The sequence below is a fragment of the Myxocyprinus asiaticus genome, chromosome 11, assembly GCF_019703515.2.
Source record: "Myxocyprinus asiaticus isolate MX2 ecotype Aquarium Trade chromosome 11, UBuf_Myxa_2, whole genome shotgun sequence".
In the NCBI taxonomy this organism is placed as follows: Eukaryota; Metazoa; Chordata; class Actinopteri; order Cypriniformes; family Catostomidae; genus Myxocyprinus; species Myxocyprinus asiaticus.
The window spans coordinates 4,195,703-4,267,791 of NC_059354.1; the positions used below are offsets into that span (position 1 = coordinate 4,195,703).

Below are 72,089 nucleotides of genomic sequence, written 5' to 3' on the forward strand. Positions count from 1 at the left end.
TTAAATTAACAATCTGGAATGATTTCGGCATGACACCATCTGACCAGCTTTCAGGACAAATCGTGTCCCGTATTTATTAGATGCAGGACACATCATTTCATATTTGCACGATCCTGTATTTTACGGGACAGGTGGTAACCCTACTTGGAGGTCTAATACATTCTCGTGAACAAAGTGTGGAAGTAGAAAATTGTGAGTTTATCGGGAGAAATTTTAAATCAGGAGTACAACGGGAGGAGGGGTGGAAAAATGGGAGAAACCTAGTGAAATCGGGAGTGTTAGCAGGTATTTTCTGTTGTTTCTATCGCTGTGGTGGACCTTTTTTTAGATAAAACGTGTTTTCTCTTGAACGGCCCAATCGCGAGGGGGCTGCGTAAATTGTTTCTCTCGTGCAGTCTCATCATGAACGCACAGAGGAGAGCAATGGTCAGTCAACAGTCATTGAGCACAAACTTTTTTCACAATAACAACACAGGGGTGAGCAAACAATGACTGAATTTTCATTTTGGGGTGAAATATCCCTTTAAGTACAAGTTTTGCTCAATCAGCATTTGTGGCATAATTTTGAATACCACAAAAAAGTACTTAGATGCCCCTCCTTTGCGAGGTATTTTTTTGAAGAAAAATTGAGGTTACAGTGGGGTACTTACAATGGAAGTGAATAGGGCCAATTTTTGGAGGGTTTAAAGGCAGAAATGTGAATCTTATCATTTTAAAAAGGCCCTTACATTAATCATTTTATTGAAACTTGTCTATTATTTGAGCTGTAAAGTCGTTTTTGCAGCATTACAAGATTTTAGATAAAGCATACCCTTCCAGTCTGTAGAACACAGTCCTCAACAACCTTTTAATCCCCTTTGTTTGCTCTTGAAAAAAACGGATCAACAAAACTCTAACAAAGGGGAAGTGCAAACAGGAACATTTTCACTTTTGGATCGGTCTCCTTTCAGTGACCACTGAGGTTTCTACCATTAAGAAGTTCACAGGCAGATAAGTAGTGGTTGGCTTTCTCCTTGCACTGCCAGGGCAAAGTTCTGCTTGTGCTAGCCAAAGCTGAAACCTATTATTGAGACTGTTTGTCAGAACTATATGAACTCGGAACGACAAATAGTTTTCTGCGGCTTGGCTACAGTGTTTTGTTTTGCATACAGTGACACTTACATTTCTGGAACAATAATACAGTTATTTTGAACAATGCAGATGTAGTTCATAAGACAAAACATCATAAAACTTCGTTCGCATGTCAACACATCATTGCACAGTGCCTAGAATTTAATAGCAATGAGGAGAACTTGTTTGACTTTGGCGAATAAAATACACATCAGAGAGTCTCCAGTTGTGTTCTTCATTCTAGGCTGCTCTCATTTGATTTAATTGTACAGATTTGGGAACTGAAAAGGGAAGGATTAGGAGATATCAAAGGATGATTAGTGGCTGGTCTTTTTGGTGTCTGTGCTACAAATGTTGTCATAGTCATCCATCAGTTGGTGCCACTCTGCCCAGAGGCATAAACTTCAATGGCACCACACCAAGCAAGACAGCGAGAATAAAGAACTGCACCCACAAAAGGCAAATCCTGCAGTTATAAATCATACCAGCATAGCACTAACCCAAAACACTCACACAAACAATCCCCAACATTAAATGTAATGAGAGAGAGAGAGAAATAAACACATAAATTGTACATGACAGTACTAAGAACAAACAATGCATAAGAACAAAAATAATATAGAAAAGCAATATTTCATTAAAGGGAATTTTGAGAATTTTTATGAAAAAAAACATGATATTCTACAACCCCAAGCTTGTTTCATGATCAAGGTCAAGTGGTTTCATTACTTACTTAGCTACATTTATCATGTCACGTTTTTGTTCATGTTTTGTGTTCATGTCTATTATTTTGAAAGTTTAGTTCCTTGTTCCTGTTTCCTCTTTCTGATCATGTGATATCCTGTTTCCCTCCATGTTCATGTGTCTTGTTCTCATTGGTTTATCTTGTTAACTTGTTATCAGTCTTGTCATGTCATTGGTTCATGTTTTAGTAATCTCGTTATCGTGTTCATTAGTTTAGTCTCGTCATTGGTTGTCTGTCATGTGGTTATCCATGTCCATGTATTTAAGCCCTCATGTTTGCCATTGTCTTGGGTTGAGTGTGTTGGTGTAATGTTGTGCTAGTCTTCATGCTATTAGTCAAGTCCATGTTTATGTTGCTTTGTTTTGATAACTTCACACTGGGATTTCATGTTTGGATTTAACCTTGTAAATAAAACTGCTCTTGGGTTCTCGCATCATCATTGTCCTCGTCCATTCCCGTGTTCAGCCTGTCCTGCCTGCTCTGTAATGTTACACCCCCTTCCAGTTGGTTTGGCAGTTGACCTCAATGTGGGGGTGCTTCATACACAACAACACTGAATATTCACAGTGGACAAGGATATCATTTTAGCAGCGAGTTTCTTTTTAACTTCATTCTCCCAGAGTATAAAGTGCAGCACTGAACAGCTTAGCAATGAGTTGTTGTTTTTGTTTTTTCTGGTTTCACACGCTAAGCATCCGCCCTCACCTCCATATGATGGGGTTGTGTCTAAAACTGCCCGGTTACCTAAAGTCTCGTGAGAGCTGCATGTGACGTTCACACTGTATTTATTTGGAGTCCTACAGAAACCGTACTACTACCCCTAAACCTAACCTTAACCCTACCATGAAGTCTAACCCTAGACCTAAACTTAGTAACAGCGAATGAGATGCGAGGCTTTGGCTGCCAGGGTGTTACCTTCTAGACAGCTGTGTGACCACGCCTTTAAAGGGACTTTTTTTTTAAAATAAATTATTTCATTATTTGCTGCTGGTTTACTGTGCAGAAGTTCAAGCATTATGAATGCAGGGTAATTCAAGTGAATGTTTCCTCAGCATAACTACTGTACATCTGTGGGAGATGTTTTTCCTGCATGGGCAGACGTTTAGCAACATTTTACCCAAATTTCTGTTAATATTTTTCTTTAAACATGAGCCTAAGCTGTTACCACAGTAAAACCTCTCGCCTGGGCCCACTGTCTCTGCCTCAGTAGTGTCCGAATGGAGGTCCCATCTCTTTTGTCATTGAGACACATTTGATATTCTGGCCACTTCTTTCCTGTGGTGCTATTTTGAAGCTTCCCCATCGAGGTTCCATTTACCCAGGCCACCGGGAGCCTCCAACCGGGCAGACACTCTCCACGCAGTCCTTTCCATTGCAGATCGGCCCCAGCAAGTGGCTACGCCAATATGTTAATACAATGCTTTCAGAAACAACTCATATTCACGTGGTAAGCAGGCCCAGCTATTTTCACCCCAGTCGACGGAGAGCATGTCTCACCTCTACGCTTTACAAAATACCGGAAAATGACAGATTTTTCCTCTCCAAAACTAAACATGCAGATTTCTGAAAGGTCATAAATAACGGGATTGATATGCTCTTTTGAAATGCATTTGTCGCCTTAGATTTGAAATGCATTAATGCATTTACAAAAGAAACATTCAATGCATGTTTTTTTTTTTTCTTTTTTTTTACTTCTCCAATTATGAGTAAAAAAATCTTAACAATATTCTTTACAAAAAAGTATATTTCTTTGGTGAAAAGGCACATTTTTTTGATATCTTGAATTTCTGTTTTTATAACTGTGGTACTCAACTGGTGGGTTGCGACCCAAAATGGGTCATGGGTCTAGATCTATAGGTCTAAATATAAATAATATAATGCAACTAACCATACTGTATAATCATGCCTAGTTAGGAAAGCAAAATAAATGCCTTCCTATATCTTTTGTTGTTGGTATCCATGTTTCAAAATTACAGCATTTGTTGATGAATTTTGTTGCAAATTCATCTGTCACTCGATACAAGCAGACACCTACTACTGCGCCACAATGTTAGAAGCTTGACAGGTGCTAAAGCGACATACCAAGCTAAGAGTTAGCACACAAAATATTTGCTGAGATACTAATGTTGTTCATGCAGGTTTTCAATAAAAAAAAAAAACATTTCGAAATGTCTCTCCTCCTTTACCTAAAGACTTATGATAAGGAAGCAATGACATAAAAAGTTTTGTTTTAATTGACCACTATGTGGAGCTGACTTCAAACTGTTCAAGTACACTCAGGACATGATGTGGAAGATGCATATCAATTTCCTTTTAAATTCGACAAAACATTCACCACTTTATACATTAAAATTCAAAATGGCAGAGACAATATGACCTATGTCAGAATAATTGGTATTGTCAAAAATATTATGACCCAAGAAATCCATAGACACCAACCTCATGATTAGGCAAAACTGTTCAAAAGTTACAGGAAAAATAGGCATTTTCGAGATTTCTTAACCCATACGTGGCGCTGTCACTATACTTGGCATGTCCCCTCAGATCATGGTGCTTATAAGTTTCTTGTCAACAGGACAAAGCATTGCCAAGATACAGCCTCACTTCTTGTTTGGCATCCTCTCCGCTGAATTCGTTGATGCATTATCAGGAAATGGTCTATCAAAAAGCTTTTAAAAAATATTTGGCTGACAGTATCTCAAGATTATCTGACACAAATTTGGGTAACATCCATTGAAGGCTGTGGGACAAGTTCACAAAAGTTCACTTTTTCTGCAAATTTCAAAATGGCTGCTAAAGTTGTGGGCGGAGATTGGAGTCGTTGGATCCGTTGAAAAAGTCACTAGAAGATGAATCAGAGGAGGCCATACCATTCAAAAGTTATCAGATGTTAAAAAGCAAAACTTTGAACTGATGGTGGTGCTAGGGTTTGAGATGGAGACCCCAAAGTTGGAAAGATTGATGATCAGACCTTAAGCAATAAGTGTGCCAAATTTCACAACTTTACTATGTACGGTTCTATAGGCTGCCATAGTCTCCCAGCTAGAATAATAATAATAAGAAAACTAACAAAAAACAATAGGGGATCCACCCCTTCTGTGTTTGGCCATTAAATACGGCCCAGACTACATTCCATACGGGTTACAGTTTGGTACTGTGTTGGGTCACCACTTGATGTCCAGTGTAAAATCTGTGTTTTGAAGCGAAAAACAGTTGTGTTATAACTCCGAAATATCTTGTCATTCCCATGTGGCTCATCTGGAGCTAAATCAATCAATAACACCAATACAATTCCATGTTCATGTTTCAGCTTTGCTTGTTCAATGATCACATGAGTCTTCCTTGTTTGCAAGCCAATTTGTCAATGTGCCTGAAAACACATCCACTCACACACCAGACAAAATCTAAAAGCAATTAATGTATTGTGTACTAGTACCTCAATCTAAAGATATGAGATTAGATATGCGTACCATTGTACAACAGCTGCTTTTTTGCCTTTCCATTCGAGTGTGTGTGTCTTTGTGTGTTAGATTGCTGATAAGGCAGCGCATGGCAAGGTAGGAGAGTGCGAGCCACAGATGTGGGACATTCTAAAGGCTCTGACTGCCAGCGTGTGTTTACATGACACTCAGATTGACAGAAGAGTGATTGGAAATATCCCCCACTCATTGGTGCGAGCCCTTGAGTGCAAGAAAAGTGCTTTTGTAGTCTGGCTGTAATGGCCCAAGTTTGAATTGAAGGTTTGAAGGAAAACGCTGCTCTCTGGTCACTCTTGGGAGGATCTGACACAGTGGAAATGATGCAGAGAATAGTCAGAGTCTTAGATCAGAGTGCAAAATATTTCGGGGCTGTTATCTCAATGCAATCGTGCCAATCTTTAAGCGTTTATAAAAGCAACACCACTGTAACTGACAAAGTTCTCAGACTTTAAGTCTTCTTCTACAGTTGCAATCAAAATTATTCAACCCCCCTGACCGGCAATGCATTCTGGTGATGTGAATTAAAACACATGAACTAAAACCTCAGTAAACAGTCCAAGTAAGTTTTTAATACACATTTGAGTGATTTTGAGAACAAAGAGTTTAGTTTACCCAAATTTTAAAATAAAGAATAACTAATTCTCTCCATAAATGTCATGTCAAAAATATTCAACCCCCAGAGTCAAAAATATTCAACCCCCAAAGTTAATCACTTGTGGAGCATCCTTTATCCTTAACCCTTCATCCTTTGGGGGGCAGTGGTGGCTCAGTGGTTAAGGCTCTGGGTTACTAATCAGAAGGTCAGGGGTTCAAGCCCCAGCACTGCCAAGATGCCACTGTTGGGCCCTTGAGCAAGGCCCTTGACCCTATCTGTTCCAGGGGTGCCATATCATGGCTGACCCTGCACTCTGACCCCAGCCTAGCTGGGATATGTGAAAAAGAAGAATTTCACTGTATATGTGCAAATGTGTGATAAATAAAGAAAATTATAATTAATAACAGCAAATCAGACACATCTCTATTAGAATTTTTACACATTTCTCATGAGCAAAAGCTTCCAGCTCATTGACATTCTTTGGTTTCTGTGCTGCCACTGCTTCCTTGAAATCCCAACAAAGGTTTGCAATGGGATTTTAATGATGGACTGAAAGGGCCATTTAAGGACATTCCACGACCTATCCCTGAATCAGATTTTGGACAACTTGGATGTATCATTGATGTTATTGTCTTGCTGGAAAGTCCAGTGATCACCGAGCTTCAATTTACACACTGAAGGCATCACATTTTTCATGCCAAAATGGCCTGATACTTGAAAGAATCCATGGTGTCAGTCACATAGTCAGGATAGCCGTTTCCTGCAGCCACAAAACAGGACTGACCCACCTCCATGCTTGACTGTGGGGATGTTGTCATTCTTGTCATCACCTTGTCATTACCTTGTCATCTTACTCCAGACGTACTGCTGACCCATGGGTCTAAAACTCATTTTCAGTTTAGTGTCATATGTCTATAAAACCTTCTTCCAGGACTCCACAGGTCTTTCCTAATTACTTCTTGAATATTCAAGTCAACATTTATCTTGGTGAAGTTTTGCTTTCTTCCAAACCCCAAGAAGGTTGCTGTTGTACCATATTTAAGAAATGTATGAATGGTGCTGCCAACTTGGTCTATTGGAAATTGAAGTGCCTTAGAAATGTACTTTTAGCCATGACCTTTCCTGTGTAATGAAATAATCTCCTCTATTAGCTTTTGAGACAGCTTATTTTTAATTGCATTTTTTGCATAGAAATAAATTTTTGCTTACAACGCTAAACTTACATTTTAAAACTTAAATAAGTGCCATTGCAGATTGATGACTTTAATTTGTTTTAAAACAATTACTTGTGTAGCCTTACATATTTAAGAAACGGCTACATGCAATAGGGGTTGGATAATTATGACATGGCTGTATTATTAAAAAATCCTGCTATTTAGAAACATTAGGTTATATATTCACACTATGACTTTGAATGTGTCACTCAACTGATATAGATGTAAAATTCTGGGTCATAAGAAAAGCTTACCTTTGTAAATCCTTACTGTCGGGGGGGGGGGGGGGGGTGGCGAATAATTTAGATTGCAACTGTACATAGTTAGGACGATAGAAAGTGAGGTTTTTTTTCCCAATATGATATTGGTTAGCCCGTTTTGTAACAACTTCCACCCATTTTTGCCGTTCATGCTCTCTTGTGAATAACAAAACAATCTGCCAAATTTGCCCCCCAGACAGTCTAATTTCCTAAGTTAATTTCCTCATTCTGTGCAGTTCAACTCCCTTGACACACTACGAATCAGGGAGCCATAGGTACATAAGTTGTCCAAGTTAGTAAAAATTAGTGACAATATTATGCCTTTTCTCTTCTATACGCAAGACAGTGATGCCAACAAGACTAGGAGAGCAAAGCTACATGTTCAGGCTTTTTCCATGTAGCCGTCAATGCAGGACAACAAGCATTCTTGACTATTCCCTCCTGACTAAAGAACGATTGTATTATAGCAACAAGCCTTGAGAGGCCCTGTTTTATAGTGATTTCACCTCAATTGAGGTGTGTTTCCAGCCTAAAACTCCTTTACTGGTTTTAAAATCACTGTAATGCACAGACTCAAGTGGCTTTTCACTTGTATAAAAAGGCAGCAAAAGCCCAATGATTAAAGACACCTGTCATAAGTAAATCATGATAAATCATAAGTCATATGTCCAATAAACAGTTTGATTTATTATAAGTAATTATCAGAATTAACAATTCTTAGGTAATAAGTAATATAGTTCATTACCCTGGTTGCCAAGCAATTTAGCAACATGACGCATTGATACAGAATATGCACTCATATTTAAATGCAGCTTACACTGAAAAACAGCATTTTGTGAAGTAAATATAGCAGAAAATATTAAGTACTTTCTACACTGAATAAATTAGTTTGAGTCAACTTGAAAATATTAAGTAAATTCTATATTTTATCATTGAAACTTAAAAATCTAAGTTTTAGCATACATCTTAAGAAAAAATATTTATAAATATTTTTATTTTTACAATGCGTCATCATTTATCAGTCCTAAAGTAGAAAACCTTGCCATGTTCATTCCCTAATTTGAGTAAATTTCACTGGTAAATAAAATAAGTAAATTTTACTTAACTTTCAAAGCTGGTGTTCCCAGCATGCACCGGGCTTGAATAGTTAATAAGCTTGTATGGTCTCACTGTTTGCAGTTTTATTTACACCATTTTTTGTTGTTGTTGATTTTGTCATTATATTTGGTATCTTGTTTTGTGAAGTCTGAAATTCATTTTCTACTCAAAATAACCCATTCATGATCAAATAAATGATATGTTAATTGTTACCATCATCATGTTTTGTGCAACAAGTGTTAAGGACTGCTTGCACAGAACCATATTGTGATCCCACTGCAGTAATGCAAAATGATGTTGTCTAAGAAACTACATAGCATGCATAATGCTTTTCTTTGTAAATATGTCATGTAGTACACTAATTAACGTTAATAAGGAAAGTTCAAAACGTGGAATGTCCTAGTAAAATGTTCATTTAAATTTTACTAAGCTTGTTTAAATATGATGTACAATATATATATATATATATATATATATATATATATATATATATATATATATATATATATTTGTTTTTGAGATTCTTAAAGGGGTAGTTCACCCAAAAATGACAATTCTCTCATTTACTCACCCTCATGCCATCCCAGATGTGTAATATGTCTTTCTTTTTCTGCTGAACACAAATTAAGATTTTTAGAAGAATATTTCAGCTCTGTAGGTCCAAACGATGCAAGTGAATGGTGACCAGAACTTTGAAGTTCCAAATATCACATAAAGGAAACATAAAAGTAATCCATATGACTCCAGTGGTTTAATCAGTGTCTTCTGAAGTGATCCAGTCAGTTTTGGATGAGAACAGACCAAAATGTAATTCCTTTTTCTTGACAGCAGTCTCCTTGGTGATCATGATTTTAAGCTTGATTACTCTTCCTATAGTGCCACCTAACGCTCTGCAAATGCATCAAGCACTAGGAAGTGATTGAAATCATGACTGAATTGAGCTTGAAATCATGATCAAGCCTAGAGACTGTAATGGCAGATGTACAGTAAAAAAGGAGTCATAAAATTACGTTTGTTTTCACCCAAAACTGATTGGATCACTTCAGAAGATGGATTGAACCACTGGAGTCTTATAGATTACTTTTATGATGCCTTTATGAGATATTTGGACCTTCAGAGTTCTGGTCACCATTCACTTGCATTGTATGGACCAACAGAGCTGATATATTCTTCTAAAAATCTTAATTTTTGTTTGCATGATGAAAAAGTCATACACATCTGGAATGGCATGAGGGTGAGTAAATGATGAGAGAATTTTCATTTTTGGGTGAACTATCCCTTTAAGTTAAATTTATTCTTTCACTTCAATCAACATTATGTCATGAAATTAAGTAGATTGTACTTAATTTGATACCATTAAAATTGACTTAAACTGTGTGCAAAAACTTGTGAAATAAAAATTAATTAAATCCTTCTCATCATTTTTTCAGTGTATCCCATCAGAATTTAGAGTCGAAACTATCTGTATAATTTTCAATGTTTGATTTAAAACTATTGCATTTATAACTGAACTGCATTCTATTATAACAATCTTACAAAACAAGATCATATGTTACAATTGTTGAAACATTTTTAAAGTCAGAAGTTCAGTGTAGATTGTAATAATTAATAATTATCACAGCCTGCATGTATCCAGAGAAATCACAAGTATGACCAGTGACTTTTCTGTTTGGGAGAGTGCATTTCATATGTCTGTAATTTGTTGTCACTCTACGTTTAAAAATGAAATATAATGGTGCCTGTGAAGCTCAGCGAGTATTGACGCTGTCTACCACCCCTGGAGTCGCGAGTTCGTATCCAGGGTGTGCTGAGTGACTCCAGCCAGGTCTTCTAAGCAACCAAATTGGCCCGGTTGCTAGGGAGGGTAGAGTCACATGGGGTAACCTCCTCGTGGTCGCGATTAGTGGTTCTCGCTCTCAATGGGGCACGTGGTAAGTTGTGCTTGGATTGCGGAGAATAGCATGAGCCTCCACATGCTGTGAGTCTCTGCGGTGTCATGCACAACGAGCCACGTGATAAGATGCACAGACTATCTCAGAAGCGAAGGCAACTGAGACTTGTCCTCCGCCACCCGGATTGAGGTGAGTAACCGTGCCACCATGATGACCTAGTAAGTAGTGGGAATTGGGCATTCCAATTTGGGGAGAAAAAGGGAATAAAAAATTAAATATCACATGCATTGTGTAGGTGGCAGTTTGGTAAATTGACATCTTCATTCCTTATAAGCTTTCATCAGCTCCAGTTTAGTTTGTTTTTAAAACATGATCAGTTCAAGGTTTTTCATAGACTTTATGTTACAAAGTCAAAACTAAATGAAGTTTGAAGCTCTTTCCATATACAGAAAATACTTTTCATAGATGCTCTGTCTTCAAATCTGTCTCCAGTGATCTTTTTGACATTTTATCAAATGCTTTATTTCTTTAGAACTTTAATCTGCTGTAATGTTTTATCTGTACAAAAAAAAAAAAAAATGCAGATCATTGTGGCTCATTCCAGTGATATCTCTGGTGCATACTTCCAAAATATGCTGCTGCATTCTGCTTTCATACTGAGCTGGCCAAATTATTGCATATCATTAATCACTCTGGTTACTTGAGAAACACTTGACAGAGCTCAAGTGGGCTCTTCCATTAAACCATAAACCTCTAAATAGCTGATTACAACACTGTAAGATAATGAAAAAATTATGTATCATCAGTTTGCCTGCTTGCCTGAAGTGAAACAAGAAACAGCCAACAATTAAGCATTCTTGCAAAATGTAAAGAAAATAATAAACTTACAAATAAAATCTAATGAACGAAAAGCAAATGATTAACTCAACGCCTCGAAACCAAAACCGCAGCAAACCTCTTACGGGTTTAAAAACGCATTCACAAACTAGCCTTGAGTTACAGGCACGAGACACATAGGAAACAACCCGGTCAAAATGACAAACATCACGTCCATCCAATCAACTGACGAGCTCTCAAATCCAACCTCCAATGAGGGGAGAGACGAAGGGCGGGACTTCCTGTCGGTGACGCAGTCGGCGAAGTGGAAGCCCCGCCGTCAATCAAATTAGGGAAAAAAACAAACTGGACTAGAACGAGCACGGACAGCGATTAAAATGATCATGCTAGGTATTTAATTAGACGTGGATATCAGGCTTATTTTTGAAAGAACTCACGTAATGACCGGTACGTATGAGTTTGAAGAGCGTGGGAACGGTCGCTTTGAATCTTTGTGCAGGCTCTGTTTATGGTAAGCTAGGCTAAGCTAATGCTAGCAGGCGGGTGACAAAAAGAGATTAATATCCGAGGAGGGAATAAAGAAAAGAGTTTAAATTATTCATATAACATTAATGCATTGCTATAATTATTAACAAAAGCGATATACACTGCAAACGTGCGGTATAGATGCTCTCTAATGGCTGTTTTGTGTTGAAGCGCCTGAAGGGCCAGTGAAAGCGGGAGTCATGGCGGACAGCAGCAGCGCTCAGGACGGCGGCGGTGTGGAGCAGGTAAATTCAATCACAATCTCTCCTCTCTTATTGTCTTGTGCGTGTGCTTTAGTGAAGTTTTGAGGTTGTTCTCTTAAAAACACTGGTACTTCCTGTGTGGCCACCCCTTTCATGTCCCGCCCATCGGCAGGACGGCCAGCCCTCGCCACTCGCCCTGCTTGCCGCCACTTGCACCGGCCTCGGTTCACCCGCCCCCGGAGGAGAGAACGGGGCCACCTCTAATAGCTCTTCTGGAGTGGTAAGTTGCATAAATGTATCTCATTATTTCCCAGCCTATTGATATATTAAGAATATTATGCATACATCTTAATATTCATGTATTTGTTAAAGGGATGGTTCACCCAAAAATGAAATTTTTGTCTCAGCATTTACTCACCCTCATGCCATCCCAGATGTGTATGAATTTCTTTCTTCAGCAGAACACAAATGAAGATTTTTTAGAAGAACATTTCAGCTCTGTTGGTCCATACAATGCAAGTGAATGGCGATCAGCCTTTTTAGCTCCTAAAATCACATAAAGGAAACATACAAGTAATCCATAAATAAATCCATCTGTAAATCTCCACTTTCACTTTTACATCTGAAGGTGAAAGTTAAAATGGAGATTTAGAGTAAAGAAAGGACTATTGTTCTGAAATATTGTTCTGTTTCTCACCCAAACCTATTATATTGCTTTTGAAGACATTGATTTAAACACTGGAGTCATATGGATTGCTTTTATGTTTCCTTTATGTGATTTTTGGTGCTACAAAGGTCTGATCACCATTCACCTTTGCATTGTATTTACCTACAGAGATGAAATATTCTTCTAAAAATCTTCATTTGTGTTGTGCTGAAGAAAGAAAGTTATACACATCTGGGATGACATGAGGGTGAGTAAATGATGAGAGAATTTTCATTTTTGGGTGAACTATTCCTTTAAATGCAAATGGATTAAAATACTTGTTTTATTCAGCCAGAGAAACACACAGCCAATTGTTACCAAGTAGGTTCAAAATGTTAAGTAAAAGTAATGTTTTCTACAGTTTTTTACTAAACGAATCCAAGAATGATAGGCTATTTATATGCCCCAATGCATAGTAATAAAATCAAAACTTGTTGAAAGTTGAATGTAATTATGATAAAACTGAATTATCGTTATTATTTTGAGGATTAAAATTGTTAGCCATTCATTCTGAAGCACGCACAAACAGGAAGAATCACGAGATTGGTCTAATGACGCACTCTTTATGAGATTTAATGGCCAAATAATAAGGGCTTTAAAATCATTGCAATATTCAGTATATTGCTTGATTTTATTTCATCAGTAAAATCAAAGTGGTTATTTTGTGTGTATTCGATATATCGCCCAGCCCTAATTTCTATTTCTATTTACTTTGTTGAAAGCTGAAATTGACTTACAGTAGATCCTAACTAAACTATTTTCACTTCTCTGCACTATTCAACTTTTCAAAATTTTTCTCTTGTGAAACTTGTCTGCTTTCCTCCATAGAATGCAGACCTCGCAGTGCAGTTAACAGGGTCCTCGGAAAGGTGGGAGGCGATAAAGGATGATTCGGGAGTCTTACATCTCTCCAGCACGGGTATTGTCACATCCAATGGACAGTATGTTCTTCCTCTCCAGAGCCTCCAGGGTCTCCAGAACCAGCCCATCTTACTAACGTCAGGGACCGATGGGTCCACCGGCGCAGTGCCTAACATCCAGTACCAAGTGATCCCTCAGGTGCAGACGGCCGATGGGCAGCTGGGTTTCTCTGCCTCAGCAGTTGAGGGGGGCTCAATGGTGCAGGATGCCTCAGGGCAGATCCAGATCCTCCCAGACGGCACCCAGACCATCAGCGTCACTGGAACAATGTCAGCCGATGTGCTCAGCAACACTCAGAACCTCATGACCCAGCAGATGTCTCTAGGAAGTTCTACCTTCAGCAGTCAGGGTCAGGTGGTCACTAACGTGCCTCTGGGTTTGCCTGGTAACATTACCTTTGTGCCCATTAACAGTATCGATCTGGACTCTCTAGGCCTCTCGGGGGCCCAGCCAATAGCCACCGGCATCACAGCTGACGGCCAGCTGATCATGACCAATCAGAGCGTGGAGAACTCCGAGGGCTCGGAGAAAGCAGGAGAACATCAACAGACGCTCAACTCTAATGCAACCACAGACATGTTTGTGCCTACCACATCTTCAGCATCCTCCTCATCCTCACAGCAGCAGCAGGCCAGCACGATAGACGGCACGGGCGTGCTCACGCAGCCTTCGGCGGGAGAGCAGGGGGACGGATCGGGCTACCTCAGTCAGGGAGCGGTGCAGGTGTCGGCAGGACAGCAGGTGATCCAGTTACAGCAGTTGCCCTTGCAGAGCAGTGATGGTCAGGTCTCTGCTCTGGGCCAGCCGTCTCTACAAAACGTCCAGCTCATCAACCCAGGAACCTTCCTCATCCAGGCCCAAACGGTCTCACCGTCAGGACAGATACAGTGGCAGACCTTTCAGGTAAGATTTGTGGAGAATCTAAGGGAATCGGTACTGGTTTTAATTCAGACCGGTTTGATTTTCATGAAGCTTGGTTCTGTTAAAGGGATAGTTCACCCAAAAATAAAAATTCTCTCATCATTTGCTCAACCTCATGCTGTGTCAAACTCATATGACTTTCTATTGTCCATACAATGTAAGACAATGGGGTTCTAAACTTCCAAGCTCCAAAAAGGACATAAAGTCAGCATAAAAGTAATCCATACGACTCCAGTGGTTAAATCCATGTCTTCAGAAGCGCTTGACACGTGTGCATGCATGTCCGCGTGACAACTGACATGTGCGGGATACAGCCACAGGTTCTCGTGTGAACATGCAAGGATGCATGAACGAGCTTCTCTCAACCACTGGAGTTGTATGGGTTACTTTTATGTTGCCTTTATGTCCTGAACATTTTGGACCCCATTTACTTGGATTGTTTGGACAAAAACACCTCATACATCCTTCAAAAAATCTTCATTTGTGGTCAGAAGAAGAAAGTCACAAGCTTGAGATTGCCTGAGGGAATGATTAGAGACTACCATTTTGGGTGAACCATTCTTAGTAGATTTGAACAGTTTGAATTGGTCTAAAGAGTCTGTTAGAGCCATTCTCAACTGTAAATGAATGAGAACTGTTATTGTGTCAAGTGTACTTAAGGCTTGTGAGACTTAAATCAGTGTAATTACATGTACGTAATTAAATCAGTAAATACCACGGTGTCTAATTAAAAATACACTGTTTTGTTTTAAAGAAGTAGGACTTGAATAAAAAAGGAACTTAAACCTTTTACAAAGTTTTTGTAACAAAACAAAGCTATATATTTGGGTCCTGTTTGGGGAGGTGCTTACTCTAAAGTTCTAGAAAAATCTTTCAACTTCCACCACTCTGTTTGTCCATCTCATTCTGTTCTTGCAGGTCCAAGGAGTTCAGAACCTCCAGAATCTTCAGCTCCAGACGGCTCCGTCTCAGCAGATCACTCTCGCCCCCATGCAGACACTGTCTCTGGGTCAGGGCAGTACACCGGTCAGCCTGAGCTCAGGACAGATGCCTAACCTGCAGTCAGTGACTGTGAATTCGGTGGGGCAGGCGGGCGTTCAGTTCCAGCAGTCGGAGGACACAGACAGCACTGGAGGTACTGCAGCTGATGCCTGAGGAGGGGTGACGTTATTAAATAATCGTCTGATCGCGGTTATTTGATGTAATCTGATTCAATCTGGTATTGTGCACTTCATCATATTTTACTGTCCAAAGAAGGGAATTTTAAGCGAATATATAAATGCCATGAACTTTGTGTGTCTTTTTTTTTTTTTTGTGTTATTGCATCATGTGTGCACTCAAAATGAATTCCGTATTTGTAAATATTTTGAAATTTAAAATATTATATTTCATGTCATTCATAGGTTTTTATAATCCTTACAGAAAATTATATATCCTTATTTTATTAATTGATTCTAAGTTGAATATGATGCACACATCTGACAATTTGTATGACAAGTAATCGTCATAATTGTGAAAGGCGTAAAACGCACAAATATGAGTCATAATTACAATTATTTGCCAAATTTCATAATCGTGTTCCTGGTCTTTTGCATGATTCGTCAGTGTACATTTTTCTAAAGAAAAGTGTTTGTCTTTGTAATCTTCATCAAAATGTTATAACCATTCGGAAAGGCACGAATAACGGATTCATCCGAATAATCTAAAAAATATTCGTTTGATTGATTATTTAAGAAGCACAAGGATAAAGTAACATTTTAAACAATTTTTACAAATAATTTATGAATCTCTGCAGTAGGGCTGGGTGATATGTAAAAAATATTTAATGGCCTTTAAAAATATTGTGATATCCGATTACATCGTCAACACCCCTGCCAAGGGTCGGTGAATTTTTTTGCTTTATTAATTTTGCTTTAAAAAAATGTATTCATATATTGAAACACAAAAAACATAAAAGACATTTCTAAATTCATATCGCACTTTAAACTAAATGTAAAAAGCATTAAAATAAATAAGTGATTAAGAAATCTTATTTAACCCCCTCCCCAAATCCAAACATGTACCGTCTCCAGTGGCCTCATTTGCCATCACGCAAGCATCCGTCAACGACACCAGATGGAAAATGACTAATAGCCTACAGATTAAGAACTAAAGACAATTATAAATGTAAAGGTAATTATAATAATCATCATAATAAATTACCTTGTGTTCACAAAATAATGCTGCCAAATGTGTGCTCTTATCGAATTTGTGTTTGTATTGTGTTTTGGTAATACAGTTAATGCTGCCAAAAGAAAATAATTTAATACTACATTTTAGGTTAAAAGTGAAAGGGTCTTGTATTTATGATTTATTCACTTTCGTCTTTGTTTCTTTAATACAAAGATATACATTACTGAACCTGCAGAGTTGCGTTCACAATGCATGCTAACCACGTGGAAATAAAGTGAACTAAAATCACAGCACCTCCCGAGATGATCCGAGATAATTTGCAACATTCTCATTGATAACATTATTCTTGCAAACAGTTTTAAGATGAAACAGAGAAAAAAGGAGTGAAAACTCTTTCAATGCGCATGTTCCACAAGATAAGAGACTCGTGCTGCATGCCTCTGAACAAACAGCGAATCAGACACAAGCAGCAGCTATGTTTCCATCCAAGTGGTGAATTTAATGTATTTAATTTAAAAATCTGAATATCGCAAAAACAATGTGCGGATAAAGCCGCGTTTCCATCCCTTGTGTTCAAAAGAACAAAAGTCACTCCTGGGGAAACTGTAGCGACTGTGTGACTCTTTTATATATAAAATACTCATGGTTTAGGACGTGCAGACAAAACACTTTAATAACTCATTTCATGACTGGAAATGACAGCGCGTCACAGTTCTGGGAGCACTGTGTGTGTGTGTTCCTCCATCATGACTTTGCGGTGTGAATCTATAAGATATTCTTTAAAAGTTTCAATAAACCTGCTCTTCGGGAAAAAGTGCAAGTTTGTGTTTTAACTTATTTGCTCTGCAAACTCTATGCAGGCTTTGAGGACACTGGTATTTCGGAATGACCTGGGCAACAATTCAGTTGAGATGATTGGTCCACTGGTTCGTCCAGTTATGAATGAATTATTCAGTCACATGATTTTTTTGATGTGCTGCTTGTGTTCCTGTTAAATTCAATAGGAGTTTATTCTGTAAATGTGTTCCATCATAGTTTATGCGCATTTCTTCTTATCGAATAGAACATTTATCCACCTCAAGGGAGCGTATACGTTTTCCATGTGCATTTTGGAGATTTTATTCGCATCTTGGTGTTTCCATCCAGCATATTTTATGCGATATCCTAAAATGTGCATAAAAAAAGCATTGATGGAAACAGATATCGACGTCTTTTCTTTTGTCTGTTCTTAAAAATATAATAAAGTGTGTCTCTTCAAGCGCATTTCTTTGTGACTAACAGCATTTCTTGTCATGTGTCACTCAGAGACGTCTTGCAGCAGGTCACCCGCCTGTTGCGGGTAGATGAGCAAAATTACCAGTGCATGAAATACATTTGGATGAGGAGCTTGCGAACTGGATTCAGCCTTGTCGGATTTGGTGGGTGGCGGGTGCTAGTTTCACACCCTGGTCACTGTTTAATATATTTGGCGACTTCCCTGATCCAAGGTTATGCCATTTCCCGTTATTGTTGATCATGTCTGTTCAGCTTGGGGTTCTTTGTAAGACATGGTCGATATCCGATTACATCATCCTATCGCCCAGCACTACTCTGCAGCCAATATTTCTAAAGTGTAAACCTTATGAATGGGAATGTACACGGTGTAATTGCAGATCGGATGGCCGCGGTCTCGACTCCGTTTGTGGTCTCTGTAAATTGTGCGCATCTGGAGCTTGTCAAGTGTAACATTAATTAATATACGACAGCATGTACACTTTCCACTTCTTGAAATGTCTGTTAATGTATCACACGTGATTCTCATGTATTTATATGTAGCCTAAACATGAGCGCGATATTAAATTCCTGACCTGAAGTGATGATTTCACGTCAGAGCTCATCTAACTGTCTCTTAAAGTTGACCACATTTATATTCACATCAGTGATTAAGGTTATTATCTGGTTAAGACTTTATTCCAAAAAATGCTCCATAAAGGTTTAAATGCTCTATATAGTATTCATCTATTAGGAATGTTCCTCCTTATGTAAAATGAAGAAACTGAAACATGCTTTTTTTTTCTTCTTTAAACCATGCTAAATGTGAGAACGTTAAATGTTCTTGAACTGGAAAGGCGCTGTATAAACATTATTATTATTATTATTATTATTTAACTAAATAATGGTGTCTTATCATAAAAATTCCTGATAGATTTATGGGACTTTCACCTGTTTGTAGGCTGTATTGATTTTCTTTTGATGTTTGAATTTGTATTTATTATTCACTGCAAAATGTGTCCTTGACATTTCACATTTTGCTTGACAACTCCTGCCTCCTGAATGTTGTTATACGTGCACAGACAAATGAAAATTCTGTTTCATGCAGATATTAATATCAGAAATCACAGTTAACAACATATTCCACAGTTAATGTAGCCTACAAATTCAGCTTCATTTGGTAAGAAATAAAATAATATATAAAAAATAATAATAATTGGGATATTGGGCCAATAATAATAATAATTATTATTATAATTATCACCCATCCATCTTCTATAGCTGCTTGTCCTAGTACTGGAGCCTATCCCAGCTATCTCGGGCCGAAGGCAGGGAAACACCCTGGAAAGTTGGCCAGTCCATCACAAGGCATTATTATTATAATTACTATTAGGCTTTTATTATGAAAATGCATATCTTATTAATAGAAACTATAAATGTAAGAGTAACATTTCAAAATGGCCGTTGCATTTAATTCTGACGCAATTCTGGTTTGAGCCCTGCCCATACCTGGTTCTATCCTGAGACAGATACAGAAAATTTTGTCATATGAACACATACAGATACTAATACAGATAATAGCTTCGCTGCACACCCCTAGTTATAACATTCTCCACCTCTGAAATGACTTTCCTTTTGGGCTGACGTCATCTAGGCAATGTAGGCTGGGAAAATAATGTTAAATGTGCAGTATGTAAGATTCAGAAACCCTAGTTATTAATGACACCTGTGGCTGTTAAGTGAACTGTTGCTCGTGCTCGTGCACACACTCCATAGGGACGCGAGCGAGCATCGGCCAAAACAATGACATAACGTACAAAGAGACTGAATGTGATCCACCGGCATCATGCTGACATGCTACACAGTTATGATTGTTTTACTACAAACTTTGAGACTAAACTAAAACTACTTATCAGCTAACATAGCATACTGATACACACATACAGCTACATACTACCGAACTATACCAGACAGTTTACTGTTCCACTGTTATGTTGCACTATTGTATGTTTTGTATGGCATATGTTGTACTACGATATTTGCTTAAATTTATCCTGTATACCTGACTTCAGTATAAAGAGAAGATCGTTGAAATTATTTGAAAGTTACAAAGCAAGGTAGCTTGCAATTCGTCAGCGTTGAGCAGGCAAAAATTACACAGATCAATTCTTATGGCACTATATTTCACATGCTTTGCAGTTATGTAAGCTTACCTGTCCAAAAAGAAGAACGCCAAGTCAGGGTCAGTTTTGATCCCCAAAACCAAACGAAGATCCCTCCAGGAATCAAATGCCCTGCCGATGTTCACTCTAGTTTTCGCTCAACCATGATCACGTTCCCGCTTAGCCAGACGGGATTCAGTAGATAAATGTTTTGTTTTGTTTTTTTGGTTTCTTTGGCTTACTCTGAGTTTGTGTAGGAGTAAGTGTTGTGCTGGGAGCCGGACCTTTGCTGGATTCCATCTCTAAGATAACGTTACCTAGTGTTGCAATTTGTTGTCAGTGTTGAATAGCGGAAGAGAAGCTCTGAGGCAAGGCCCTCGGGAGCGTGCATAAACGTCACATCCTTTGGATTTTCCCGGCAAAAGCAACCCGCTTTGCATGAAAATCAGTCTACAGGCTTTAATAGGCAACCTAGGAAGTCCAGGAAGGGCTCATTTTTTTTAAGTTGCATTACAAGCCGTTCATACATTGACAAAAAAAGGTGAATATTACATTGTTACATATTGAACATTTAACCAAGTGCCAAGAACCAAAAGCAATTTTAGGTATTGTTTTAGGATACTTTTGTTGGTAATGCCGCCTTTCTAAAATCTTGCCAATAATTAACGCAGTAAGTTGCCAGTTAACGTTAATGTAACATGGGTTATGCCAATAATGATGATTGAAGTTTGGCTGCATTCTGGTATGGAATGCAGACTTTCATGGATTCCTGAAGGATTAAATCAGTCCTGCCCCCCTTATATATACACACACACACACACATACACTGGTGACCGAAAGTCTGGAATAATGTACAGATTTTGCTCTTATGGAAAGAAATTGGTACTTTTATTCACAAAGTGGCATTCAACTGGTCACAATGTATAGTCAAGACATTAATAATGTGAAAAATTACTATTACAATTTGAACTGCAAATTTAAACTACAAAGAGATCTCATCAAAAAATCATCCACGTGCAGCAATGACAGCTTTGCAGATCCTTGGCATTCTAGCTGTCAGTTTGTCCAGATACTCGGGTGACATTTCACCCCACGCTTCCTGTAGCACTTGCCATAGAAGTGCCTTTTTGGGCACTTCTCACGCACCTTACAGTCTAGCTGATCCCACAAAAGCTCAATGGGGTTAAGATCCATAACACTCTTTTCCAATTATCTGTTGTCCAATGTCTGTGTTTTTTTGCCCACTCTAACCTTTTCTTTTTGTTTTTCTGTTTCAAAAATGACTTTTTCTTTGCAATTCTTCCCATAAGGTCTGAACCCCTGAGTCTTCTCTTTACTGTTGTACATGAAACTGGTGTTGAGCGGGTAGAATTCAATGAAGCTGTCAGCTGAGGACATGTGAGACGTCTATTTCTCAAACTAGAGACTCTGATGTACTTATCCTCTTGTTTAGTTGTACATCTGGCCTTCCACATCTCTTTCTGTCCTTGTTAGAGCCAGTTGTTCTTTGTCTTTGAAGACTGTAGTGTACACCTTTGTATGAAATCTTCAACAATTTCAAGCATTATATAGACTTCATTCCTCAAAACAATGATTGACTGATGAGTTTCTAGAGAGAGCTGTTTCTTTTTTGCCATTTTTGATCTAATATTGACCTTAAGACATGCCAGTCTATTGCATACTGTGGCAACTCAAAAACAAACACAAAGACAACGTTAAGCTTCATTTAATGAACCAAATAGCTTTCAGCAGTGTTTGATATAATGGCAAGTGATTTTCTAGTACCAAATGATCAATTTATCATGATTACTCAAGGATAAGGTGTTGGAGTGATGGCTGCTGGAAATGGGGTCTGTCTAGATTTGATCAAAAATGACTTTTTTCAAATAGTGATGGTGCTGTTTTTTACATCAGTAATGTCCTGACTATACTTTGTGATCAGTTGAATGTCACTTTGGTGAATTAAAGTACCAATTTCCTTCCGAAACAGCAAAATCTGTACATTATTCCAAACCTTTGGACGGCAGTGTATATATATATATATATATATATATATATATATATATATATATATATATATATATTAGTGGTTGACCGATATGGTTTTTTTTTTTTTTTTTTTTTTTTTTTTTGTGGCCGATAAATTGCCGATATATAACGCAATTTAATATAGTAAATAACAAACATAAAATTGCTGAAAATAATAATATAAACTCTGGGCTCTTTAAATATTTTAAAATATCTAAAAATCCTTAAAACAAGATACATTTACCTGAGAAGCAACATATAAGATATTTAGACTTGCTTTCAGAGAATGTATCTTGAATATGATTATATTTTGTCTTTACTGCACTGGCAGAAGTATAAACAAGTGAAAAATACACTTATATTCAGAATCAGAATGAGCTTTATTGCCAAGTATGCTTACACATTCAAGGAATTTGTCTTGGTGACAGGAGCTAGCAGTGCACAACAATAAAAAAAACAATACAAAAACAGCAGCAAGATATAGATAATAATAAAAAATAATTCAAAATGTATTTTTAATTAATAATTAAAAATAGATGGCTTGTATTCAAGATACATTCTCTTAAAGCAAGTCTAAATATCTTATATGTTGCTTCTCAAGTAAATGTATCTTGATTTAAGGATTTTTAGATAATTTTAAATGGAAAACAAAGCAAAAACACTTGATATAGGATTTTTATGCAGTGATCTTTTACTGAATTAAACAAAGTATTTTTTTCCTTGTAATTTAGTGAATGCCATTTAGAGGTATTTTTAAAAGATGATTTTGTCCTCTTTATTGTTAGTAAGCACGTTTTATGCAACCTTTTAAGTCGAGGCACAAGCTGAATAGTCAGTTAAGATCTAATGATTAATCGTTGCAACAATCACCTGAATAGTCGAATAATCGGTCTAATAATAGTTAGATTAGTCGATTTATCAAAATAATCGTCAGTTGCAGCCCTAATAGTGATTAAGACATTTACTTATAGCACATGTGAAGTACATTTACCATGGGCTGCATCCGAAAACAAAGGCAGCTGACTTATTACCTTGCTATCTGATCAGTTAATGGTTTGACATCTCTTTTGAATGAATGGAACTCTGGGAAACTGATCTCCAAACAGTTTGAAAAGCACCTTATTTTCATCGTACCCCTGTAAACAGCCTCCGGAGGCATCATTTTCCTGGTTTTGGACGCAGCCTTGAAGTTGCACTCACGCGCTCATGCGGATCCATCCTGACAGTTTAAACGGCCTGGATCGTCTACTTGGATTGTCACAGACGGACTGTCATGATTTGTGAATCAGAGGAACTTTTGATCCTGATACTGAAGTTTTTGATTCTGACTGATGGAATACGCGCTTCAGAGGGAGATATTAGATGAGTGCTCAACGGGACAAACGCTGGATTTTCGTGAGGTTCATGAAAGACATCTTTTAAATGAGATATCTGCAAATTTGCAGACAGTATATGGTATTAGTTTTATTGATATTTGCCTTTTTATCATTAGACAAGACTGACAAGGCTCTGATATGCGGACCATTTAAATGACACTGTTGCGCACCGGTCTATTGTTGTAGTAACACAGTGGCATGTAACAACAAAATAAACCGTGACTGGTCGTTTACATGTCTCTGATGATTCACATGCAAGCAGGCAATTTTCAGCGCCCTCAAGAAATAAATCGGCCAAACGGGAAAAACCATCAGCCGATGCAGATAATTAAAAAAGTCAGAATATTGGCCGATTTATCGGCCTCTGCGATATATCGGTCGAGCACTAATATATATGCTTCACACTGAAATCCGTAACATTACTGAAGTGAAATGGTTTGCGAATGCTGTTTCATGTTGACTTTGATAAAAGCTGATCATAATAGATGTCATATGCTCTCGAGGGTCATAACATGCTCATAAAACCCTCTACTGCTCTGACACTGTTCAGATGGACAGGAATTGTTTTCAGTTGGCTTTTTATTTGGGTTCTTAAATGGGAAATTACATGGATTTTCATTGCTCTTTTGAAATCATGTACTATGGGACATACTCTTAATTTTCACAATGCAACACTCCCTCTCCATTTCACACAGTTTATTGAAACAAAGCTGCAAAACAGCTCATTCAGAAATCAGAGATACATATGTCACAGTATCATAATTGGATTGAGATTTAAACTGATCCAAATGCACGAGAGAGACCCTCAAGTTTTTCTTCTGTTTTTGATGAGGAAAAAATAAAATGATATAAAAGTGTAGGATATGTTCCCTTTAATGTAAGAGGTGAAAGCAGTCTGTTGAAGCCAGGTGTAAAAAGCAAAATAGAAAATATCAGGAGAGGTTGTGTTGCTTTGAAACAAGTCCAGCAGTAATTCTTCAGTTATGTTAGTGTAACACTGATCATACTATACTCTGTAGATATTCAGATTAAGGAGGAGCCTGATTCGGAGGAGTGGCCTCTGGACAGTAGCTCTACGCTGAATGCCAATGACCTCTCTCACCTTCGTGTTCGTTTAGTGGAGGAGGAGATGGAGGGCTTGAGCCAGGAGGGCAAACGACTGCGCAGGGTCGCATGCACCTGCCCCAACTGCAAAGAAGGAGGCGGGAGGTGAGATGAAACTGTAGAGAACACATTTTTGTACTGTAATATGTTTATATGTATCTATTAGGGTTGTCGGTTGATTTAAAAAAAAAAAAATTAACATAAGTAATTACATGATATGCCAGTTAATTAATTAGAGGAATCACGCATCACAATTTGCTGAGAAAAGCCATTCACAGACACTATTGGGGCAGACAAGTAAATCATTGAATAGACAAATCAAAAAACTATTTGTATTTATTTCCATATCATTGAACTTCAACATATCACTGGCTACAGTCCACAGAAATCCATTTTATAATCAAGTCCGAGGTAGACTTAAGGTTGTATTCTTGAATTCCGTCTATGCTATTTTTTAATTGTTGGTCTAGGCATGCATTTTTAAGACACTCTGTCAGGTTTAACATTTTAAAACATGATTAATGCATGTTTTTTTTGTCTTTTTTCTGGTGATGCTAAATTAACACATTAAATTGACAGCCCTAGTATCTATATGTAATACAGATATCCTGTGGCGTGTGTCTGGCTACATGTCTTTGTTACTGGATGTGTGTAATGTATTTGCATTCTAATAGTAGATTGTGTGTTGTAGGGGATCAAACATGGGCAAGAAGAAGCAGCACATATGTCATATACCTGGCTGCGGTAAGGTGTATGGAAAGACGTCTCACTTGCGAGCTCACCTGCGCTGGCACTCAGGGGAGAGACCCTTTGTCTGCACCTGGATGTTTTGTGGAAAGAGATTCACACGCAGTGACGAATTACAGCGGCACAGGAGAACACACACCGGTAGACCCTATTACACTCTCTCACACACACACACACACACACACAAAAACAGTGTGTTTCTCACTAACTTTACTGTCTTTAGCTCTGTTCCAAAATGTAGCCTCATAAACATAGGCAGCTACCCTCTAAGGCACCATCCCAAATCAAACGGAACCTCGTAAGTGACCAACATGATAGACTCAGTTTTAATTCCTATGGAGTTTGACAAACCATGAGAAAATCACTTACAAATTATGTAAAATAATTTATTTAAATTAGATTGAACTTCTTCATTCATGCTTTTCAGTAATGAATGGAATAAGAACATTAATAATCCAAATATCTCTGGACAATTCTGTCCATCATCTTGGAAGGATTTGTTTTCTCTGTTTGTTGCAGTGCATTCTGGGATTGTATCCTTTAAAAAGGATACATGCAATACTGCCTTAGAATTTGGGCAAAAGAGGCATCTTTAAATCACAAGACTGATCTTTCAATCTTTGCGGCAACCCTCTACAATGCGAGTAAATAACTTGCACAAAATTTTGTGCTATGCGACAATATGATATGATTCACTACTGGCTGGTAAATGTTCAGATTTCACTCAGCAGTGATTGAGTAGTATAGCAGGGCTCGACATTAATGCTTGTCCAGGACAAGTGGAAATTTTGAACGGGCAAGTTAAAGAGAATTTTACTTGCCTGACCGGACAAGTAGCCTGATTAAAATCTCAATAAAATAGCGCAGGATTGCGGGGATTGAGCACAATTTTAATCATTCCTACGTTTCACTTTCAAAATGCGGGGAATTCCCTCTAACGCTTCACCCTCTCGCCTTCACTCGTGCAGTGTTCAGCAGCTTGTGAGTGCGCGCAGTGGGAAAGTGCACTGAACTGAACTTACTGAACTTTAGATTTTACATATATAAATGGGTAAAAACCTGTTAATTGGACATGCGAATGGTGTTGTACCACGTCTCTATAAGTGAGTGATGCGCTTAAACTATTGCTCCTGTTTATAATCAACAAAGCTGTCTTCATCGCAAGCATACAACGATGGAGAGATCTAATTTTGACTCGTCACATTGTGGTGCTCCCTCATAATATAGCAAGAAAGGGAGATATTGCAAAAGCGCTTTTGTGTAATAAAAACATCTGTAGAGTGAAGAGAAACGCTTAAAACAGACTTATGCACCCGTTACATCTCTCATCTTTCTAGAGCTCCATCTAATGTATATATCCGAGGTATTTTCTCTGTCATGTGAATCAGTCAATTTTAATAAGTATACAACAATATACATTATAATAATAGTAATACTATAACATTAATAAATTACACACAATGAAAACATATTATCTATCTTTAATATGCATATCTGTTTTGAATATACAACATAACTGATTTAGCAGCAAGGTTCCCTCAGGATTTTATCTGTTAAAATTTTCAATGCATTTTGTCAATATTAAACAGCTGTTTTTAATTCAGCTGGTGAGAATTGACTTGTACACTCAGAGAGGTGATTTACCCAAAAATGAAAATTTGGTAGCACTTTACAAAAAGGTTTCATATGTTAACATAAGTTAACTACAACAGTTAGCATGAATTAACAATAAACACCACTTTTCTATAATTTATGCATCTTGGTTCATGTTAATTCCAACATACAGTATATTAATACATTTTCACACATTCAAATAAAAAGTTTTGACTTTGTTGTCCTTAAGCCATTTTGCCACAAATTTGGAGGTATGCTTGAGGTCATTGTCCATTTGGAAGACCCATTTGCGACCAAGCTTTAACTTCCTGGCTGATGTATTGATGTTGCTTCAATATATCCACACAATTTTCCTTCCTCATGATGCCATCTATTTTGTGAAGTGCACTCTCCTGCAGCAAAGCACCCCCACAACATGATGCTGCCACCCCCATGCTTCACGTTTGGGATGGTGTTCTTCGGCTTGCAAGCCTCACCCTTTTTCCTTCAAACATAATGATGGTCATTATGGCCAAAAAGTTCAATTCACCTTCTGATAGGCGGTGTACTGAACTGGAGGTGTACCTGTGGACCTTCAAACTCAGTGCCTCTTTGCTTGATATCATGGGAAACTCAAAAGAAATCAGCCAAGACCAAAGAAAAAAAATTGTGGACATCCATTTGGAGCAATTTCCAAATGCCTGAAGGTACCACGTTCATCTGTACAAACAGGAAGGAGACGCATTCTGTCTCCTAGAGATGAACGTAGTTTGGTGCAAAAAGTGCAAATCAATCCCAGAACAACAGCAAAGGACCTTGTGTAGATGCTGGAGGAAACAGGTAGACAAGTATATATATCCACTATAAAACGAGTCCAATATCGACATAACTTGAAAGGCTGCTCAGCATAAAAAAGCCAGAATACAGTTTGCAAGTGCACATGGGGACAAAGATTTTACTTATTGGAGATATGTCCTCTAGCCTAATGAAACTAAAATTGAACTGTTTGGCCATAATGACTATCGATATGTTTGGAGGAAAAAGGGTGAGGCTTGCAAGCCGAAGAACACCATCCCAACCATGAAGCATGAGGGTGGCAGTATCATGTTGTGGGGGCGATTTGCTGCAGGAGGAACTGGTGCACTTCACAAAGTGCATGGCATTATGAGGAAGGAAAATTATTTGGATGTATTGAAGCAACATCAAGACATCAGCCAGGAAGTTAAAGCTTGGTCGCAAATAGTTCTTCCAAATGGACAATGACCCCAAACATACCTCCAAAGTTGTGGCAAAATGGCTTAAGAACAACAAAGTCAAGGTATTGGAATGGGCATCACAAAGCCCTGACCTCAATCTGATAGAAAATTTGTGGGCAGAACTGAAAAAGTGTGTGTGAGCAAGGAGGCCTACAAACCTGACTCAGTTACACCAGTTCTGTCTGGAGGAATGGGCCAAAATTCCAGCAGCTTATTGTGAGAAGCTTGTGAAAGACTACCCAAAACATTTGACCCAAGTTAAACAATTTGAAGGCAATGCTACCAAATACTAACAAAGTGTATGTAAACTTCTGACCCACTGGGAATATGATGAAAGAAATAAAGGCTGAAATAAATAATTCTCTCTACTATTATTCTGACATTTCACATTCTTAAAATAAAGTAGTGATCCAAACTGATCTAAGACCGAGAATATTTTCTACTATTAAATGTCAGGAATTCTGAAAAACTGAGTTTAAATGTATTTGGATAAGGTGTATGTAAGCTTCTGACTTCAAATGTGTGTATATATATATATATATATATATATATATATATATATATATATATATATATATATATATATATATATATACACACTATATTGCCAAAAGTATTCGCTCATATGCCTTTAGATGCATATGAACTGAAGTGACATCCCATTCTTAATTCATAGGGTTTAATATGACGTCGGCCCACCCTTTGCAGCTATAACAGCTTCAAATCTTCTGGGAAGGCTTTCCACAAGGTTTAGGAGTGTGTTTATGGGAATTTTTGACCATTCTTCCAGAAGTGCATTTGTGAGGTCAGACACTGATGTTGGACGAGAAGGCCTGGCTAGCAGTCTTCGCTCTAATTCATCCCAAAGGTGCTCTATCGGGTTGAGGTCAGGACTCTGTGCAGGCCAGTCAAGTTCTTCCACACCAAACTCGCTCATCCATGTCTTTATGGACCTTGCTTGGTGCACTGGTGCGCAGTCATGTTGGAACAGGAAGGGGCCATCCCCAAACTGTTCCCACAATGTTGGGAGCATGGAATTGTCCAAAATCTCTTGGTATGCTGAAGCATTCAGAGTTCCTTTCACTGGAACTAAGGGGCCATGCCCAGCTCCTGAAAAACCACCCCACACCATAATCCCCCCTCCACCAAACTTCACAGTTGGCACAATGCAGTCAGACAAGTACCGTTCTCCTGGCAACCGCCAAACCCAGACTCGTCCATCAGATTGCCAGATGGAGAAGCGTGATTCGTCACTCCAGAGAACGCGTCTCCACTGCTCTAGAGTCCAGTGGCGGCGTGCTTTACACCACTGCATCTGACGCTTTGCATTGCACTTGGTGATGTATGGCTTGGATGCAGCTGCTCGGCCATGGAAACCCATTCCATGAAGCTCTCTACGCACTGTTCTTGAGCTAATCTGAAGGCCACATGAACTTTGGAGGTCTGTAGCGATTGACTCTGCAGAAAGTTGGCGACCTCTGCGCACTATGCGCCTCAGCATCCGCTGACCCCGCTCTGTCATTTTACGTGGCCTACCACATCGTGGCTGAGTTGCTGTCATTCCCAATCGCTTCCACTTTGTTATAATACCACTGACAGTTGACTGTGGAATATTTAGTAGCGAGGAAATTTCACGACTGGACTTGTTGCACAGGTGGCATCCTATCACAGTACCACGCTGGAATTCACTGAGCTCCTGAGAGTGGCCCATTCTTTCACAAATGTTTGTAGAAGCAGTCTGCATGCCTAGGTGCTTCATTTTATACACCTGTGGCCATGGAAGTGATTGGAACACCTGAATTCAATTATTTGGATGGGTGAGCGAATACTTTTGGCAATATAGTGTGTGTGTGTATATATATATATATATATATATATATATATATATATATATATATATATATATATATATATATATATATATATATATGTGTGTGTGTGTGTGTGTATTTATATAGGTTTTTTGTTGTTGTTTACCAAAATCATGAAAAACTGATAAGATAAAATATGAAAAAAATAATATTTTCATAATGTACCTAGTAGGGATGTGCGCTACGACTAATTTGACTGTCGTTTAAACGGAAGTTTTGTAACCGACTAGTCGACTAGTCTAAAGAGAAACCAATCTTCAGAAAACAGTAAAAAAAAAATGTGTTTATGCGACGCTTCTAAAATACTTAATCTATTCCAAATCCGAAGCTAAATTCCACTGAAAAGGGGCATATATCTGCGACGTGCTCGCCTTGAAATATGATCATTGTACATTAAATATAGAACATGACACGCATTCACTGAATCAAAGTTAGCGAGTATTTAATTTACATATTTATTAAAAACAACTGAATAAATAGTGCAGGATTAATGGAACAACCATTATCACCAAGTAAAAGTTACTTAACATATTAAAACAGTCAGGACATTGTTGAAAATAATTAATAGGTAGACTAAGCCAAATCTATGAGAGAGAAAAATGCGCTGAAAAGTCACGCGTATTTCACGACGTACAGTCGTGTATTAGCCATTGATCTAATATGACAGCTGTTTGCTAAAGAACGTTAACCAATAACAGTTACGATGTAAAAAATAAAAATAGTAGCTATAGGATAGAAAAAATATGCCTGTGATGTAGCCTACAATAAACCTAATGTATTCTAAACATGAGGTGCACACAGAATCAAAGATAGTTTAACCCGTTAAGCAGTTGGCACCTCGTTGAAAATAGCCTTCTTAATCAGCAGATTAAAAATTGCATACCTAGTCTAAAACAGTTATTTTCTAGGCTACTTACTCAAAAGCATAAATATTTTGATGATTTTCACACGTCGACATGGTCCGGTGAAAGACGGGACTTGACTCACCTGAGGCGTCTATCCTGCACTTGAAAAAGCCTGCTCAGCGGGAAAATAACATCCAAGCATGCACAGATGTAAATTAGACTCAAATGTGAAAACATCCTTAGGGACTTTCAAACGTTTGGAAAGCTGATTCCCGCACCACCGAAGTGTTTTCATAACTACTTTGCTGAGTTTGCTTGTCGAGTGAGAGGACATTTTCCTGTGCGCGCGCGAGTGAGAGAGGGAAGAAGCTCGCGCGGCCTGAGGTGAAATTAAACTCTGTATCTGCTCCAGAAATCCTCTTTTTTTTAAAAAAAAAAAAAATATTTGTATTATTAATTCTATTTAAAATATGTAACATTAATATGACAGTAATTTAAGCGTAGCCTCTGTAAAAATATAAAGCCAAATGTAAATGTGTAAAAATTATTATCGGTTTAATGGGGGAAATATTAACTGACTAGTAATTCCAGTGTCGACTAGCAGCATCAGAACCATTTAGTCGACTAGTCTCGCACATCCCTAGTTAGAAGGTCCCCCGTATAATTAAAAGCACTGAAGAGAATTTCTTTCATATTTGAGCAAAATTATGACTGAAATACACCCAAATGAATCAGAATCAACAAGAGAGCGTGTGAATTTGAATCGTGTAAAATTGGGAAATCTGTATCAATACCCAGCACTAGAAATGATCAAAATCCCCCCAAATCATGGAAATTTATTTAGGGAATGGGTGATTCTTACGAAACCTGTCAAGGAAATGTCCTGGTCATATTTGCCCCCAAATCAATAAAAATACAATTATATTTTTCATAAAGAAAATGAAGCCCACATATAGGACACCTTAAGCACATTTTATCCCACAGTTCTCATTGTCGTAATGAGTCTAAACGTTGTACTTTCACTATTCCCATTGTTTTGAATTGTTTAGCATTTTTTAAATTACATTACTGTATGTTACAGTTATAAAAGATGCTGTTGTTTTTGTTTTGTTTTTAAACCAGCGAAAATGAATGGCAATACCAAGAGAGTGCTACTGTGATATCTAAATAGTTGACCATTTAAATTTTTTTTTTTTTTTTTTTTTTTCACATTACGGTAATGAGAATATAATGTGTTTTTTTTTCATGCTGCGCTAATGAGAATTGGGGGGGAAATGTGTGTGAACTGAAATGTGCATGTCATAAAAATTATTTCACAATGTAAAAAAAAACAAAAAATGTATGGTCCTAAAAAATGGGCTTCATTTTCTGTGTGCAAAGCATAATTTCTTATTTGTTTGTTTCTTGTTTCTTGGACACTTTCATGACTGGTTTCGTGAGAATCACCTGAATGTAGATTGTGCTTGTTCTGCTCAGTTCTCAGATTCCATCAGATAGTAATTGCGCTTAGTGCAATCTGTATTAAGTGATTTTTCTAAATGCTTATCCGGTGATCAGAAATGACTGGAAAAGTCATGGCAATTCATTGGTCAGAAGGTTTGGAAACCCTTTTGACAGCTCAGATTAGACTTCGGAACAAAGCTTTTATCTGTTCTTTTTTTCATTTCTATCTCGTTTGTTTTTTCAAATGTCTCCACTGTAACAGGAGAGAAGAAGTTCGTGTGCTCGGAGTGTTCGAAGAGATTCATGCGCAGCGATCACTTGGCCAAACACATAAAGACCCACCAGAATAAGAAGGGAGGGGGCGGAGCCGTGGTGGCCAGTGTGGGTGGGGCCATGTCCTCCGACAGCATCATCACAGCAGGGGGTACCACCCTCATCCTCACCAACATCCAGCCAGGTGCAGTGCAGGGTCTGGCCACGGTGAACGCCACCGTCAACACCTCCAGCTCACAGGACCAGCTCACCACAGCTGAGATTCCTCTGCAGTTAGTCTCCGTGTCCACCAGGGATGCCACAGAGTGACCACGTGAAAGCTGCAGTGAGAGAGAGCACTTGTGGCTAGTCTTACGGGGAGAACCACCGCTTTGGAACACGACCGAACATTCAATTGGACTGCCAAGGCTCTGCCTCTTCCTGTATGACATATCCTTTTCTCCAGCAACCTCAGACTTTAGTTCGACTACATCAGTTCCACGCTCACGCATATACCTTGCTTTTATACCTTTACGTATTTACCCTCCTTTACGTAAATATGTACATTTATGTGAATGCATATATACATAAACACACACACACACACATACATACATACATACATACATACATATTATATATATATATATGTGTGTGTGTGTGTATATATATTTTACAAATATAGAATTATGGGGGTTTTTGTTAATCTTTTTATGGGGGAAGCATTATTTCTTGTTTTCACATACAACACTGAAATGCCTTATTGTATTATAAGCTGTTGTGTAAAAAGCTATAGTTCTTTGTGGGTGTTTAAGCAGCTGTGTCAGTGTGTACTTCTTGAAAATGGGTTTAATCGTGTTGTATAAAGGATGCAGCAGTGGTGGGAAATGGGTGGCTAATGTTAGAATGGTTCAACCAAAAATGAAACTGCTGTGATTATTCACACTCATGTTGTTCTAAACCCATTTGCTGTTATTTTTTATTTTTTTTATTTCTTGGCAACATAAAAGTAGAAAGGTAGACAAGCTCCAAAAGGCACAAAAAAACAACAACATAAAAGTTCATTTTTAAAAAGGATAAATTAGGCCATATTAATCATGGATTATATTCCATGTCATCTGAAGGCATACAATAGTTTATGAAGGTGTCCAATTGTGTCTTTAAATGTCTCTGATTTCTTTGGCTCGTTTTGAAAATGAATTTCTGATTTTATTTTCATGTAGTTTTATTTTGTGTAGGTACACCCAGGCCTGACAAATGGGGAAGATAAAAAAAACAATCATGTAATTAAAAACATTTTATGTATTGTAATTTCAAACCTCTTGCGGTCGATCGGATCTTTCAAGATGCATTTGGTGCAAAATAAGTCTTTTTGAGAAATATGATATTTATATACATTGTTATCTGGATTGGTGGGGTCTACAGCTGCTTTTCTATGAAAAACAAATATCCTTTCAGCTACACTATTTTTTAAAGAACTGGACTATAATCAGTATCAAGAATCATTTGTATGAAATGAACTGGTTTGTAGTTTGCCAAAGCAAACTTGATTCACACTCTTTGATTAAGTAGAGAGAGAAATGTTCTTTATGTCTGTTTGTTTGGGGCAATAATGTGTACACCAGTATCACATGTTTCTGGACCAAAAGAGTCTCAGTTGTGTCAAATTACTGGGGCCAGAATCAGTAAAATCCCATGTTACCTACAAGGACCTGTTATCCAATATACCATTGTAAAAACAACCAAATCTTTGTGGGACAATAGCTGAGCCATTTATTGTTGTGTTCAAGGTGTTTTAGTTCAGACAAGTCACATTACTGCGTAAATGTGTGATGATGTGAAGGTATTAATTCACACTGGTCATAACATGGGTTTTATGTCAAGGTTTGTGAGTTCCCTCTCCCCCATCTGCTTACCAGCCATGTAGAGGCTCTGATGCCTTTAATCAGAGATCTCGAAGAGAGAGATTGTCCTTCTCATAGGAGAAATATTCCCTGTCACACATTGTTATACTCTTGAGTTTGATAATACACATTGTGTAAAGCCAATGCATTTTTTTTTAAATGTATATATATACACTGCAAGTTGTTGTTGCACTCATTTGCTGTCAGTCCGTGTACAAGTATGGCTTGGTTTCCATGTGGTACTGTACAATTATTCCCTTTATTTTTGCTTTTATTCCTAAAAATAATTATAATGGTTTCTTTATCCACCTGTTTTGAGTACCATTGCCAATTTTATACTTTGCTTAGCCAAGAGGTTCATACACTATCCAGATTTCACGAGTTTGAAAAAGACCAGTAGGTAAATGACATGAACACTATTTTGATTCGATAAGGGTTGTTGTTCTCTACTGTTTCCTGGTTTGTGATGTGTAATTTGATTTTGTTCATTAACGTCACTTTTATATTTTTATTTTGGTCTTTTTTTTGTTTTTTAAGAAATCTTCAGACTATTGTACAATGCCCACTTTTGAGGGCAGCTGTTTATTTCACACTAAAAGGACTAAACTGAATCTTCAGAGTGTCCGTTGTCTTCTTCTCAGAGTGCCGTTTACTGTGTAGGGTACAACGGGGCTAAAGGCTCCATTGATTTTATTTTCTCCCAAAACACTAAATAGCAACAAATACTACCACAGCACTTTCATAAACACCTGTTTGTCACATACACTGAACAATTTCCTGATCCATGAGATCTTTGCGTGTGATCTCTAAAGTTTGATTTTGAGGCAATTTGATCTAGTATTTAATTTTATGCAGCTAATGAATATCCTGGAAATTCTAACATTTATTTTGAAACAAAATACTTACTTATAATTTTCACTTTTGTTTAAGGTGATTAAATCACACATTTTCGATAACTGTCCAGTAAGTGAAAGGATAGTATTTGGGTTAAAATGCCCCCCTGTTGCAGGGGCTAAAGGTCCCTATTAAACATTGTTTTTCTTAAGTGAGGCGAATAGATTTGTTATGAAAAATGTTCAAAGTGGGCTCACATTGACTCATTCAATCATAATAGAGATTAGTTTGTTTATAGAATACTTGAGATGTAATAAAATGCCAAATGTGTTTGAAATTAACAGGAAATGGTTGAAAAGTTATTTTGAGTAAGCATCATCTTAATTTGTCACTTAAAAAAGCATCTTGCTGTCTCAAAATTATTTGCATTAGTTGACAAATTGTGCCCTATAACTATTGCCCCGGTATCTACACAATATCACTTTAAACCCCCTATAGGGGCCTTTTACCCCAAGTGTGGTGTAATAGGTTCCCTCACCACCTTTTTTTAAAAACTGAATTTTAATCTAAACTTTCTGTTATAATTTCCTTTCATATCAATTCTTATCAAAATTCAATAAAGATCTTTTTTTTATTATTATTGTTTTTTTTTTTTTTTTTGTTTTTTTTTACCTTGACACATTTTGTGACCAGAAAAAAGCAACATTTTCTTAAGGGGTGCCTTTAGCCCCGTTATATACTGTGTAATTCAGTGCAGAGCACTAATGCACGTGCTTGCATATGAAACTATAAATCGTATGAATTAGTATGAGATAGCAAAATCGCACAAATGGTCTTGAACAAATATGTCAGTCTCACTTAGAGAAAAGTTAACAAACAATGTTATATATATTTAATAGGAAAATAACTTTTGTGTACAACGGAAGAAAACATTGGGGGTTTGGAACGAGACAAGAACAATATTTTGAAGGTTATTGACCTCATTCATTTGTTCCATAAATATAGAATGAGTAATCAAATTTATTAAAAAGAAGTGTTGGTAATCAAAAGTAATTCCAGTGGTGAGAATCAGAATGCCAAAAGGCATTTTTTACACAAAATTTAATTAAGATTGCTAAATAATTTTCATTTTAATAACTTTTTAAGCGATGTTATTTTCATGTTAACTGGATGCCACTCAGATACGATCTGATGTGGTGACCTTTGTGTGTATCATGTCCAGTAGATGTCACTGCAGCAACAGGACTAGAGGAAGTCCAGCTGAATCTCCGACCATTTCCTGCCTGCCACAACACTTCCTGTGGCTCTGATCACAAATTATTTTAGAAGTTACACTGACTGTCAATGTTGAAATATTTATAAAGTGAGCTGGTACGGAGAGCATCCACCCACTGTTTTACCCCCTTAAACTGCATATGAAACATGTTTATTGTGCTTGTTCAAGTGTGAACAGCATTCCCTTTTTTTTCATTTTCAATTTAGAAATACACTTACAGCAATTTCCTCTCTGAGGAGCTTGTATATTAAAACTATGTAGCAATTTTATGATCAGAGTCTGTTTTTAGCTGTTTTGTTTTTTATTTATTTTTTAAAAAAAATTTTTTTTTTTATTATTATTATTATTATTATTTTATTTTTATTGAAAACTAAATCCAACAGTTTGGGAACTGATTTGTAGTTGACAAATAACATGTCCATGAAAATGATCAATATTTTAGGTTAAAATTTATGTATACGATGGGGTCCAAAAGTCTGAGATCACTAGTGAAAATGCTTCTCTTTTGTATTTTTCTAAATTAAAAGTATATTATCAGTGGAACAATTTAAGCAAACAGCTGGATTGAAAAAGTGACATTACTTTCACAATTTCTTATTATTTAGTATGATATACATGGAAAAAATAGATATAGGTATTGCACTTAGGGTACAACGGGGCTAAAGGCACCCTTTAAGGAAATGTGGCTTTTTTTCTGGTCACAAAATGTGTCATGGAGCAACATAATTTGTGTGAAAAGAAATAATAATGTAAGGTTGTTTCGATTAAAATTCAGTTTTTTTTAAAAAAATGTGGTGAGGAGGCTCCACACTTGGGGTAAAAGGCCCCTATAGGGGGTTTAAAGTGATATTGTGTAGATACCGGGGCAATAGTTATAGGGCACAATTTGTCAACTAATGCAAATAATTTTGAGACAGCAAGATGCTTTTTTGAGTAACAAATTAAGATGATGCTTACTCAAAATAACTTTTCAACCATTTCCTGTTAATTTCAAACACATTTGGCATTTTATTACATCTCAAGTATTCTATAAACAAACTAATCTCTATTATGATTGAATGAGTCAATGTGAGCCCACTTTGAACATTTTTCACAACAAATCTATTCGCCTCACTTAAGAAAAACAATGTGTTTAATAGGGACCTTTAGGCCCTGCAACAGGGGGGCATTTTACCCCAAATACTATCCTTTCACTTACTGGACAGTTATTGAAAATGTGTGATTTAATCACCTTAAACAAAAGTGAAAATGATAAGTATTTTGTCTCATAAGAAATGTTTTAATTTCAGGGATTTTCATTAGATATAATAATTTGCAACATTTAAAAAAATATTAAAATTTAGATCAAATGGGGGCCTGGATAGCTCAGCAAGTAAAGATGCTGACTACCACCCCTGGAGTCACGAGTTCGAATCCAGGGCGTGCTGAGTGACTCCAGTCAGGCTTCCTAAGCAACCAATTGGCCCGGTTGCTAGGGTGGGTAGAGTCACGTTGGGTTAACCTCCTCGTGGTCACTATAATATGGTTTGCTGACGGTGGGGCACGTGGTGAGTTGTGCGTGGATGAATAGCATGAAGCCTCCACACGCACTATGTCTCCGCAGTACCGTTTTCAACAAGCCACGTGTTAAGATGCCCGGATTGACAGTCTCAGACATGGAGGCAACTGAGATTCGTCCTCCACCACCTGGATTGAGGTGAGTCACTACGTCACCATGAGGACTTAGAGTGCATTGGGAATTGCGCATTCCAAATTGGGGAGAAAAAAAAAAAAACAGCCACATGCAAAGATCTCATAGATAAAGGTACATTTCTAGTTTCAACATAAGTTATACTTTAGACCTTGTTGGACTAAAAAAATATAGTTTTTTGCCATGTGACCCACATTTGGTTTTTGACTATTGAAAATGGGATGGAGCCACATCAAGAGCCTCATATCTCTGGTATTACACCACATATGACCTTAAAAATGAAGATACAAAATGGAAAGTTTCTTCTGAACCAATATCTAAAATGAAATGTAATACTTCTAGGCACTCCAACTTTGGAACTTTTTTAAATTTAAAACATGGTTAATGTCACAAATTCGCTTATTTGGTTAGTTACCTATAAACAGTGCAGAATCTCAAATATTTCTTTAACATTTCTTTGTTTTAAAATCCCCATAAACTACCTTGACCAGTGCTGTTTTCTTCAGGGTGTTGATTGTTGAAGTATTCTCAGATGAAACAACAAGCTGAGGCTGGACATGTTGAAGAGCTCATCCCTTTAAAAAAAAAAAAAAAAAAGCCAATAAGCTTTAGTTTATGTTGCAAGTGGGTCGAAAGATAATATTACATTACATTGAGTAGGATTTTAATTGTGCAGATAAAAATGTGATAACAAAATATAGCTTTGTAGCCTACAGCTAAGGAGTTAGTATTATTTCCCAAAATGAGATCTGAAATCATATCTTAGCTGGTTATGTGAAGTGGTGGCAGATGTGGGGTGAAACGCAGTGTGATATTTTACCTCACAGATATTCTCACAGCAAAAATCGAATGTATATATTTAGTAAAGATTTTCACAATATGTTTTTGAAAAAAGAGATTGACCACCATTCAGAGCAAGTATGTGATGAGGCAAAACAAAATCCAAACTCAGAATTCAAATTCTAAATCTTCATATTAATTTCCATGTATTAGCCAGACATTTAGAATCTTAGATTTTCAATGTGGCCTCAGACTTTTGGAAACTGCTGTTTGTGGGAAAATATATACTGTATTTTAGGTGCTGACTTCATTTCTTTTACTTTTTTCATCAATTTTATAACACCTTAGCTTTTTGTGCTGTGGTGACTAATGAATTAGTAAAAATATCTCAGTCTTTATTCAATTAGTATTAAATCATAGAAACTGCATGTATCATAGGCCTGATTATACAAATTAAATAGTTTTAGATGAAGTATAGCATGTCACACTGCAGGATACTGCTGACACTGCTTGACATTTCATGTCAACTTTTGAAGTTCTATCTTAAATAGTTATTTCTGATGTTGCAAATGTCTTTTCAACTAATTGCCCTGTATTTGTCTTATCACTGCTGCACAAAATCAAAAGTGAAATCTTTTATCTGTTGAATCAAAGCGAAGAGCACATGCTCTTGAATTTGTGTTGATTTTTTGCAGAGAGTCATTGAAAACAGTCTAGTAACGTTCATATGGAGCCGTCCGTTGCTTGCCACCTTTCATTTGCATAATTTAATTAATTCAGTTCATTACAATGCAATACGGAGAGCACGATGAACATGAAATGACAGTTTGAGTTAATGAAATGTGTTAACGGTATCATCATTTACTTGTATGTTAATTAGTCCAATTAATTTCCAGTGCACGGTAATCTGAATATTGTAATAGTGCTGCGAGCGTCTGAAGTCAGGTGGGGAGCAGGGAATCCAGAAAGAGGATTATCACCTCACCTTTCCAACAAATGAATGCAGAATTCTCAACCATCCACATTCACCTAAAGGTGCAGTCAAACTAGACCTTAAAGGTATAGCTCACCCAAAAATGAAAATTCTCTCATTATTTACTCATCCTCATGATATCCCAGGTGTGTATGACTTTCTTCACCAGAACACATTTGAAGAAAAATAAACAAAATTATCTCAGCTCAGTAGGTCCTTAAAATGAAAGCGAATGGAGATTTATCTTTTGAAATGTCATCCATATGACTCCAGCGGTTAAATTAATGTCTTCTAAAGCAACACCACCACTTTTGGTGTGAAAAAATTTAACTCTAAATCATGCTTCTGGTCGGCAGTGGTATGTGCGTGTGACATAATCGCATTGGCACATGAGACACGCGAGAACTGACGCAAGTGCGTTACATTCGGAAGAGCAGCGCTGTTTACAAGTGAGTAGGAGGAATGCTGTACAGTAGCTTGGTTGATTTTGGTTTAGATCTGTATTTATCTGTTTCTTTACTCACAATGGTGCATTTGTGTGATTATCCTGGATGTCTCAACCGAGAATACACAAATACATCAGAGACCTCGTGATCTCCACCCTCTCCTGAAGCCTAAAGGAAGTGATGGTTTATAGTTGAAAAGTACTTAATTATTTATCTTTTTTTCAAAAAGTGATCGTATTACTTTAGAAGACATTAATTTAACCGCTGGAGTCGTATCGATGACGTTTATGCTGACTGTCTGTGATTTTTAGAGCTTCAATCGAGAAATCTCCATTCACTTGCATGTTTAAGTCCTTTTGTACAATAAATCTCCACTTTCACTTCCACATTCTGGTGTGGAAGTGACTTTCACATTCAGCCACCTACTAGTCAAGGCTGGTCAAAGATGGAGATTGATTGTAACAAAGGACTTAAATATTGATCTGTTTCTCACCCACACCTATCATATCGCTTGGAGTCACATGGATTACTTTTATGTTGCCTTTATGTGCTTTTTTTTAGCATCTGAGTTCTGGTCACCATTCACTTGCATTGTATGGACATACAGAGCTGAAATACTCTTCTATAAATCTTAATTTGTGTTCAGCAGAAGAAAGTCATACATACTGAGATGGCATGAGAGTGAGTAAATGATGAGAGAATTTTAATGTTTGGTTAAATGATTAAGCTATCTTTACTATGAATGTACATAAACAACCTTAAGGCCACTGCATACTTCCCACGAAATCGAAGAAAGGATGTGTGTGATGTCATTTAGAACAAAATCTGGCAAAAAAGATATGTTTTTGAGTACGTTTTGGTGGTTCGTATCAGCTTACCATGGCGAACTTTCAGGAAAACTTCTTACCGGCTGCTAAACAGCTTCTTACTGCCATTAGTTCACGTCATCGGTGGGTGTGACCTGGAGCTCCACCTACTTTGAGGCCAACAGCTGATTCCCGTTCAGTCAATTTGATCAGTCAACATGAACACACCGGCGTACAAAGTTATTAGCGAGCTGGTGCAAACTTACCTACATCTGTACGATCGATCGCGTAGATACATTTTCCAAGAACATGTCATGTTTTGCTGTGTAATTATTCTACAATAGGAATCAAATCAACTCAAATACTCTTAAGTGTCTATTCACTCTGTTGTCTGATATGCTGCTTCAGTCATGAGCCAAAAGTCATTCACACATCTGCCCAAAGTAAGATATGCCTCTCTTATCATCATTCTTTTGTCTGAATTCTACCCATTAACACTGTTTTATACATGCATATAATAATAATAACAAAAGTGTAACCGGCACATATTATGGCTGCATATAGCGTTTTAGCACATTAACGACATAAATGCAAAAGGTAAACATGACAAATTACACATTATCTACTGCATAATGTATATCATTAAGTTGTTAAAACAGCTTCTTTAACTGATCTTGTTTGAATTCTACTCATAGAATGATGCATGATGTCATTGATAACACATTTTAATGTCATATTTATTGATGTTTTACATGTAGTCTTGGGCATCCTCATATTTAAATGCTCCTCTATACTCTTCACACAGTAGTGTGGCGGGTATCTGAATGTTTGCAAACAGTATGTCGTTGCTCAGCTGTTTCAAACTTCTTTTTACTTCTGAACGAAGAAGAACTTCTCCGTAAGTGTGCTGGGGCCTTAAGCAAAACTTTTAACCTACTGTCGCTGCTGAATTCACAACTGCATGGTTGTAAGTATGATTTTGCTTTTAAGCAACAAATTGAACAAGAAGCTAATATAGAATACCTTGAATTTAAGACACTTTATGGCCAGTTATTTTGCACATATTTGCTCCACCAATAAAAACAGTTCCAAAAGAAGCCAAAGTAGGATCAACCATTGTGTTCTGCAAAGAAACGCACAGACTGACAGCCTGTCTGAAATGCCATGAACACAAACAAGCGAAGTGATACAAACAGTGAAGTGTCTAAGAACTCCGATCAGACCAGAATTGAATGTTTTATAATTGCTTTTAGCATTTTTGACCCTATCAGAATAAACCCACCAGTTGAGAGCAGCTGGCCAAACTGGCCTTCATCATAGTGAAGTTGCTCACCTGGCCCCTCACCTTTGTGCTGATAGATAAAAGCATGAGCAGTTTGATAGGTGAGTTTTGTTTGGATGAGTTCTCTCTGACCTTGTGTGATGGCTGCTTCTTATGATAGAAGGATGAGAGAGTGGAAAGTGATATTTTCTTGCAGTAGCAGTGGCGCGAGGAGATCGATAGGAGCCCTGCTGTGGAGCCCTGGCCATGCTGCAGCCCTGATAAGTGAAATCACTGGTGTGTGGATGGAGGAGAGGGGTCTCTTTCTGCTGGACCGCACAGATAAAAGCTTCCGTCTTTACCTGCAACTCAACAGAGATCAAACTCTCAGCTCATAATTGTTCTTGTTTCATTGGTTGTTATATTTTGTTGCTGACAAATTCCATTTTGAAGCTCTAAAACAACACCTCCATTGATTTCTGAAGAATAATCCCTGCCTGTGAAAGCTTTGTGGGGATTATTGCTTAGCAAAGCTATTATAAACATAGAACAAATCTGTAAAAAAGTCGAAGAAGAGTTTGAACATGACTGAATTGGTATCTAAAAGATTTCATCCTGTGTTTAGGAAGAGTTAGGACCAAAGGCCAGCCGGTGGATGTTATAAAAGTATAATGTTTAACGTGCGAGTAAGGCCAACCGGTGGAGTTTCTGGTGCCCCCAGGGAGTTGGTGCCCTACACAGACTGCATAATATGCAAATAGGGAACGGCGGTACTGAACTGAAACTTTGTAATTCAGCACTTTGTAATTCAGCACTTTTCGACTACTATCTCCTTTAGATAAATTGCTTATGTTGTATAATTCCTCTTTTGTAAGTCACTTTGGATAAAAGCGTCTGCCAAATGAATAAATGTAAATGTAAGTCAACTATATATATATATACATATATATATATATACATATATATATATATATATATATATATATATATACATATATACATATATATATATATATATATATATATATATATATATATATATATATATATATATATATATATATATATATATATATATATATATATATATATATATATATATATATATATAATTAGGGGTGTGCAGCAAAGCCATTATCTGTATTTGTATCTGTATCTGTCTCTGTATTCGGATAGAACCGGGTGTGGGCAGGGCTTAAACAGGAAATGCGTTAGAATTAAATAAAACACCCATTTTTAAATGTTACTCTTACATTTATAGTTTCTAATAATAAAATATAACTTGTATATGCCCTTTCATAATAATAATAACAATAATTTAATATATAACAATAAGTTTCCCTGCTTTCGGCCCATAGCTGGGATAGGCTCCAGCACTACCAGCGACCCTGTATAGGACAAGCAGCTATAGAAGATGGATGGTAATAATATTAATAATAATAATGTTTATATAGCGCCTTTACAGTTCAAGAACACTTAACATTCTCACATTTAGCAAAGAGGAAGAAGAAAAAAAAGATGTTTCAGATTCTTCATTTTACATAAGGAGGAACATTCCTAATAGATGAATACTATATAGAGCATTTAAACCTTTATGGAGCATTTTTTGGAATAAAGTCTTAACCAGATAATAACCTTAATCACTGATGTGAATATAAATGTGGTCAACTTTAAGAGACAGTTAGATGAGCTCTGACGTGAAATCATCACTTCAGGTCAGGAATTTAATATCGCGCTCATGTTTAGGCTACATATAAATACATGAGAATCACGTGTGATACATTAACAGACATTTCAAGAAGTGGAAAGTGTACATGCTGTCGTATATTAATTAATGTTACACTTGACAAGCTCCAGATGCGCACAATTTACAGAGACCACAAACGGAGTCGAGACCGCGGCCATCCGATCTGAAATCACACCATGTGCATTTTCATTCATAAGGTTTACACTTTAGAAATATTAGCTACACAGATTCATAAATTCTTTGTAATTTTGTATATGTTTATTTAAAATGTCGCTTTATCCTTGTGCTTCTTGGATGATCAGTCAAACTAATATTTTTTTATATTATTCGGATTAATCCGTTATTTGTTTTGAAGTCATTATAAATGCCTTTCTGAATAAGGAATTCCGCTTTGAGCACATCCCTACGTATAATGACTATATAACGAATATACATTTAAGAGGTAAATAACTTGTTAATAACAAGTGAACACTGGCTCCACACCCCGATAGCTAAATTCACTATTTCAACTCTATGTGCCCTAGAAGCTTATAATCAGTGGGTGAGCGGCACACTGCCATACATTAATATAAATAGAGTCAACTATATATATAAAATGATATATAATAAATATACAGTATATAGTTAATAAAGAGGTAAATCATTTGTCAATAACAAGTTAACCCAATAAAGCACACTGGCATACATAAGACATCAACTAGAATCAACTATAGAATATACATAATGTAATGACTATATAATGATATATAATGAATATACACTACCGGTCAAAAGTTTTGAAACACTTACTCATTCTTTATTATAATTTTTTTTCTTCTTCACATTTTAGAATAATAGTAAAATCATTAAAACTATGGAATAACATAAATGGAACTATGGGAATTATGTTGTGACTAAACAAAATCCAAAATAAATCAAAACTGTGTTATATTTTAGCATCTTCAAAGTAGTCACCCTTTGCCTAGAATTTGCAGACATGTACTCTTGACATTTTCTCAACCAACTTCTTGAGGTGTCACCCTGGGATGCTTTTTAAACAGTATTGAAGGAGTTCCCATCTATGTTGGGCACTTATTGGCTGCTTTTCTTTGTTATTTGGTCCAAGTCATCAATTTCAAAAAAATTTTTTTTATTAATATGGTGGCACAATTATATTTTTGTCTACAAAACTAATTTCAAACATTTAAGCATACACCTTCAGATCAAAAGATTTTTTAGATCATGGGAAACTAAAATTGAATTTCGGTCAAGTGTTTCAAAACTTTTGACCGGTAGTGTATATAGTTGACATTTTTTAAATAATTTGTTAATAACAAGTTAACACAATAAAAGTACATTGGCATATGTTAAGATATAAACTAGAGAAAACTAAAGAATATATAATATAACAACTATATAATGATAAATAATTAATATATTGAGTTAATAAAAAGATGAATAACAAGTGAACACAATAAAACCACACTGGCATGCATTAAGATATAATTAAGATGTATTGAACATATACAGCTCTGGAAAAAATTAAGAGACCACTGCAAAATTATCAATGAACATTTTTGTTTTATTCTATAAAGTAATGACAACATTTCTCCCAAATTCCAAATAAAAATACTGTAATTAAGAGCATTTATTTGCAGAAAATGACAACTGGTCAAAATAACAAAAATGATAGTGTTTTCAGACCTCGAATAATGCAAAGAAAACAAGTTCATATTCATTTTTAAACAACACAATACTAATGTTTTAACTTAGGAAGAGTTCAGAAATCAATATTTGGTGGAATAACTCTGATTTTCAATCACAGCTTTCATGCGTCTTGGCATGCTCTCTATCAGTCTTTCACATTGCTGTTGGGTGACTTTATGCCATTCCTGGTGCAAAAATTCAAGCAGCTCGGCTTTGTTTGATGGCTTGTGGCCATCCATCTTCCTCTTGATCACATTCCAGAGGTTTTTAATGGGGTTCAGGTCTGGAGATTGAGCTGGCCATGACAGGGTCTTGTGTGGCATGGAGCATTGTCCTGCTGTAAATACCAGTCCTTTAGAGTTGGGGAAGGAAGCAAGTTTTCTTCCAAGATAACACTGTATGTGGCTTGATTCATGTATACTTCACTTGCTGAAGCTCCCCCAGATCATCACCGATCCTCCACCTAGTTGTCTAATCGTTAAACGGAGACCTGGAGAGGCCTTCAAGCCACAGTGTCTCACACCCACTGTGAAATTTGGTGGAGGATTGGTGATGATCTGGAGGTGCTTCAGCAAGGCTGGAATCGGGCAGATTCATCTTTGTGAAGGACGCATGAATTAAGCCACGTACAAGGTTATCCTGGAAGAAAACTTGCTTCTTCACTTGCTTCTGACAATGTCCCCCAACTCTGAGGATTGGTTTTTCCAGCAAGACAATGCTCCGTGCCACACAAGACCCTGTCATGGCCAGCCCAATCTCCAGACCTGAACCCCATTGAAAACCTCTGGAATGTGATCAAGAGGAAGATGGATGGCCACAAGCCATCAAACAAAGCCGAGCTGCTTGAATTTTTGCACCAGGAGTGGCATAAAGTCACCCAACAGCAATGTGAAAGACTGGTAGAGAGCATGCCAAGACGCATGAAAGCTGTGATTGAAAATCAGAGTTATTCCACCAAATACTGATTTCTGAACTCTTCCTAAGTTAAAACATGAGTATTGTGTTGTTTAAAAATGAATATGAACTTGTTTTCTTTGCATTATTCAAGATCTGAAAACACTGCATCTTTTTTGTTATTTTGACCAGTTGTCATTTTCTGCAAATAAATGCTTTAATGACAATATTTTTATTTGGAATTTGGGAGAAATGTTATCAGTACTTTATAGAATAAAACAAAAATGTTCATTTTACTCAAACACATACCTATAAATAGTAAATCCAGAGAAACTGATAATTTTGCAGTGGTCTCTAAATTTTTTCCAGAACTGTATATTAAAGATTGTAACGATGCGTCAAAGCCTTGAATTTGGTGCAGGCAGCTGCTGGCAGTCAGTGGAGTGAAATCAAGAGTGGGGTAACATGAGCTCTCTTTGGCTGATTGAAGACCAGACATACTGCTGCTTTCTGGACCATCTGCAGTGGATTAATCGTACTAGCTGGCAGACCGGCCAATGTGGCATTGCAGTAATCCAGTCTTGAAATGACCAGAGCTTGGACCAGGAGCTGTGTAGCATATTCAGACAGGAAAGGTCTGATTTCCCTGATATTGTAAAGTGTGAACCTACAAGACTGAGCAGGTCTTGAGATGTTTGCAGTGAAGCTAAGGTGGTTATCCACCACCACTCCCAGGTTCTGGGCTGTCCTGGTTGGCATTAGTGTAGTTTAACCAAGATGAATAGAGAGGTTGTGGTCAACAGACAGGTTGGCTGGGATTATGAGGAGTTCTGTCTTGGCAAGAGTTGAAGGTGACGTTTATCCAGGCTGAGATCTCTGAGGCAGGCAGAGATATGAGCCGAGATGTTGGGGTCTTCAGGATGGAATGACAGGTGGAGATGCATTTCATCTGCATAGCAGGTAGGAGAACCCATGTGCATTAATGATCGGTCCGAGTGATGTAGAGAAGATCGAGAAGAGGAGGGGTCCAAGCACTGATCCCTGAAGAACACCAGTGGTCAGCTGGTGTGACCTGGACACCTCTCCTCTCCAGGTGACCTTGAAGGATCTGCCTGTGAGGTATGATTCAAACCATGAATGGTTTTGTGTGTTTTTTTGTTTTTTTTTTTATTATTGTTTTACTGTTTAAATTTAGCTGAAACTCCATTTAATAGCCTGTAATGCATTTTGAATACAGACATGTTGTGTAAGTCACAATCTTTGCTTATAACACTAATTAATTTTTTTTTTTAAAGATGTTCTTCTCAAATCATTGTCAATAAACAACGTGTTCCCATTGTGACAACTTATCCCATACGGTTTAACACACTGTTATCATAAAAGGTCAACCTGTGTTCAATAAACTTCTCCAGGAAAATAACTGTTAAAAGGTTTTTGGAAGTCACAACTTTAAGGTATGTGGATATAGGTATTGACTGTATAGTTGGGTAGTTGTGTGACAGCTAGCCCCAGTCTCCCCTATACATTTATATCATGTGGTTTATGAGTGTGTGTACAAGAATTGGAGTGTAAATACTGGTGTTACAGCTTGGCCCTGTATTGTTCTGAGCTCAGGGAACAGTTAGCAGTAAAATTTAGTAGGTTTAAAAGTAAAAGCAATGAAGAAATTCAGCAGCTGAAGCGTGTGATGCATGAGACGGTGCAATTTCAAGCATTCTCTTTCATCTTTGGGGCTGTTTGTGGTTTGAAGTACCAAATGCTTCTCTGTGAAGTGTTGGGCCTGGGCCAGCCCTCTCACTTAGAATTAGAGTAATTGGACCTAGTCTTCCACTTTTTCTTATTTCAATTCATGTGCAAAATACATAAATAAGATTATTGAAGATTTGGAAGGCCGGCAGAAACCACACACAGCAAGAACATAAAGGCTGCCTTTGTGACACAATTTGATATTCTTGAGGGAAAGGTCTTCTCTGAAACAGGACCATAATGAGAACAGTTGGTAGAAATGGTTTATTTTATTATATTTACCTCAGGATATAGCACATTTAAAAAAAGCCTGAGGTTTCATCTCAGTCTCTCCCATTTAGACTAACTGCCTCTCTCTCGCACATGCTCTCTTTTCCTTTCAGATGCTTTTTAGGTGGTTAAATATGAGGCAGTAATTTCCCAAAATGGCCACTATTCAATCAGCCTGAAAGAGCAACAACTTTGCGAGGAAGGTCTTAAGAATTGTTTTGAGAGCTGCATTCATGTGCCATGTGCTCTGTGTTTCATTCAACCACTTTGTGCTATTCACACATGTTTTTATCCATAGTGTCTCTCAGCTCTGTTAAATATGTTGATATGTAGACCAAATGTACAGTATATTCACACATGCTATGAGAATCCTTGTTACATGTACAGATATGAATATCCTGATCTGATACCTAAAACTCTTATATTACATGATGCAGATATGTTAGATTGCTAATATTTTATGAAAAAGAAAGTTAAACAGAACTGTAGTACATCTGCGTTCAGTGTATAGTAAAGCATATGTGTATAGAAGAGACTCTGACTTAAAGACCCTGTTAAATCAAAATTGTAGTTTTGTGGTTGTTTGGTTCATGTCTGTTAGATTTTAAGCTAAATAAAAAAATAAAAAAACAAAACAAAATGATTACATTTACTTGTTTGTTTATGCAATGCCAGTGTGTTTGGGTGGTTACTAGGGTGTTGCTAGGGCATTACTAAATGGTTGCTAGATGGTTATATATCCGGTCCTCGAACTGTTGTCAGCCGGCATGGGAGGCGGGCACGCTAACGAGAAGGCTAAAGGCCACAGCCTCTAGCATCAGTTGCTAGTGCGCCTCTTGAGGCCAGGGAAGTGAGGTTTACACATACCGCACATCTATCATGTACCAGCTGGCTCCTGTTATAGTTACTTACTGGCCAGAGTCAATAGATGCCATGCCCAAGTCTCTATAGCTATGTTTCCATCCAAGTTGCAAATTTAATTAATGTGAAAAATTTGAATATTGCAAAAAATAAATACAAATAAAATAAATATTGCAAGCCATCTTTCCTTCCCAGGTGTTCAGAGTATGAATGAATGAATAAATAAATAAATAAGCGACTACTCGTTCCTCAAATTCCTTTGAATGAGAAGAAGATAAGGACAATATTCACATGGACAGTTTTCGTGTCAACATGCGCTGCTACACTGACGGCTATGTCATCCAGTCAGGGCTCCTGTCACTTCAGGTCCATCATTAGCTGTGTGTGTCCTTAGATAAGAGTAATCTTTGGCTGCCCGAAATTTTGCTCGAGCAGCCGCTGAAGCAAATTCAAAGACATTTATTTCGCATTCTAAACATCATCTAATGACACGCGCAGCTGTGTTTCATGTGAATGTTGTGCGTGCTAACTGAAACTTGCAGGCATACCATACTTTGTGCTCCATAGACAGAAAAGGTGCAGATCTCACCCGCTACTCATTCTGGTTTCTCTAATTGTCATGTGGGTTATTAAACTACACATTAACACCCTTTCTAAAATTCTGTTCAAATAATATTTGATATCAGGAAACAAACCAGCCATGTTTTCCTTCAGATATTTTATATTTTCTTTATAGAGATTACTAAAAGATTACTAAGAGCTTTATTTAGTGTTTATTTTTGTTGGACAGTTATTTGTTATTTTTAAGGTGAAGTGTTTTTTTTTTTTTTTTTTTTTTTTTACTTTGACTATGTTTGTCAAGTTCAAATAAAGAGAAAAGTATATAAGATGATGTATAAAGTATATAATTCACTGACTGAATTACTCAAAATTAGACATTGCAACATGTCTTAATAAGACAAATTTATTGATTTTTCAGAAAAATTTAACTATATTGTGATATATATTGTTATCGTGATATAAAATTACTCATATCGTGATACAAGGAACTATGGTCCTCTCAGTCACATACTGTAATTATAATGAGATAAGGCTGTAAAAAACAAACACTTCTCATTTGAAGTCATTCACTGTTTATTGTTTTGCTGTGTATTTTTTTAACGTAAAAATATCTGCACAGTAGCGGGGTTTTTTTACGATTTGAGGATAGTGGTGTTTCCTTGTCTGATGGAGTCAAGCTGTCTGCTTCTATCCATCTTTTTCCTGGGGGTCTTACTGGGGAAACGAATGTGGGTGTGACATTCTATAACATTCCCTAGCTCTGGCTGCAGTCATTTTAAGACCCTGTTTACAGCTGGTAGGTAATAAGACACGTTTCGGATGATCTGATCTCAAATATTCATTGCTAAATATAGTTGTAAACGGGGTGCAAAACATTTTGTGATTGGATCACAAAAAACACATACAGAGGCAGTCAAAATCCACATCGCATTTGAGGTTTAAAACGCCGTCCTGATGCATCCTGGATGGCAGTGAAGCACCACCTCTCACCTGTCAATCATCTTCCGAACAAATGTTTAAACTTATGCACAGATTTAAAAGGAAATAACCGTCCGATCGGAGAACTTGAAAAAGCAATTACATACCCAAGTATGAGAACGTCACAGCTCTGCCTCAGTGTGTCTGTTTGATTTGAACATGCAGGGTGTTAAGATGACAAGCACACACATCTGATGCTGATGCTTTGACAACAGAAGAAATGCCCACATTTCTTGCTAAGCATCACAGGATGCAGGGAAAAGGTGGATAACAGAGTTTAAGAGTTTGATTCTCAGTGTCTTTAGAAACTGATTGCTCTCTGCATTCACCACACACTCATGTCCTTGATCAACTGCAGAACTGGCATATGCTGAAGCAGATCGTTTACTGCAGGCTAGTACACACAACTCAATAACCTGATATTGGTTCTGATATATGGCCAATTTTGCAGTAGGTCAGTGATTTTTTCCCCTTCTTTTTCCAAAGCAGAAACAATCATGTGACCTCCTTCAGCAAGGGCTCAAGAGTGTGTATGTGTGTGTGTGTGTGTGTGTGTGTTTGAGAATAGCACTTTAGGAGTGGTCTGAGTTACTGAGTGTGTGTTTAGGGCGACAGTCTCAAGGTGGTGGGGTACCTGTGGAGGTTGATGCAAGGTGGGTATTATGCAAACGGCACCCCTGCAGTCCCGCAATGCTTTGCTCTGGATTGTTTCTGCCTGGAAGTTTCTTGCCATTATTTGTAATCTGCATTAAACTGAGGTGTTTGGGTGGACACGAGATTGAGAAATGCGGAATTGTAAAAGGAGGGAGGGGGAAAATGTACGCAAACACCCTGAGCTTCAATTGCTTGATGTGTTTTGCTCTGGCCAAGAGATGTGTTCTATTCACAGGGTCTAATTAGGTGCTTTCTTGTTTCAGAGGAAATTACAGGTTTTGTATCTCTCTACTCTTCCATTTTCCAAGGAGGAAAATTTAAATAGTTTATTCTTTGTCATCATTGTTTGTTTAAGAGTTGTTTAAGAGTCTTTGTTTTTGGTAGTGTGGGTTGAATATACATTCGGATAAGTGCGGTCAGATTTGGGAATACTTTCTTTCTAACAAACCCATATCCTTAAGCATTAAACTTTGGTATGTATCTCATCCCACGCAGTGCTACGGAAATGAATCAGTCCTGGCTTATTGAGGAAAGGTGTGCTATTACTTTTCTAATAGATCAGACTTATGATTTTCACCTAGTGGACAAACAAACTGCGGAAAATATAGACTTACATTGAGGAGGGACCCCACAGCCCTAGCAAATGCATAGAACACCTTAACAAATGCATTGCAACACCCTGACCAATGCCAGCCCTACCTCATAAGCAACATAAGCGGCTGCATAGGGCCCTACGACCACTAGGGGGCCCCCAGCCGTGGGATAAGTATGGACATATTTTTTATTTGCACTAAGTGTAAATAGCACTGGCCACACACATGGCTATATGCATGCTAATAGTTCGATGGAACCTGTCAAAACTACAGAAAAATATTATATAATCATATAAGAAACTGCATAAAGTTTTAAATATGTGGATTTGATTCTTGAGTTCCTAAGAAGTGGTTTGGTGACATATGACAGGTGACTATAAATACGGGCAATAGGGGTTCAAATCCCCCCTTTGTCATGGTCTTGGTGAGTCCGCTGGTTTGTTCCAGTTTGTCATTACATGTTCTCTCTGTTTGGTTTAAGTGTCGCTGGCTCGCGTAATCAGCATTGCCATGGAAGCCTTAATTGTTTCCATGGTAACGCTGATCATTCCATCTTGCTGCGAGCGGTGGCACCTGATCACCATTAGTTCTCTGACTATATTTACCTCACTTTTGTGTTCATCGCTCAATTGTTTGTTTGAATCCTGTTGCTTACCACTCTCTTCCTCTGCCCTAGTATACCCTGTAACGTGTTCTGTGTATTGGTTACCAGTCTGCGCTGTGTGCGCCGGGATTGTGGTTACCATCTTGCCTGTTGCCTCACCTCCTTTGACGCTTCTCCTGAGTTCTCCTCAGCGATACCTCTCTGCACCGGAACTGCTCTGCACACGACCACTACGCACACAAGCCTACAAATATACTACTCTCTCTGGATTTCTTGAGGATCTACACTACACGACCACTACACACACAAGCCTATGGGGGGGCATGGTCATGTGTCTGTCTGCGGGAGAGGGAAAGCAATTTAGGCTTGTCACTTGTGCTGTAATTACTCTAACACCTGTCTCTCATTATAGTGATGGTGGAGGGAGACCTTATAAGGCACGCCAGAGCATCAGAATGGGAGAGAGTGACCAGAAGGCACGAGAGAGAGAGTGACCAGTGATTTAGAGTGTTCTATTGAATTTGTTCTATTGAAAATTATGAGTTTCATGTTATTTGACGGTTACCATCGAGTGTGTGCCTATCTAAGAAACTGACATTGAACCTGTTTGGTTGTCTCCTGACTCCTCCATTGCCCACAAACTCAACATTATCACTATGGTGCCAAAACCCAGCTTTGGAGGATAACGCCATTATGGAGTCTACACTGCTGGACAAAGTTATCAAGTCCCTCGCCTGCATCCAGCAAGACCAACACCAAGCCCTCATGGAGTTACGCCTTGAGCTGGAACAACAGTTACAAGCCCTACTCCAGGCACAAGCAGAGGACCGGCAGGTGTTCCGGAGCCTGATCGTCAGAGAGGGGGCTGGTGCTGCGACCCCCCTCCTCCTCCTCTGCCATTTATCGAGGTCCCCTTCGAGAGAATTGGCATGGACCTCATTGGGCCATTAGAGCAGACTGCACATATTAGTACTGGTGGACTAAAGGGGCAGTGGTGGCTCAGCAGTTAAGGCTCTGGGTTACTGACCAGAAGGTCAGGGGTTCAAGTCCCAGCACCGCCAAGATGATACTGTTGGGCCCTTGAGCAAGGCCCTTGACCCTATTTGCTCCAGGGGCACTGTAGGCTGACCCTGCACTCTGACCCCAGCTTAGCTGGGATATGTGAGAACAAATAAATTTCACTGTATATATGCAAAAAATGTATGTATAATGTGTGACCAAAATAAAGGCTTCTATTCTATCTATTCAACACAAATTATCTCCCAAGTGGGGATTCCAAAGGAAATCCTCACTGACCAAGGCACAACATTCATGTCACGTACACTTCGTGAACTGTATGAATTATTATGTATTAAATCAATTCGCACCAGCGTTTATCACCCGCAAACTGATGGGTTGGTCGAACGATTTAATAAGACCTTGAAAAACATGATTCGTAAGTTCGTATAAGACGCTAGAAATTGGGATAAGTGGCTCGAACCCCTGCTGTTTGCAGTACGAGAGGTCCCGCAAGCCTCCACAGGGTTTTCCCCATTTGAGCTACTGTATGGGCGTCAGCCATGTGGCATGCTTGACTTCATATGGGAAGCTTGAGAAGGAGCTTCGAATAGCAAAAAACTAATTCAATACGTTCTTGACCTTAGAGCAAAACTCCACACTTTGGGGCAGGTAACACAGGAGAATTAGCTCCAAGCATAAGAACATCAACGGCAACTGTACGACAGGGGCACTCGACTACGAGAATTCGCACAGGGAGATAAAGTGCTTGTATTGCTGCCCACTTTGAGCTCCAAATTACTCGCCAAGTAGCAAGGACCCTTTGAGGTCACATGACGAGTTGGAGATCTCGATTATGAGGTTAGGCGATTGGATAGGGGAGGGGCACATCAAATCTACCACCTCAACCTCCTCAAACCATGGAGGGAGATGGTACCTGTAGCCTTGGCGACGGTAGTTCCAGAGAGGGTGGAGCTCGGGTCGTAGGTGACTCCCAAACAAAGTTCATTCACCCCAGTCCCCTGTGGAGACCACCTCTCACTGTTGCAGCTTACAGACATTGCCCGGTTGCAAATTTAATTCGCGGATGTGTTTTCACCTCTTCCCGGTCGCACAAAACTTATAGAGCACCATATTGAGACCACCCCAGGGGTGGTGGTTCATAGCCACCCCTATCGTCTTCCTGAACACAAGAAAAAGATTGTTCAGGAAGAATTAGAGGCAGTGCTGGAAATGGGAGTAACACAAGAGTCGCACAGTGATTGGGCCAGCCCGGTAGTTGTGGTACTGAAGAATGATGGCTCGGTTCGGAACATGGTGTCCAAATTTGACACTTGCCCAATGCTGCGAATGGATGAGTTACTCGATCGGTTGGGTGCGGCTCAATTTTACTCAACACTGGACTTAACAAAGGGTTATTGGCAGATCCCTTTAACTCCAATATCCCAAGAAAAAACTGCTTTTTCCACATCGTTCGGATTTCACCAATTTTTGATACTTCCGTTCGGTTTGTTCGGAGCCCCGGCCACGTTTCAGTGCCTCATGGACTAGATCCTCAGACTGCATACGGCATATGCAACATCTGAGGGATGTCCTAAAAGCGCTGCAGCAGGTGGGACTCACGGCCAACCCGAAGAAGTGTGCAATTAGGCGGGTGGAAGTTAGGTATCTGGGGTTCCACTTGGGTCACGGGCAGGTGTGTCCACAGGTTAATAAAACTGCAGCGATCACAGCTTGCCAGAAACCCAAGACCAAAGAGGAGGTAAGGCAGTTTTTGGGGCTGGCTGGCTACTACCGGAGGTTTGTGCCTAGTTACTCTGATGTCACCAGCCCACTGACTGACCTTACTAAAAAGGGGGCTCCTGATCCGGTCCAGTGGACAGAGTCGTGCCGACAGGCTTTCCTTAAGGTAAAGTCCGCACTTTGTGGGGGGCCAATTTTACATGCACCTGACTTCTCTCTCACCATTATTTTGCAGATGAATGCATCTGACAGGGGGCTGGGGGTGGTGCTCTCGCAGGAGGTGGGAGGGGAGGAATGGCTGGTGCTGTTTATTAGTCAAAAGCTCTCCTTCAGGGAGACAAAGTACAGTATCATCGAGAAGGAGTGTCTTGCGATTAAGTGGGCTGTACTTACCCTCTGCTACTACCTGCTGGGGCGGGCCTTCATCCTCTGTTCCGATCACACTCCTCTGCAGTGACTACACCACATGAAGGATACTAATGCACGGATCACCCGTTGGTATCTGGCTCTTCAGCCCTTAAATTTGAGGTGATGGATTGAGGTCAGGATGGTTGTGGCTGACTTTCTCTCCAGAAATGGGGGGGGAGTAGGCAGGCTGGATGTTGCCCCGGCCTGAGTCGGGTGGTGGGGGTATGTGGGGGGTGTGGTCATGTGTCTGTCTGCAGGAGAGGGAAAGCGGTTTAGGCTCGTCACCTGGGCTGTAATTACTCTAACACCTGTCTCTCATTATAGTGATGGCAGAGGGAGACCTTATAAGGCATGCCAGAGCATCAGAACAGGAGAGAGTGACCAGAAGGCACAAGAGAGAGTGACCAGTGATTTAGAGTGTTCTATTGAGTTTATGAGTTTTTATGTTATTTGACGGTTACCGTCAAGTGTGTGCCTATCATTAAAGAAACTGACCTTGAACCTGTTTTGTTGTCTCCTGACTCCTCCATTGCCCACAAACTCAACATTATCACATCCCCTGATTCAGATCAGGAAGTGGGATGAGTGGAAGACAGCCTTTAACACGCAAAGGGGACACTTTGAATAATCGGTCATGGCATTCAGATTGGTCAACGCCCCAGCTTTCTTCCAGGGGTTCGTGAATGACAGGCTGCAGGACATGGTTGATTCATTTTTGTTTATTTAGACGACATTCTGATTTTCTCCCAGAATATTGTACAGCACGTCAGGCAGGTTCTTCAGCGACTGCTAGAGAACTGACTGTTCGTTAAGGCAGAGAAGTGTGTTTTTCATGCACAATCGGTTCCATTCCTGGGTTTCATCCGAGGGAGTGCGCATGGACCCTGTTAAAGTTAAAGCAGTTTCTGATTGGCCAACCCCAGACTCCCGCAAGTCTTTGCAAAGGTTTCTGGGGTTCGCTAAATTTTACCAACGTTTCGTTAGAAACTTCAGTCCACTCGCTGCGCCTCTGACGGATCTCACCTCCACCCGCACTAAGTTCTGTTGGTCCTTGCAGGCAATAGCTGCATTTTCCTAATTGAAAGGTTTACTACCGCCCCAATCTTAATACTCCTGACACTTCACGTCAGTTCATGGTGGAGGTGGATGTGTCAGAGGTCAGGGTCAGTGCTGTCCTGTCTCAATGCTCTTTCTCAGATGGGAAGATGCATCCGTGTGCCTTCTTTTCGCACTGTCTCTCCCCAGCCGAACGGAATTACGACATTGGTAATAGGGAGTTGTTGGCTGTCAGACTGGCCTTGGGGGAGTGGCATCACTGGTTAGAGAGTTTGGGGGTACCTTTTGTGGTCTGGATTGACCATAAGACCTTGGAGTATATCCGCAGAGCTAAATGTCTTAACTCCAGACAGGCTCGTTTGAAGTCGGGACCTCCACCACCCCTCCGGATACCATCCTCCCCATCTCCTGGGTTGTGGGCATGGTGTCCTGGTACGTGGAGTCTAAAGTCCATTCCACACTACATAAAACCACCTCGCCTGCCGGATGCCCAACGGGACTGTTATTCGTTTCGCGGTTAGTCTGGACACACGTTCTCCAGTGGGGCCACTCATCCAATGTCACCTGTTATCCAGGGGCTGCTCGTACTCAGGTGCTCATTAGACAGCGATTCTGGTGGCCGTTGCTAGCGCAGGATGTTCGCCATTACATTTCCGCTTGCCCTACATGTGCCACTAACAAGACTTCCTGTCAGCCTCCGGCCAGGCTCCTCTGACCGCTGTCAGTCCCTTCGAGACCCTGGTCTCACATAGACATGGACTTTGTTACCAGTCTCCCCCCTTCCCATGTCATTTTATTCCCCTCCCCAAATTACCTTCAGTGAGGGAGACAACAGTTGAAGTAATTAATCACGTCTCCCACATTCATGGCCTCCCGGTCAATATGGTTTCTGACAGGGAACCCCAGTTTGTGTCATGGTTTTTGGCAGAATTCTGCCGACAGCTGGGGGCTACTGTAAGTCTGTCCTCTGGGTTCCATCCCCAGACTAATGGGCAGGTGAAGTGGGTGAACCAAGAGCTTGAAAAGACCCTGCGTTGCACCGCTTCCTGTAATCCATCTTCTTGGAGCTCTCATTTGGCCTGGGTCGAGTATGCCCACAATCTCTCTCCGTCGTCTATGGGGCTATCGCCTTTTCAGTGTTGCCTAGGTTACCAGCCCCCTCTGTTCACTGCCCAAGAACATGACACTAAGGTCCTGTCCACACACGCCTTTATTCAACAGTGCCATCACACCTGGCGAATGGCTAGAGAAGCCCTTCTCCGGACTGGTGCTCATATTAAGAAGTCGGCAGATCGCCACCAGTCTAAACCTCCAGCTTACATCTGCGGGCAGAAGGTCTGGTTGTCTACTAAAGACATTCCTCTCCGACTCCCCTCTCGTAAGCTGGAGCCCAAATTCATCGGGCCTTTTCCCATCACTAAGGTCATTAGCCCGGTGGCAGTCTGTCTCAAATTGCCCCCTTTCCTTAGTGGTGTCCACCCGGTGTTCCATGTTTCCCATGTTAAACCTGTCGTCCGGTCTAGTCTTCACCCTTCTGTACCCGTCCCTCCCCCACCTCATCTGGTGGAGGGCGCCCCGGCTTATTCTGTCAAATGGTTACTCGATGTCAGACACAGAGGCAGAGGGGTATAGTACCTGGTAGACTGGGAGGGTTATGGTCCTGAGGAGAGATGCTGGGTCCCAGCTCGGGACAATCTGGACCGCACCCTCATCGATCGGTTCCATCTCCATCATGGTAACTCTTCTGTGTACGCCAAGAGGCGTCCCTGGGGAAGGGGGGTACTGTCACGGTCTCGGTGAGACCTCTGGTTTGTTCCAGTTTGTCATTATATGTTATCTCTGTTTGGTTCAGGTGTCGCTGGCTTGCGTAATCAGCATTGCCATGGAAGCCATGATTGTTTCCATGGTAACGCTGATCATTCCAGCTTGCTGCAAGCGAGCGGCACCTGATCACCATTAGTTCCCTGACTATATTTACCTCACTTTTGTGTTCGTCGCTCAATTGTTTGTTTGAATCCTGTTGCTTACCACTCTCTCCCTCTACCCTAGTATACCCTGTTACATATTCTGTGTATTGGTTACCAGTCTGTGCTGTGTGCGCCAGGATTGTGGTTACTATCCTGTCTGTTGCCTCGCCTCTTTTGACGCTTCTCCTGAGTCCTCCTCAGTGATACCTCTCTGCTCCGGAACTGCTCTGAACATGACCACTACGCACACAAGCCTACGAACATACTACACTCTCTGGATTCCTCGAGGATCTACACTACACGACCACTATGAACAAGCCTACGAACACACTATCCTTCCCCACACTGCAGTCAGTGCCAGGGTTCCCCCCTATTTGAAGCTTTACCAGCATTGCTGTGTTTTTAAATAAATATCAGATCATTGTCTCTGCACTTGGATCTTTTGTCTCATCCTTCCTGACACCTTTTGCCAATTAAATTATTTTCCCCACATCCATCCCATGCAAGTGAAGACAGACAGAGTCTGTATGCTTATGGAGAGTTTTCTAACTCCTTATCAACAATTTATTTCAATTTTATCATCAAAATGGTGTTTAAATAAATGCATTCATTAAAACCTTAATCAAATAAAAATATAACAATTAATTTTCAACATAATATTGTATTATTTTTTATCAAATGAAGCGCTCATGTAGAGAACGTCACAGCACAATCCAAAATACAACGGAGTTATATTTTGTCAAATAAAGTGCTGCATATCAGAGCATCACAGATGTGATACTGCTTAAGTATAATACAATTACTACTGATTTATTATTATTATTAGTAGTAGTAGTAGTAGTAATAATAGTATTACAGTGAATATTGCATAACTTTACATTAGCGATATATTTCTGTCATACTTTTTTCTTATAAATGTACCTTTAATTTTGATGGAGCTTTTATTTTTAAGTGTTTCTGTGTTGTTATAAGGAGCTCTGACTTTATGATGGCAGATTCCCACTCTGGAAAACCTGGTCGCTACGTGACTCAAAGTAATTATTAAATCGCAAATGGCTGCTATTTAATTAAATATATATGTACTCTGTATGTGCCTCATGCTACAACGTGAATTTGCGCTCTGTTTACTGTCATCTGCTACAAACAGAGTGCACGATGCTCATGACAGTGTTTTCCTTATATGAGTCTTAGAGGAGCCTTAAAAGGTATGAGCAGCCGGCATCAGCGCAACACTGTCTCCATACATTCACAAGTGCTCACATTTGAATTATATGCAAACTATATATTTATCTCATTAAAATGCAGTTTTTGCAGTTAAATAATCTCACTACGACATAACGTGATTTTAATTTGTGGGCTGAATGTTTACGTAAAGACATTTGTACATTAGATGGTATCAGTTTTTGGTATCAGACCATTTTTACAAGTACAAGTACATGAGCACGGTATTGGACCCGATACCAGTATTGGTATTGGGACTAGGGTTGGGAACCGAGTTCTTGTTCGGAACCCCATTCTTTAAAAAATACCGGATTGTATGATCTTCGAGACTTTCAGTTCCATTAATGGTTCTCCGGCATGTAATTTTCCACCAGCACTGTTGGAACACCATCCTGAAATACTCTGACTGTGTTTCAAGCAGCACATCTTTGCAGCAGCACTGCCCTCTACTAACTCTACAGCGTAAAACACACCAGTGTATTTAATTCCCAATCAAACGACTCACGAGCCGGCTCTTTTGAATCTACAGCGTGAAACATATGCGCTTCTAATAGAGTTCAATTCCCGAAATAATTATTTAAAGGAGCCGGTTCTTTTGAATCTACAGCGCAAAACATACAGCGCTTCCATTTATAGTCCGGTATACAAGTAATCTTGCACTGATGTTCAAGTTATGAATGTCCAACTCAGAATTGAATAAGAACTGCTCACAAGCTTGAAGTACAACAATAGGCTACATAACAGTCTAAACTGTCTCTGGAACTGATACTGTTTATTTAATGATGACCTGTGAGACTTAAATCAAGCAGTGCAGTTACTGACTGGTTGTTCATATGACAATGTATAATTAAAGATACATGAGAGTTGTTGTAATAAGTGGAATTTTATAAATTAATTAATTAATTAATTAAATATGCCATCGCATTTCTTGTTGGTTTAGATTTGTTTATTTAAAATATATTTAGGATCTATTATTGGATTGTAATTATGTCTCTAAAAAGTCTGCAAACACACCTTCTACATTAATTGTATTAAATTTATTTCTGATTCTGCTCTGTAGAAATCTGAAATGAGCTCATCATTTGGTAACAGATAGCAGAGGGTAGTAAATACAAAAAGAATTGCATTTCTCATTTCCAAATAATGCTTTAAAAAAAAAAAAAAGTATTACTGGAATTATTACTGTAACCATTAAGGAACCATTAAGAGGAATCGGAACTGGAATCGTTAAATTCCTAACGATTCCCATTCCTAATCGGGACATCCGTACTTTTGAATAAATTGACTTATTTATTTGCATAGTTTGAGCTTGCTTAGTTATTGATGTTGGGTGTGTTTAGTTAGGTGCACCTGTAGGTAGAGGTTCATCATTTTGAAAATCTGCATAGGGCCCCCAAAATGCTAGACCCTGACAGTCATCAAGAACATCCTAGCAACAGCATAGTAACACGCTAAAAACAAACAAGAACACATTAGCAAATAAATATCAACACCCTAGCAACCAGGGCCATTTTGTAGGCGAACTAGGCAGTCACCTAGGGTGGCACCAGCAGGTTGGAGGGGTGAGAGGTGTCGCCAATGAGGACACACCCAGCCCCCCACCACCACCCCCAACCCCGGACCTATGGGGTCACCAATGATGAGGAAAGCTCTGCAGAAGCATTAACACCATAGCATCATGCCGGCAAACATATTCAGAATAGTTAATGGTATGATTCTGTGTTTTTGGATTGCATAAGAAAACAGGTATGCATTCTGTTTTCTTTAAGACATGGCATCAGTATGTTGTCTGTATGTAGTTATTTTCTTTATTTCATTTCCATTCAGTCCCTTTGAATGCTCTTCTTTTTTTTTTTTTTTTTTTTTGCTCTGCCCTCTCACAGAGAAATTGCGAGTACCTCTGAAGCTATTCACCAAAAGAGAGAATTTCTCCCTGCCGAATCGCCCATTTTGTGGAAATGTACATTAACCTCTGAATCGAAGCAGGTCAGAACAGGGTCCCCATGGTGACAGATGCCGGTAGAATTCACTGAGGGAAGTGAAAATGAACCCCTTCCCTTTAGAATGGCAGGTGGCCAATGAATCCATATCTCCCATGCTGCCTTTGGCAACATTGACACAGGTAATGCGTGGGAGGCTGTGCCATCCATACGGAGAGCGATGTACATATAATTTCCCTGGCTGACTGATTGAAGACTGTAATCTGGACACAAGACTTTCTTGCTTTGATTAAAGTCAACTATTTACCACAAGGAAAACATGTGCGATGGCCTCCTCAGCACTTCCACAACGCCATCAGCTCCTTCAGCGTTGCCCTGCGGACCAGAATAATCTTCATCCCATTTGTACTCACTGTACGAGTGCATTCAGGGGACACGACGTGCTGGTGGCACCACAACGTGCTGGTGGTGCCAAGACGGCGTCTGTCTGAAGATGACAGACACATACAGATTCATTTGACTGACAAGGTCATTGTATTTCATCTGTCAGGATGAAGAAACTTCAAAAAACACCTCTTTCTTTTCAGAAGCACATCTTTAGAGTACCTGTGATTATTGAATAGGCCTCTTTAAGGGACTGACCCCAAACGAAGGTCCCTCTCGCTCACACACTGCTGAAAATGCCAGCGAGTAAGTGGATGGAAGAATGGGTGTTTTACATGAAGGAACACTTTTCTTCTGAAAGCCCATCTTGCACAATTCGCTTGTCTAGCACACGCGCAACCCCCAAGATCGACTGAATCTATTTTCTCCAAGATGTTCTGTCGACTCCCTCCTGCTGTTATAGGCTTATCTCTCACATTAGGCCAGGCTCTAAATGGGCGAGATTTCAGTGTTGACAGTCGTTTGCCGTTCAGCAGACAGACTATAGCGCATTAGCACACGTTGCTTAGCACATTAGCGTGTTCCCGTGGGAGAAGTGGGTTCAAGATGATTGCCCTCTCTTACACGCGTTACTGCTCTTATACCGCGTTAGACTTGCCATCATTACCACTTTCCATCGGTTCCCACGGCAACTAGCAACAGAGCGGAGCAGCATTAGCAGGTGTCGCTTTGGTGTGAGGTGAACCTATCAGGCTTCGTTTAGGCCTCTCGCCCTGTTTGGACTTTTCATGCATTGATTTGATGAGAAGTCAAGAGTGGAGGTGCATGTTTTTTATTTTTTTATTTTATGAATCCTTGTTTTTCCAAGCATTAAAGATATAAACGGATATTTTTGCCATTGTTGCTTATCAAACTAGCTTGAGAGGTGTAGCCCGTTCAAAAAACTACTATGGCAGTAAAGTATCATACCGATACCGATGCATAGCTGGAATGCACTCAGTATTAATCTCGTCAACAAAATATTCATTGACAAAGAGTTTATTTTTTATTTTGTCAACAATGAAGGCGAGACGAAAAAGGTGCATCATGATGATAATCAAACCGTTTGAATGAAAACATGCTATTAATGAAAATATGTTGAGAAAAAAGTAATCTTGCAAGATATTAACAATGCACTTTGTTTATTTATTTTAAAGAAAGAAAAATCTTGAAAACATTTGATTTACTTATAGTATGTTGGGGATTTCCCTGCTTGAGCTGCATGAAATGAAAGCAGAACACCTGTACAATGAACTTTGCTAACCTCTTACAAAAACTGAGAGTTCTGGCAAACCCTTGTGGCAAACTTGCCACAAATTTGCCACTCATAATTCTTACATGCAAGTGAGCTTTAAACTCTTCATTATTGCCACAGTTTTGCCACTTAAGTGTTTGTTAGTAGCAACAATTGACCATTGTTGCCAAAGGTTTGCTGCATGTTTGCCACTACTGGTGAAGGGCTGCAAACTTCTGGCAATAATTTGTCAAAAAATAATGAGTGGCAAATTTGCGGCAAGTTTGCCAGAACGCTAGATTTTTGTAAGGGACTTAGGGTTAGGGTTAGCTGCATCTGAACGACCTCACTCAAACACATCCTTTATATATGACATTTATCACTATATCCACAACATAAACGTATTATTAAAACTGACATCTGCACAGACAATGAAGCCAATGAACAGGTGAACTTCTTCATCAACCTGTTACAGGTCCGTCAAAAGGTCTATTGAATCAACTGTCGATAGTTCAGAAAGAACCAATATATTTCTTCAGTATAAACCACAGATGACTAAAACCACAGCACTGGCCATATCCACCACTGAAAGCTTCTGCTCTGAAAAACCTAGAAACGCGGTTGCCTGCATTTGACATCACTATAATTTAATCTATGCAATGTACAGAACAAGTGCAACTGAAGTCATGTGATACAGAACTAGTTGACATAGACCCAACGTGTCGACTAGGGGCAGAACTAACTTGTCATTGCAACGCTACATAGAGGAGACTAATAAACAAGTATTTTTTCACTCCTGATTGCGAAATCATGACATGTTGAACAATTCCCTCACAATCACAAGAGGCATCTGTTTGTGTCAAACGATAGTAGAAGGTTTGAGTGCATGGCAGAAATTTGCTCTCTCTGCGCTCGCATTCATGAGGTGTGCAGGAAATGTAGGAGGCTGTCAACGATTGAGACATTCTCCCACTGTGAGTAAATAGTGACTGGGCCAATTTCATCAGACACAGAAATGCTCCCGGTGACAGCGCCCGCATTGTTTTCCCCCAACTGTATGCTGCAAAATTCTATTTTCAGTTTTTCTTGCCACAGTAATTATCTGCATTGTTGGTGAGTATAAAGAGAATAAAGGGCATGAATGTGTCCCGGTCAATCCTATTCTGTCAGTTCAGGCTGAATTGGGTACACACATGCGCGGTGCTTGCCAAATCGTAATAACGAAGCTGTTTGCATGGAACGATTTCCCCTACGCAGCTCATCAGCAACAGAGGGAGTCTGTCAGCGCGTTCGCAGACTGACACGGCTTCTGCGTCTGTGTCTGTTATTAGCCCGTCTCTTAAGACAAGCTCAATTATCTGACACTGCCCATAATTTTCACCCCCCTCTCAAGCACAATGTAAAGTTCCTCTCCTTTATTTCTTGAGCTGTTCATTTGGAGGAGAAAAACAAGGAGAGAGACGAGAGTGGGCAGAGGAGAAGACTTGATGAGATAAACTGAGGAAGGGGAGAAAAAAACAAGATGAGTCAAAAACTAATTTGATGCTTACTTTACAAGAATAAAGAGTTTCGGAAGATGCACGATCAAATATATGTGGAGGATATCTGAATGATAATATGATTGATGTGTATCAAATAAAACAATGACATTGCCAATCTTATCTCAATGTAAAATTTGGATTTAAAATTTCAAACAGATTTTTCTTCTTTTGTTATTTAAAATAGATAAAACAATCACTTTCAAATAAATTGCAAGACACTTTTATCTTGTGTGTCTTGCAGTGCATTCAGTGCATTACAGTTTTTTTATTTTAGACATATTTTTGTCTTTTGATGAAAATATCCTTTAAGTTTTGTCAGTATTTCATCATGTCATAAAATTGTAGTCAATTTTACTCTGACTAAAATGGCATATAATTAAAAAAAAAAAAAAAAATTAACATATTTAAGACCAAACTTTAACCAAATATTCAAATATTTTGATCAATGTATAAACTACTTTTTTAAATTACTATATAAAATGATTTAAATATGAATCAAACATATTAAAGATTACTATGTTTAATTTACAAGATTAAACAACATGAGAAAACTGTCCTGAAAACCTGAGCTCCTTAAATAAAAGCATGAATTTTCTGAAGTATTAGCTACTTTTTAGTGGTTACTCTGTTGTGAATTCCTCATGTTAGTTATAGTAAGTTCTGGTTCAATACAAGTTAAGCTTAACAGCATTTGTGGCATAATGTTGTTTACCGCAGAAAATTATTTTGACTCGTCCCTCCTTTTCTTTAAAAAAAATGCAAAAATAGAGGTTACAATGGAAGTGAATAGGGCCAATCGACAGGTGGGTGGGGGATGGGGGGTTTGGGATGGGCTAGGGGAGAGTGTTATATCTAGTGGTCTGTGAGTAGGGAGGGCCAATGGGGGTTCCAAGTTTATAACTTTACACAGAAAAGGTTAGTAAGTAATTTAATCACAATAAAATCATGTTAACACATATTGTTTATGTCTTGTGGCTATACTATTGAAAAAGTATGTATTTTAATATTTACAGATTGGCCCCATTCACTTCTATTGTAAGTGCCCCAATTTTTGCTTTTTTTTTAAAGCAAAGGAGGGACGAATCAAAATACATTTTTGTGCTTATCAACATTATGCCACAAATGCTGTCGATTGAACCTAACTTGTACTGAACCCAGAATATTTCTTTGGGGTTATAATGCAAGTTACACCTTCTGACTAGCATGTAACTTTTTCAAAGTGACATGTTTAACACATTTCTAAAGCCTGAGACATGCAATATGCACCTTTACTGTGTAGATTACTGCATACCTTTAGAGTAAATAATAATATTTGACTAATTTAATATTCAAATTTAAAGGAATAGTTCACCCAAAAATGAAAATTCTCTAATCAATTAATCACACTCATGCTGTTTAAAACTTGTATGACTTTCTTTCTTCAGCAGAACACAAATGAAGATTTTTAGAAGAATATTTCAGATCTGTAGGTCCATACAATGCAAGTGAATGGGTGCCAAAATTTTGACTCTCCAAAAAGCACATAAAGGCAGCATAAAAGTAATCCATGTGACTTCAGTGGTTAAATCCATGTCTGCTGAAGTGATATAAGTGTGGGTGAGAAACAGATCAATATTTAAGCATATTTTTGTTAGACATTCTTCTCCCTGCCTTGTAGGGGCATATGCATGAAGAATGTGAATTGCCAAAAACACAAGAAGAAGAATGTAAAAGTGAAAGTTAGAGTGGAGGCTGACTGAGCAGGGAGGACAATTTATAGTACTTAAATACTGATCTGTTTCTCACCCACACCTATTATATCGCTTCTCGGTACATTGATTTAATCTCTGAAGTCTTATGGATTACTTTTATGTTGACTTAAGTGAATTTTGGAGCTTCAAATTTTGGCAACCATTCATTTGCATTGTATGGACCAACAGAGCTGAGCTGACAGAAAGTCATACACATCTGGGATGGCATGAGGGTGAGTAAATGAGGAGATAATTCTCATTTTTGGGTGAACTATTTCTTTAATAACAGCCAAATTAGATTGTACAAGTGTAGCCCAGACAAACATTTTATTAACTTTGTATATAGTTTAAGTATATAACCTAAAAAGTTACAGACTACAAAGTGTTAAAACGTTTGGTTGCAATTGTACCTAGGTTTACATGTGCTCAACACACACTAACTTACTAATAAAAGTTCTGCTCTATTAGTTTAAATTGGTCATTTATCCATCAATCTCGCTGAGATCGGGTGAAAGGGGCGGGGCTTTTCAGCAGTGCACTGCAGCTTGCACCTGAGATAGTCAGAGCCGAGAAGAAGAGAGTTCAGTGTGAGCTCACACAGTTCTCTAGTTTTAACATAAAATAAACCAGAGTTTGAGGACAATTGACCTTTATGCTGCTTCTGGGATGTCTTATGGTCTTTAAAAAGGTATTATATTTCTGTTTCCTTGTGTAATGTAGTAATGTCACTGTGTTAAATCAATACAGTGTAAAAACAGAAAAAAAATGCTACTTCTGAGATGCATATTAGCATATCTACATCCTTTATATTTTATATTTCATGTTATCTGTGTTTAATATGTGAGATTGGTGTTATATATGGGGTGTAATAGTAATTATAACCTCTTACACAGGAAAACGGACAGTTGTTTCTTGGTTGAGAGTTTAATTACCAAGATAATCTGTTGAAGCTGTGAGAAAGGACATTTCGCCTGTGTACTCCATGTGTTTCTTCAATGGTGCTTCGACTTCTGTGCTTTGTGAGTGAACTGTTAGCCATCTGCCTGTCTTCCAACACCCTTACATCATCTCACCTCCAAACTTCCACATCTTGGGTCCATTAAATGCATGTGCACCACCTTTAAGTTGTTTGCTTTATAATTGAAAAGGCCAGTTTACATTTTCCCGGCCTCACTGCACTCAATCAGTGACACAGGCCTGCAATGTTGGGTTTCACAAAGACTATGTATGTGTGTGAGGCAAAGTGTGTGTGTGTTTGGGCCCATTTTATTTGTTTTATATTGAGAGATTCTAAGTATTAGTAATCAAGGGTTTTTTGGAGTTGAAACTTTTTCTTTATTGAGAGCACTTATTTATTTCATTTTTTTTTTTTTTACTGAACTAATTGGACTGAAAAGGTAAATTGTTGGTTGACTTCATGCTAATTCATTGTTCTTTACTGTAATTTTTTATTCATATTTTTTTATTTTCTCTTTGTAAATTAAATACAGAAACCTCTTATTACAGATATTTGACTTCGGCCTACTTTTCCATTTAGTACTCAAGTTACTTTTAAAATACATTAATATGCTGAGGGGTAAATGTAAACTATATTCTTAGTAGGTAAATTCAAATAGTTATACTACTAAGTGCGGCACTGCTAGATAAATAAAGCAGTTCATACATGTTCAAAAATCAGCAGTAGTTTGCTAAACGACATCTAACAGCTGAATTGGCGCCAAAATATTCCTGTCTATACCCAGGGCTCCCCTCCCTTGTTACCTAAGTCTGATTCTTTGGGTCTTACACACTACATTGGGACAGGGGTTACACAAAATGGAGGCACCGCTGGGATTGTTTTCCTGAAAAACACACAAAATATATATATGTACAACCGTTAATCAGTAATTGGCAAAAGACTGTTAACTGCCTGAGTGTTAACTACTATGGCTGACACAGTACATACCATATTGGGTGCTGAGCTGTGTAACTGGTGTAGAGGGGACGGAATTGACTCCACCCATGCCATTTTATTAACGAGAGTGCCAGAAGTTGAGATATCACTCATTGAAGAAACTCTGCAACAGATTAAAGCTCTTGGCAGAGTGCTAGTGAGAGGGAAAACGTTTAAACCTGAGCTAGATTACACCATGGTGTTATGTGGATGCTGTGTATGAGTAGAGCCAGCCACAATTCCTTCTGATGTTATACCGTTGAGTGGAGGTGATGCTTGGGTCAGAACAACCGCAGGTGATGAGAGTATCATTTCTGAGAGTTTTACAGAGAAATTGTCTAAATTATTAAGGGAGGAAGGCAAAACTGTGGATGATGTTCAAGCTCTCTTGGCTCCTAACCTAATGTCAGTAAATAGCCCAGAGTACATCATCAGAGCAGTTGGGGAACTTTGGAAAAAACAGAAAAACTTTCCACTGAGAGCATAGCTTACCAACGTCTTATAACCCTGTCAGGAGTCAGCCCTACTCCTGCTGGAGAAGAGAACCTGGAGAGCTGGTGTGAACAAGCAAGATTCATGTAGAAGAGTGTGACTGCTCCATCAAAGAAAATAGGAGAATTGTTGAGAGTCTAAAGGGTCCAGCTCTAGAGCTCATTCAAGCAGTGAGATTGACCAGCCATGTCAAAACAGTGCAAGTCTATGAAAATACCAGAGCTGAACAATCTGAAGTTTCATGCTTACAAGCTGAATTAAAAGAATTGAAGCTAAAGGTGAGCAAGCTGGTCACACAGGAGTGCTCTCCATCTAATGCTTTAGTCAACAGTGCTAATGTGACAAAGAAAAAGAAATCCCTCGAAACTTAAAAGAACAGTGAAGTTCAAGCACTAAGAAAACAAGTGCAACAGCTTAAGAGCCAGCTAACCGCTATGACAGTGAAATCAGCATATGAGCAAAAAGACTTCCAGACACAATCCAAGGAAGTTTCACATGGCTCATTTACAACAGTGAGGCATCAGTATTCTCGAGATCCTGATGATGTCTTTTGATTTCTTATCGTTGTGGTGAAAAGGGGCATAGTGCCATAAGATGTAGAGCCCCTGAAAATCCACCAAAAGTAATTCAGAAACTGTTGCAAGCCCTGTGTAGAGTCAAAGTAGGAAGCAAAGAACTAGCACAGAGTGATCATCCAGAAAAAGGTAATGTGTGAGAGCACAGTTGAAACCTTAAAACCAGATCCAAGTGTTCCCAAGGGATTAGTGGGACCGTCATCCACCATAGATGTAAACATTTGTGGTCATCCTTGTCAAGCCTTGTTGGATAGTGGCTTGCAGGTCACAATCATCTTTGAGAAATGCTACTCTAAACACCTGTCAACTGTACCAATTCACCCTGTTACAGGCCTTGCCATATGGGATCTGATTGAGTCAATATATCCATAAAAGGATATTTTGTGGTAGACCTTGAGTTCCCCAAATATCTAGGTGTCTGTCTGAGTCCCTGTCTGTGCTTACATTGGTTTGTCCAGAGCCTCATAGCCCTGACCAAGTCAATGCAAACCTATTCAAATGCCTAGCTTATCTCTGTACTGACAATCCAGATGTCACATCTGCACAATCCTTTCAGATACAGCCCCTGATTTAGCAAGTTCTCCAACAGAAACAACTGTCCGAACAGAAAAAATTTGAAGATGATTTTGTAGGACAAGTAAAATGGTTAGGTCCTGGTCCACACACTATATCTCCCAGGAAAGAGTGCTTGGCTACTTGCCAAGTAGAGAGACATTGTGCTGCATCTAAAGATATCCTACTAATTGAAACACCTCCTTCTCTCGCTCTTCCAGCTGGCGTGCTAGTACAATTTTTTGTACTTCCTGCTTCACGTGTTGATGTGAATAGGTTTCCTGTCCTATTGCAGAATGAGTCACTGAAAGAAGTTTCCCTTCCTGTGGGCACAGTCATGGCACAAATGTATGCCACTGATACAGTGATAGTGGCACAGAAAACAGACACCAAAGCTGATGTTCCCTGTCTGTCACTCACTATATGTTGTGTCAATGTAGTGACACTAGGGGTTCGATCTTGAGAGCCCCAATCACCTTTGCTTAAAATAGAAAAGGCCAATGAAAATTGGTGAGTGGAATTTGCATGCAACTCTCCGCCCCGGACATATGGGTATAAAAGGAGATGGCATGCATCACTCATTCAGATTTTTTCTTCGAAGCCGAATGAGTGTGTGTTCATCCTCTCACATCTTGCTATGCTGCTGGGTTTTTATGGCACATATCAGCGGTCACCCTCACACGGTTGAGTGCTGTGGCTTCTGCTATCGGAAGTGAACGAATCTTCTGAGCTCCCGCCCACGGGCGGTAGAGCACAGGATGAGGTGGATGCTGAGATGGCAGCCATGCTTGCACGGGCGGCTGCGAACATCGGGCTGAAGTGGAACCCTCCACCCTGCCCTGAGCGTTAACGGCTGGATGATTGGTTTTGGGCTCGGAGCGCGACTTACAGAGTGTACGAGGAGCTAACGAAGTTGTGGAAGGCACCTTTTACTGCCCGTACACACTTCGCAGGCTTGTCCACTCTGACTACCCTCGATGGCAGAGTGGCTAAGGGATATGTCGAGCTCCCCCAGGTAGAGCGTGCTGTAGCGGTGCATTTATGCCCGCAGGGCGCAGTCACCTGGCGTGACCGACCAAGGCTCCCTTCTAAGGCCTGTAAGTTCTCT

At 38.8% G+C, this 72,089-nt stretch overlaps 1 protein-coding gene across 3 annotated transcripts; it reads left to right on the forward strand.

Annotated features, from left to right (window-relative positions):
- The first annotated feature begins 11,535 nt into the window (after positions 1 to 11,535).
- On the forward strand, positions 11,536 to 35,121 carry LOC127448345 (transcription factor Sp3-like). Of its 3 annotated transcripts, none has more exons than XM_051710796.1 (8): positions 11,536 to 11,677; positions 11,927 to 12,000; positions 12,131 to 12,238; positions 13,493 to 14,488; positions 15,425 to 15,641; positions 24,515 to 24,704; positions 25,291 to 25,487; positions 32,617 to 35,121. In XM_051710796.1, exons 1-8 carry the CDS (start codon positions 11,671 to 11,673, stop codon positions 32,934 to 32,936), a joined length of 2,109 nt encoding a protein of 702 aa, XP_051566756.1. In that variant the 5' UTR covers positions 11,536 to 11,670; the 3' UTR covers positions 32,937 to 35,121. The 3 variants fall into 3 exon arrangements, with proteins under 3 accessions (XP_051566756.1, XP_051566757.1, XP_051566755.1); XM_051710797.1 differs by having other exon boundaries at positions 11,544 to 11,741; positions 24,614 to 24,704; XM_051710795.1 differs by having other exon boundaries at positions 11,545 to 11,741.
- The last annotated feature ends 36,968 nt before the right edge of the window (positions 35,122 to 72,089 follow it).

What these genes read in the sequence shown, in the direction of transcription:
- LOC127448345 (XM_051710795.1), top strand. Translation starts at nt 11,684, where the DNA reads ATGAGTTTGAAGAGCGTGGGAACGGTCGCTTTGAATCTTTGTGCAGGC. An exon ending in ACGGCGGCGGTGTGGAGCAG is followed by an intron (nt 12,001 to 12,130) that starts GTAAATTCAATC and finishes GCCCATCGGCAG; the next exon opens with GACGGCCAGCCCTCGCCACT. An exon ending in TACAGTGGCAGACCTTTCAG is followed by an intron (nt 14,489 to 15,424) that starts GTAAGATTTGTG and finishes CTGTTCTTGCAG; the next exon opens with GTCCAAGGAGTTCAGAACCT.